This window comes from Oryzias latipes, chromosome 6, assembly GCF_002234675.1.
Source record: "Oryzias latipes chromosome 6, ASM223467v1".
Classification (NCBI taxonomy): domain Eukaryota; kingdom Metazoa; phylum Chordata; class Actinopteri; order Beloniformes; family Adrianichthyidae; genus Oryzias; species Oryzias latipes.
This window is the reverse complement of record NC_019864.2, coordinates 31,505,240-31,576,303: the sequence shown is the minus strand read 5'-3', so window position 1 is coordinate 31,576,303 and position 71,064 is coordinate 31,505,240. Positions and strand designations below refer to the sequence as shown.

Below are 71,064 nucleotides of genomic sequence, written 5' to 3'. Positions count from 1 at the left end.
AAGCGATCCAAGGGCAAGGAGCTGAAGCTGCAGTCCATCAAGAAGGTGGACTGCGTGGAGCGCACCGGCAAGTTCATCTACTTCACCATCGTCACCACAGACAACAAAGAGATCGACTTCCGGTGCTCCGGGGAGGAGAACTGCTGGAACGCCGTGATCACCATGGCCCTGATCGACTACAAGAACAAGAAGGCCATTCAGGACTTTAAAACGCGCCAGGACACCGAGAGCGCGTCGCCCGGTCAGCAGGAGAGGCGCATGGCGCGAGCGCCTTGAGCCGCGAGCGAGCGCGCGGGCGGGCGGTCAGCCGCTCCTAATATGGTAAGACCCGCGGAGGATTCACGGCTGTTCCGCGGCGGCGCTGACGCGTCCTTCACTAACGAGCCGCCTTTTGCCCGTCCAGCAACACTGTGGACCACGGGTTACCCGGACCAAAGGGAGGACGAGGTCATCCGGTCCAGAGATGAAGGACTGTTGGACTGAAACCCCGGAGAACCGGAGGAAACGGACGTCCAGGAGCTCCAAACGGACTGAACTCCAGCTGCCGACGTGATTTCATGTTAGCTCTCTGGGGACAAATAACTTCTCCAATCATGATGGGAGTTATGGTTTTACTGCAAACACTTTCTACTTTAAATTATTGACTATTTGTATTTATTTAAATAAATATCCAGCTTTTTAACAACTCCGTTGTCCTGTTTGGTGTTTTGAATGTGACGCTTTATTAACGGCGGTCATGTGGGCGGAAGCCGCCATCTTTCCTTGATGAATGCCAGACATGGGGGGGGGGGGCAGGAAAGTCCCTCTCAGCTGGAATGTCACACTCCTCCTTCACTGGGAGGCTTTGAGCTTGAGTCATGGCTGATAAGCAGCAGGACACTTGAAAGGCGCAGCGTCTTTGAACACACCTGCTTTGAGGTGTGGTGCGTTTACTGCCCTCTCTGGAATCTCAGGAGGAAGAAAAAGCTTCTGGGCTTCAGTGAAGCCGTCGTTGGAGAGGATGAGCTCTACACAGGAGTGCCGCTTTTACATCACTGCCATTATCGCTCCCATCTGTGTCAGCGGAAATGACTCACAACTGCTGCTGCAGTAAAACCATCATGAAGCGACTTCAAACAACACGTATGATGTTTTTGATCCGGGTCTTCAAACCAACACGTATGATGTTTTTGATCCGGGTCTTCAAACCAACACGTATGATGTTTTTGATCCGGGTCTTCAAACCAACACGTATGATGTTTTTGATCCGGGTCTTCAAACCAACACGTATGATGTTTTTGATCCGGGTCTTCAAACTAACACGTATGTTTCGGCTGCAGCACGTGGGCAGAAGACACTTTGCTCTGAAACTGCTCAAATATCAATCCTTTCATGAAGAGCGGCACAGAGGGAGGAAACCACACCGATGCACGCCGAGAGGTCAGAGGTCACGGAACCGCATCGCCAAGAACATTGAGGCATTTGAAAGCCCCCCCCCCCCCCCCCCCCTTCACGTTGGTGCAGCTTTGAAGTGGGATCATGAACGCATCAAAGGCTCCATCAGTGGAGCCGTACGGGAGGAGACTGGCCTAAAAATACCGCCGCACACATCGGCACCTCAGTCAATTTACACGAGGGCAGCTGTGACCCGGGGGGTGGGGGTGGGGGCTGTTTGTGACCGGGTTCTCCAGTGAGCCAACATGAGGACATACAGGAAGTCCAGAGCATCTTCTCCCTGAGCAGCTCCTGAGACATCACACAGGTTCTGATCCATACAGGTTCTGGTTCTACACAAGTTCTGGTTCCGCTGAGGTTCTGACCCACTCAGGTCCTCATTCTCTTCTCTCTGATGTTTGTGTGATTGACACTTTGACCTCTGAACCCGTTCAGTGTGGTTCTCCTGGTTCTCCATGAGCTTCACACTCCTGATCAAAGGCGGTTAGACACTTAAAGCAAAACTGCTGATTCTCCAATCACAGACGGTTCTAGAGCCTAAAGCGGCAGAGGTCAGGGCCGCGCAGAGGTCGGCCTCATGCAAAGGTCGGCGTCATGCAGAGGTCGGCGTCATGCAGAGGTCGGCGCCATACAGAGGTCGGCCTCATGCAGAGGTCGGCCTCATGCAGAGGTCGGCGTCATGCAGAGGTCGGCCTCATGCAGAGGTCAGGGCCGCGCAGAGGTCGGCCTCATGCAAAGGTCGGCGTCATGCAGAGGTCGGCGTCATGCAGAGGTCGGCGCCATACAGAGGTCGGCCTCATGCAGAGGTCGGCCTCATGCAGAGGTGGCGTCATGCAGAGGTCGGCCTCATGCAGAGGTCAGGGCCGCGCAGAGGTCGGCCTCATGCAAAGGTCGGCGTCATGCAGAGGTCGGCGCCATGCAGAGGTCAGGGCCGCGCAGAGGTCGGCCTCATGCAAAGGTCGGCGTCATGCAGAGGTCGGCGCCATGCAGAGGTCAGGGCCGCGCAGAGGTCGGCCTCATGCAAAGGTCGGCCTCATGCAGAGGTCGGCCTCATGCAGAGGTCGGCCTCATGCAGAGGTCGGCGTCATGCAGAGGTCAGTGTCATGCAGAGGTCGACGCCATGCAGAGGTCGGCCTCATGCAGAGGTCGGCCTCATGCAGAGGTCGGCCTCATGCAGAGGTCGGCCTCATGCAGAGGTCGGCGTCATGCAGAGGTCAGTGTCATGCAGAGGTCGGCGTCATGCAGGGGTCAGGGCCGCGCAGAGGTCAGCCTCATGCAAAGGTCGGCGTCATGCAGAGGTCGGCCTCATGCAGAGGTCAGTGTCATGCAGAGGTCGACGCCATGCAGAGGTCGGCCTCATGCAGAGGTCGGCCTCATGCAGAGGTCGGCCTCATGCAGAGGTCGACGCCATGCAGAGGTCGGCCTCATGCAGAGGTCGGCCTCATGCAGAGGTCGGCCTCATGCAGAGGTCAGTGTCATGCAGAGGTCGGCGTCATGCAGGGGTCAGGGCCGCGCAGAGGTCAGCCTCATGCAAAGGTCGGCGTCATGCAGAGGTCAGTATCATGCAGAGGTCGGCGTCATGCAGAGGTCGGCCTCATGCAGAGGTCGGCCTCATGCAGAGGTCGGCCTAATGCAGAGGTTAGTGTCATGCAGAGGTCGGCCTCATGCAGAGGTCGGCGTCATGCAGAGGTCGGCGTCATGCAGAGGTCGGCCTCATGCAGAGGTCGGCCTCATGCAGAGGTCGGCCTCATGCAGAGGTCGGCCTCATGCAGAGGTCGGCGTCATGCAGAGGTCAGTGTCATGCAGAGGTCGGCGTCATGCAGGGGTCAGGGCCGCGCAGAGGTCAGCCTCATGCAAAGGTCGGCGTCATGCAGAGGTCGGCGTCATGCAGAGGTCGGCCTCATGCAGAGGTCGGCGCCATGCAGAGGTCGACGCCATGCAGAGGTCAGGGCCGCGCAGATGTCGGCCTCATGCAAAGGTCGGCGTCATGCAGAGGTCGGCGCCATGCAGAGGTCAGGGCCGCGCAGAGGTCGGCCTCATGCAAAGGTCGGCGTCATGCAGAGGTCGGCGCCATGCAGAGGTCAGGGCCGCGCAGAGGTCGGCCTCATGCAAAGGTCGGCCTCATGCAGAGGTCGGCCTCATGCAGAGGTCGGCCTCATGCAGAGGTCGGCCTCATGCAGAGGTCAGTGTCATGCAGAGGTCGACGCCATGCAGAGGTCGACGCCATGCAGAGGTCGGCCTCATGCAGAGGTCGGCCTCATGCAGAGGTCGGCCTCATGCAGAGGTCGGCGTCATGCAGGGGTCAGGGCCGCGCAGAGGTCAGCCTCATGCAAAGGTCGGCGTCATGCAGAGGTCGGCCTCATGCATAGGTCGGCGTCATGCAGAGGTCGACGCCATGCAGAGGTCGGCCTCATGCAGAGGTCGGCGTCATGCAGAGGTCGGCGTCATGCAGAGGTCGGCATCATGCAGAGGTCAGTATCATGCAGAGGTCGGCGTCATGCAGAGGTCGGCCTCATGCAGAGGTCGGCCTCATGCAGAGGTCGGCCTAATGCAGAGGTTAGTGTCATGCAGAGGTCGGCCTCATGCAGAGGTCGGCGTCATGCAGAGGTCGGCGTCATGCAGAGGTCGGCCTCATGCAGAGGTCGGCCTCATGCAGAGGTCGGCCTCATGCAGAGGTCGGCGTCATGCAGAGGTCAGTGTCATGCAGAGGTCGGCGTCATGCAGGGGTCAGGGCCGCGCAGAGGTCAGCCTCATGCAAAGGTCGGCGTCATGCAGAGGTCAGTGTCATGCAGAGGTCGGCGTCATGCAGAGGTCGGCCTCATGCAGAGGTTGGCCTCATGCAAAGGTCGGCGTCATGCAGAGGTCGGCCTCATGCAGAGGTCGGCCTCATGCAGAGGTCGGCGTCATGCAGAGGTCGACGCCATGCAGAGGTCGGCCTCATGCAGAGGTTGGCCTCATGCAGAGGTCGGCCTCATGCAGAGGTCGACGCCATGCAGAGGTCGGCCTCATGCAGAGGTCGGCCTCATGCAGAGGTCGGCGTCATGCAGAGGTCGGCCTCATGCAGAGGTCGGCCTCATGCAGAGGTCGGCCTCATGCAGAGGTCGGCCTCATGCAGAGGTCGGCCTCATGCAAAGGTCGGCGTCATGCAGAGGTCGGCCTCATGCAGAGGGCGGCGTCATGCAGAGGTCGGCGTCATGCAGAGGTCAGTGTCATGCAGAGGTCGGCCTCATGCAGAGGTCGGCCTCATGCAGAGGTCGGCCTCATGCAGAGGTTGGCCTCATGCAAAGGTCGGCCTCATGCAAAGGTCGGCGTCATGCAGAGGTCGGCCTCATGCAGAGGGCGGCGTCATGCAGAGGTCGGCCTCATGCAGAGGTCGGCCTCATGCAGAGGTCGGCCTCATGCAGAGGTCGGCGTCATGCAGAGGTCAGTGTCATGCAGAGGTCGGCGTCATGCAGGGGTCAGGGCCGCGCAGAGGTCAGCCTCATGCAAAGGTCGGCGTCATGCAGAGGTCAGTGTCATGCAGAGGTCGGCGTCATGCAGAGGTCGGCCTCATGCAGAGGTTGGCCTCATGCAGAGGTTGGCCTCATGCAAAGGTCGGCGTCATGCAGAGGTCGGCCTCATGCAAAGGTCGGCGTCATGCAGAGGTCAGTGTCATGCAGAGGTCGGCGTCATGCAGAGGTCGGCCTCATGCAGAGGTTGGCCTCATGCAGAGGTTGGCCTCATGCAAAGGTCGGCGTCATGCAGAGGTCGGCCTCATGCAAAGGTCGGCGTCATGCAGAGGTCAGTGTCATGCAGAGGTCGGCGTCATGCAGAGGTCGGCCTCATGCAGAGGTCGGCCTCATGCAGAGGTCGGCGTCATGCAGAGGTCGGCGTCATGCAGAGGTCGGCCTCATGCAGAGGTTGGCCTCATGCAAAGGTCGGCGTCATGCAGAGGTCGGCGTCATGCAGAGGTCGGCCTCATGCAGAGGTCGGCCTCATGCAGAGGTCGGCCTCATGCAGAGGTCGGCCTCATGCAGAGGTTGGCCTCATGCAAAGGTCGGCGTCATGCAGAGGTCGGCGTCATGCAGAGGTCTGCAGGTGTGAAGGTCACGTCTTCATCATCTGCAGGTGGGTGTGAAGGTCACGTCTTCATCATCTGCAGGTGTGAAGGTCACGTCTTCATCATCTGCAGGTGTGAAGGTCACGTCTTCATCATCTGCAGGTGTGAAGGTCACGTCTTCATCATCTGCAGGTGTGAAGGTCACGTCTTCATCATCTGCAGGTGGGTGTGAAGGTCACATCTTCATCATCTAAAGGTGTGAAGGTCACGTCTTCATCATCTGCAGGTGTGAAGGTCACGTCTTCATCATCTGCAGGTGTGAAGGTCACGTCTTCATCATCTGCAGGTGGGTGTGAAGGTCACATCTTCATCATCTAAAGGTGTGAAGGTCACGTCTTCATCATCTGCAGGTGTGAAGGTCACGTCTTCATCATCTGCAGGTGTGAAGGTCACGTCTTCATCACCTGCAGGTGTGAAGGTCACGTCTTCATCATCTGCAGGTGTGAAGGTCACGTCTTCATCATCTGCAGGTGTGAAGGTCACGTCTTCATCATCTAAAGGTGTGAAGGTCACGTCTTCATCATCTGCAGGTGTGAAAGTCGCGTCTTCATCATCTGCAGGTGTGAAGGTCACGTCTTCATCATCTGCAGGTGTGAAGGTCACGTCTTCATCATCTGCAGGTGTGAAGGTCACGTCTTCATCATCTGCAGGTGTGAAGGTCACGTCTTCATCATCTAAAGGTGTGAAGGTCACGTCTTCATCATCTGTGTCCTCCTGTCGTCTCGTCTGGACAATCAAACTCGTTAAAGAGCCGAACAGGTCTTTCCCGCTCATTCCTGTGTTCATTTCGGTTTTGTCTCACTACAGGAAGGAAGTGCAAAGATTTTCTGAATGAATGTGGATGAACATGCAGGTACAGGTGCTGACACGTGTACCATCCCCCCCCTCCAGAGTAAACCATGACACTGTAAGGAGCCGCTTTCAGGCACAAAGTGTCAGAGAAACGTTCTGGTTTCTGGAAGGTACCTGATTCTGACATATGACCCCCCCCCACCACCACCACCACCACCACCTGAGGGGTCTCAGGTGTAGGTGTGGAGGTCTTTCTGGGGGGGTGTTTGTCAAGTATGAATGCTCCAGACACTCTTGGGGGGGGGGGGTTGCTGGTCCTGAAACTGAATCCTCTGTGAGTCTGATGCCGGAGCAGTGCTGGCGGTGTTTGGAGGCTGTAAAGGACACGGGGGGGTCGGGTGGATGGTTGGGTAATGAGTCATTGGAGCCGACTTCAAAGCTGCTCTCTAACTCTGCCTGTGGATGGAGGAGCGGCGTGGGCGGAGCCAGCACAGAACGCTCACTGTGACACACACAATAACATACACACTGTAAGGGGGGGTTGGACAATAACGTCTTCTGTTTTGGAGAAAAATAAGATTTTTAAGTTTAAAGACAAGCAAACAACAACAATTTATGAACAACAAACACACAACAGGAAAACGTGTTACACTGTAGTGACACAAAAGTAAAACGATTTTTACGCCATCCAGGGAGAATTTCTGATCAGAGTATCTCTGAGGTTTTTGTACTATAATGACCTCAGTTTTTTCTGGAGGAGGTCATTAATTGTCATCCAGGTCTTGATGTCTCTGATGCAGGCGTTCAGTTTCTCTATCTGGTCATTCTGGTCAGGCTTCATGGATAAATACAACTGCGTATCAACGGCATAACAATGAAAATGAATGCTGTGTTTCCTGATTATGTTTCGTAGGAAGCATGGAGATCAGTGTTTTTCAACCTTTTTTGAGCCTCGGCACACTTTAACCTTGTCAGAAATCCTGCGGTACACCAGCATAAAAAACATCAATAAAAAGTAGAAACTCATAGTCTGCATTGATCCACAGTCCCTCCATGATCTCACGTGCATTTTTGTGATAATTGTGGGAGAAAAAGCTGGAAGCTGCAGCTGTTTTTTCTAAAAGATGTAATAAAAGTTAAGTTAGAAGATTTAAAGACGTTTAACAGGGAAGACTTTTGTGCGCTGAGACGCTGTCACTTCAACCCAATGCATCATGGGAGATGTAGTGATGGCAGACAGACTAGCGTCTCTGAGCTTCATTTTTTTGTTCACTTCACTCTGCCCACGGTCTGACACCAGATTCTGTGGAAAGACGAGCTTTAGCTGGTATTTCTGTTAGAACTGAGAGACTTTATGAGCAGAATCAGAACAAGGAAGTGAAGACTTTAACCACTTCTGATTGGTCAGACTGATGACATGTGATTAAGCCTTCAAGAATGATTGGTGGAGACAGTTAAAGGGGCGGGACTTTTCCTAAAACAGTTATAGCTGCAGCTAAATCGCTGTACCGTCATTCTTATCAAAATGTCTTTAATAGAATCAAATAAACACAAAAAAAAATATTTATGATCTTTCATATTCTTAACTACTCGGTGTTTTATCAGGATGTTTGGATGAACACAGAGCTGAAATCCTGGAGATGGAAATGTTTTTAGATCAGTGAATGAGGGAAATTTTCCACGGCACACTGGATGAAAAACACTGATGTAGATCATAAACATGATGGGTCCTAAAACTGAACCCTGTGGGACTCACACACACACAGACACAGACTCACACACACACAGATTAAAACACACAGACACACACACACACAGACACAGACTCACACACACACAGACACAGACTCACACACACACAGATTAAAACACACAGACACAGACTCACACACACAGACACACACACACACAGACACACACACATACACAGTCCCCCCCACACACAGACACAGACTCACCCACACGCACACACACAGACACACACACATACACAGTCCCCCCCACACACAGACACAGACTCACACACACACAGACACAGACTCACACACACAGATTAAAACACACAGACACAGACTCACACACAGACACACACACACACAGACTCACCCACACGCACACACACAGACACACACACATACACAGTCCCCCCCACACACAGACACAGACTCACACACACACAGACACAGACTCACACACACAGATTAAAACACACAGACACAGACTCACACACAGACACACACACACACAGACTCACACACACACACAGACACACACACATACACAGTCCCCCACACACACAGACACAGACTCACACACACACAGACACAGACTCACACACACACAGATTAAAACACACAGACACAGACTCACACACAGACACACACAGACACAGACTCACACACACACAGACACACACACACACACACACATACACAGTCCCCCCCACACACAGACTCACACACACACACACACACACACACACATATACAGTCCCCCACACACACAGACACAGACTCACACAGACACACACACAGACACACACCCACACACATACACAGTCCCCCACACACACAGACACAGACTCACACAGACACAGACTCACACACACACACACACACAGACACAGACTCACACACACACAGATTAAAACACACAGACACACACAGACACACACATACACAGTCCCCCACAGACACAGACTCACACACACACAGACACAGACTCACACACACACAGATTAAAACACACAGACACACACACATACACAGTCCCCCACACACACAGACTCACACACACACACACACAGACACACACACACACAGACACACACACACACACACCGACACACACACAGACACCCACACATACACTGTCCCTCACACACACAGACACATACTCACACAGACACACACATTCAAACAAAAACAGAGTTTTTTAACACTTGGGTTTATTTCTTAACAAAAGTCATCTTAAGAAGGCCTCCAGAACGTTGGAGAGCTTTGACTCTGTGAGTCAGCCCCCACCCCCACCCCACCAGCAGCTGCTTCAGCAGGCCAACGTTTCTTCTACCCCCATGAAAGGAGGATGAAGCCAAACATCTGTCACCTGCACCAAAGCATCTGAACATGTCCGCAGGAGGAACGACTGATGACAGCCCCCCCCCCCCCCCCCCACACACACACACACCTCCTTGCTCCCCCCTCATGAAACAGTGGAGCTGCGGGACAAGCCTCGGCAGGAGCAGCACCCCCACACCGAGACAGGAGGTGCTTGATCTGATCTGCCACGGGTCAGGCTGCCTGTCTGCACACGCTCACAGCCCACTTCCTGCCACCTTCATCTCATGAGGTGGGCGGTTGGCATGGCAACAGACAGCCACACGTTTCCATACATGTGGTAAGAAAAGCTTTTGCTCTGAGAGGAAGCCTGAAAACTGAAGACCTCCAGACGGAGAGAACATGCTTCCAGAAACAAGCTGGAAGAAAGAGGGAGTTTTCCCCTGAAGGACTCTGACAGAGGAATAGACCACCCCCAGTAAGATGGGGGGGGGGGTTCTGTAGTTAGACTACTCCCAGTGAGATGGGGGGGGGGGTTCTGTAGTTAGACTACTCCCAGTGAGATGGGGGGGGGGGGTTCTGTAGTTAGACTACTCCCAGTAAGATGGGGGGGGGGGGGGGTTCTGTAGTTAGACTACTCCCAGTGAGATGGGGGGGGGGTCTGTAGTTAGACTACTCCCAGTGAGATGGGTGGGGGGGGGGGTTCTGTAGTTAGACTACTCCCAGTAAGATGGGGGGGGGGGGTTCTGTAGTTAGACTACTCCCAGTGAGATGGGGGGGGGGGGGTTCTGTAGTTAGACTACTCCCAGTGAGATGGGGGGGGGGGTTCTGTAGTTAGACTACTCCCAGTGAGATGGGGGGGGGGGTCTGTAGTTAGACTACTCCCAGTGAGATGGGGGGGGGGGGGGGTTCTGTAGTTAGACTACTCCCAGTGAGATGGGGGGGGGGGGTCTGTAGTTAGACTACTCCCAGTGAGATGGGGGGGGGGTCTGTAGTTAGACTACTCCCAGTAAGATGGGGGGGGGGGGTTCTGTAGTTAGACTACTCCCAGTGAGATGGGGGGGGGGGGTCTGTAGTTAGACTACTCCCAGTGAGATGGGGGGGGGGTCTGTAGTTAGACTACTCCCAGTGAGATGGGTGGGGGGGGGGGGGGGGTTCTGTAGTTAAACTACTCCCAGTGAGATGGGGGGGGTTCTGTAGTTAGACTACTCCCAGTGAGATGGGGGGGGGGGGTCTGTAGTTAGACTACTCCCAGTGAGATGGGGGGGGGGTTCTGTAGTCAGAGTACTCCCAGTGAGATGGGGGGGGGGGTCTGTAGTTAGACTACTCCCAGTAAGATGGGGGGGGGGGTTCTGTAGTCAGACTACTCCCAGTGAGATGGGGGGGGGTCTGTAGTTAGACTACTCCCAGTGGGATGGGGGGGGGGGGTTCTGTAGTTAGACTACTCCCAGTGAGATGGGGGGGGGGTTCTGTAGTTAGACTACTCCCAGTGAGATGGGGGGGGGGGTTGTAGTTAGACTACTCCCAGTGAGATGGGGGGGGGGTTTCTGTAGTTAGACTACTCCCAGTGAGATGGGGGGGGGGGGGGGTTCTGTAGTTAGACCACTCCCAGTGAGATGGGGGGGGGGGGGGGGGTTCTGAAATTAGACCACTCCCAGTGAGATGGGGGGGGGGGGGGTCTGTAGTTAGACTACTCCCAGTGAGTTCTGTACATGAGATCCTGGGCACTTTACCATTGGGAGTTGGGTCATCTAGACCAGTGTTTTTCAACCTTTTTTGAGCCACGGCACACTTTAACCTTGACAAAAATCCCGCGGCAAACCAGCATCCAAAAAAAAAAAAAAAAAACAGAAATTCATGGTCTGTATTGATCGACCCCCCCCCCGCCCGCCCGCCCGCCCGCAATCTCACGTGCATTTTTGTGAGGATTGTGGCCGGAAAAGCAGGAAGTTGCGGCTGTTTTTTCTAAGAGATGAAATGAAAGTTAAATTAGAAAATTTAGAAACTGTCTGTTTGTTGTGGTTTCAAGGCGTTTCGCAAGGGCAACTCATTGTGCCCTGGGACACTGGCCCTTTAAGCCAATGCATCATGGGAGATGTAGTGTGAAAACTGCCGAAAACTTGCAGAAAGACTCGCGTCTCTGAGCTTCATTGTATTGTCCACTTGTTTCACGGTCTGACACCAGATTCTGTGGAAAGCTACACCGCTAAAGACGAGCTTTAGCTGGTATTTTTGTTAGAACTGAGCGACTTTATCAGCAGAATTAAGAACAAGGAAGTGAAGACTTTAAGCACTTCTGATTGGTCAGACTGATGACATGTGATTAAGCCTTCAAGAATGATTGGTGGAGACAGTTAAAGGGGCGGGACTTTTCCGCAAACTGTCATAGCTGCAGGGAAATCGCGGTAACGTCATTCTTATCAAAATTTCTTTAATAGAATTAAATAAACACAAAGAAAAAGTAATTTTAAGATCTTTTATATTCCTAACTACTCAGTGTTTTATCAGGGCCTGTTTGGATGAACAAAGAGCTGATATCCTGGAGATGGAAAATGTTTTTAGATTAGTGAATGATTAATGAGGGCAATTTCCCACGGCACACTTGAGCATCTCCGGTTGAAAAACACTGATCTAGACCCACTAGACAGAGCTCTGAACCTTTTTTCTTCAATGATTTGTGATCTTTACTGGTGTCCATGGATTACATAAGATAAGATACGATAAGATAAGATAAGACTTTATTGATCCCTGGGGGGAAACTGGGTTGTCACAGCAGCCAAAAAAAAAAAAAACAGCAGTTGGAAAAGTACGAAAAAACAAAGTAGCAATGGGTAAGAATAAAAATAATACAAGGTGGAAGTAAAAGTACAGGTCATGAAATGAAATCTTTCCACCTTTATCCACCTTTGACATGGTAGGGAGAACACGTTAATGGAAGGGGGGGGGGTCATCTAAGATAGCACAAGGGTTAGTAAAAATGAAGTAGAAGAACCCCCCCCTCTCCACCTTTCACCTCCTAGCTCCTGGAGCATCAATTCAATTCAATTCAATTTTATTTGTATAGCCCAAAATCACAACAACAGTCGTCTCGATGGGCTTCGAAGTAAAACATGAAATCAAAAGGATCATGAATACAAAGAGTTCAATAGAAAAATACTAAAATGAACTAACAAACTGACTAAGCTATACTGGCATCCCTGCCCTTAGACCCCCCCTTCGCGGTAAGGAAAAACTCCCAAAAAAACCGGATTCCGGAAAAAACGAAGAAACCTCAGGGGTGCCCACATGAAGGAGGGATCCTCCCCCAGGACGGACAGGCGATTTACCAGAACTCTTAGAGAAGAATTAACTTATCTAAATCTACAACTACATATATAAAAGTCCAGCAGACGAGCTTCATCCAGCCGTGGTTGGGGGGACAGTCAGGGGCGCGAGTCGAGCCGGAGACAGGAACCACAGCCAGGTGTAGGAGCGCGAGCAAAGGTGAGGTAAACGGTCAGGAACAGGAGCACGGATGAAACAACAGGAGTCTGGAAGCACTCCCACTCTCCAGGAGGGGAGAGGAAAAGAGGGACAATACATGAATCACTGCACCAAACAGAGGCATGGAGAACTAAATGATGAATTATGATCAAGAATAGAGGAGAGGAAGGGTAGAAGTAGAAGAGAAAAGAGGACAGAACCCCAGAGCACCATAGTTACCCCAGCTTCAACTTCTAGCAGCCTTTTAAAAGAAATAGTTATTAAGTTTAATTTAAACAAACTAACATTAAGTTAAATAATCTCTGAATACTAACTAGTCTGACAATAAGCCTGTCCAAAGAGGAATGTTTTCAGTCTAACTTTGAATGTAGAAACTGAGTCGGCCTCTCTTCCATGAGCTGGGAGTTTATTCCATAAAACAGGGGCTTGGTGACTAAACGCTCTACCTCCAACCGTACTTTTACTAATTCTAGGAACCACAAGCAGTCCTGCATTTTGCGAGCGAAGTGTTCTGATTGGTTGGTAAGGGACTATGAGGTCCTTAATATAAGACGGGGCCATTCCATGTAAGGCCTTATAGGTTAACAGGAGGATCTTGAACTTAATTCTAGAATCAACTGGGATCCAGTGAAGTGAAACTAACACAGGAGTGATGTGATCTCTTCTGCTAGTTCCTGCTAACAATCTAGCTGCTGCGTTCTGAACAAGCTGGAGACTTCTTAAGGAACTCTTGGGACACGCTGCTAACAAGGAGTTACAGTAATCCAGCCTCGACGTAACAAATGCATGGATGAGTTTTTCAGCATCACTCTTAGAAAGTAGATTTCTGATCTTAGCAATATTCCGCAGGTGAAAAAAGGCAGTTCTACACGCCTGAGATATGTGAGCCTTAAATGATAAATCCTGGTCAAGTAAAACCCCAAGGTTTCTAACTGTGGAATTGGGGGCTATACTTATGCCATCCAGGGAGACTATCTGAGCATCTCTGAGGTTTTTAGGACCTAGTATAATGACCTCAGTTTTTTCTGGGTTCAAGAGGAGGTCATTAATTGTCATCCAGGTCTTGATGTCACTGATGCAGGCGTTCAGTTTCTCTATCTGGTCATTCTGGTCAGGCTTCATGGATAAATACAACTGCGTATCGTCGGCATAACAATGAAAATTAATGCTGTGTTTCCTGATTATGTTTCCTAGGGGTAGCATATAAAGCGTAAACAGGATCGGTCCCAAGACTGAGCCCTGTGGGACTCCATAGTTGACTCGAGTGCACTGAGAGGAATGGCCATTTACATTAATGAACTGATACCTATCGGACAGATAGGATTTAAACCACTGGAGAGCAGATCCTCTGATCCCTATGTCCTGCTCTAATCTATGGAGTAAAATACCGTGGTCGATAGTGTCAAAGGCTGCACTGAGGTCCAACAGGACCAGAATAGAAAGTAGTCCCTTTTCTGAGGCCAATAACAAGTCATTAGAGACTCTAACTAGTGCAGTTTCCGTACTGTGATGAGGTCTAAACCCCGACTGAAAGTCTTCAAAGTGGCTGTTGTCCTGTAGGTGGCAGTAAAGCTGCTTAACTACAACTCTTTCTAGGATTTTAGAAATAAAGGGCAGGTTTGATATCGGTCTATAGTTGGCCAAGATGCTAGGATCCAAACTGGGCTTTTTCAGAAGAGGTTTAACAACTGCATATTTAAAAGACTGTGGCACGTAACCCGTTTCCAGAGAGGCATTTATCATTGTTAATATGGGATCATTAATTAGGGGAAAAGTTTCTTTAAAAAGTCTAGTGGGAATTGGGTCTAACAGACACGTTGAGGATTTGGAGGACGTAATAATAGATGTTATTTCCACTTGATCCACAATAGTGAAGCCGTCTAATGTTACAGAGGTTTCTATGGATGCCTCCATTTCTACCGCTTCAGCCTGTTCTGGGCTGATAGTAGGAATAACTTGATTTAACTTATGTCTAATATTTGAGATTTTACCATCGAAAAATGTAAGAAAATCATCAGAGCTGAGAGAAACAGGAACATGTGGTTCTACTGAGCTCTGACTGCGAGTTAATTTAGCTATAGTGCTAAAAAGAAATCTTGGATTGTTTCCATTCTCTGATATTAAGGTTGAATAGTACTGGCTTCTAGCTCTACGCAGAGCTTTTTTATAATTTAATAGGCTATGTTTCCAGATATCCAGAGACTGCTCTGAACCGGAGCGGCGCCATTCTCTTTCCAACTTACGGGTTTCTCGTTTAAGAGAACGAGTTTCAGCGTTAAACCACGGTGCTACTCGGTTTTGTCTGACGAACTTAGGTTTCAAGGGGGCAACAACATGGAGTGTACTCCTGAGGGCTTGTAAGGCATCATTAACAAAGTGGTCATTTATACTAGGACTGATACTATGGGAGCTGGACTCAGAGTATTTTCTCAGAATATCACTAAGTACTGGCTGAACTGTGTGTTTAAACTCAGACACAGAACGGTCAGTTAAGGTTCTTCTAAGCTGTTTCTTATTCACTGGGACAGAAGGATGTTCCAGTGTAAGCTGGAAGGTAATCATAAAGTGATCAGAAATGATGGGGTTAAGAGGAAGGACACTCAGCTGGCTGATCTCTATCCCATGGGTTAGAACAAGGTCCAGGGTGTGCTTATGACAGTGAGTGGGTTCATTCACACTTTGGGTGAAACCAACATCATCTAATAAAGCTGCAAAAGCCTTTCCTAGGCAGTCACTGGGGTCATCAACATGAATATTAAAATCCCCTAATATTATAGTTTGATCAGAATCTAAGACAATAGTCGATAGGAAGTCGGAAAACTCAGTTAAAAATTCTGAATATGGGCCGGGGGGGCGATAAATAATTATGAGTAAAACAGGTTTTCGAGTTTTCCTGTTTGGGTGATTTATAGACAATATGATGCTTTCAAATGAATTATAAGCATTTTTAACTTTAGGGCTGAGAAGTAAGCTAGACTGTGATATTACTGCCAAACCACCTCCTTTCCCTGAAATCCTGGATTTCTGATAGTTAGCATAAGTGGGGGGGGTTGCTTCATTCAATCTAACATAGTCATCCTGATGGAGCCAAGTTTCTGTTAAGGCTAAAAGACTGAGATTGTTATCAGTAATTAACTCATTGACTAAGAGGGACTTGGAGGAAATGGATCGAATGTTTAATAAACCGCATTTAATGACATCATAATTCTGCTTGTGAGAACTGCTGTCTGTCACTTTAAGGTTTCTAAGACGCGCTCCTTTCATTTGTCTTTCAGCACATAAGCTAAAGCTAGGACCTGCTTGACTTTCCCTGCATGGGTTTTGCAGTGGTTAGACTTAGCTTGGAGCTAGTCTAAAATGGAGAAGTAAGACGACTCCTTCCCTCCACTAGTCTGAGGGGTCACCTTAGGCAAGTGATAGCACCCTCTAGCCTCCCTACCTGGGGTCACAGGTTCAGGCATTGGCAGCAGGATGTCTGGGGGTGGAAACGGCAGATGAGCCAATAGCCAATGGCGTTAACACCTGATGGCATGCTGATGAGCCTCAAAAAGCTGAGGCCAAAGGATGGCATCAACCAGCAAGTGTTTTGCTACTGCGGGGCGACCTCTTCGTCAGCAATGTACGTTGCACACTTGTGTACCACATTGTATGTGGCGTTTGAGGACCAGAGAGGCAGTCTGGTGGAGGCACAACACCAACTGGCTTTGGTTTTGTGCAAGGCGTTTTGGGTTTTGAGGGTTTTGAGTGTTTGAGTGTTAAGACCTGTGGCGATAGAGTACATGTGTCGACAGCAGGCCTAAGTAGCTGGGAGCTGTTAGCAGAAGCTCTGCATGCAGGCGGCTCACATCTGATGGTCGCAACTTTAACTGACCTATGAGTACCAGTTTGTTGAGGCAGCAATGTGAGTGACCAGGCAGCCCTTTTTAGGGACAGCATTGCCTGCCCAGGAATGGGAAGCCCCTAGAAAAGGTGGGGTAAAAAAAGCGTACTCAGATCTATACCTGGCTGGCTAACCGCGGTCAGCGGGACTTCCTTTAATGCGGTAGAACCTCAAAATCAAAGAAGATGACTATTGCAACATGGAACGTACGAACTATGCTAGATAATGATAACCGACCTGAACGTAGAACAGCTTTGATTGCAAAGGAACTCAAGACGCTCAGCATTGAGATTGCAGCCCTACAGGAGACACGTCTTGAGGCCCAGGGACAGCTCCAAGAAGCAGAGTACACTTTCTTCTGGGTTGGTAAGACCACAGCACCTAGACAAGCTGGAGTTGCCTTCGCAATCCACAACACAATTGCTAAAAAGTTAGTTTCACTACCCACAGCAATTTCACCTAGACTTATGTCTCTAAGAGTACCTATTGAGAAAGGTCGCTATTTAACTCTGGTGAACGTGTATGCCCCAACTATGACTTACACTGATGACGTAAAAGAAACATTTTACCAAGAACTTACTCATGTAATCCTCAAAGTTCCCATAGAAGACAAGCTCCTGATATTAGGTGACTTCAATGCTCGAGTTGGAACAGACTGGGAAACCTACTTGGGTGTCATTGGCAAATTTGGAAAGATGAAAAAGAACTCCAATGGAGATCTTCTTCTAAACCTTTGTGCTCAACTTGACCTAAGCATCACCAACACATTTTTCTATCAACCCGATAAGAATTTCTTCACATGGAAGCACCCTCGCTCAGGTAACTTCCACCTGCTTGACTATGTCATTACCAGAAAATCAGACTTAGCAGATGTATTATGTACAAAGGCAATGCGTGGACCAGAGTGCTCTACTGACCACTACCTTGTGAGATGTCAACTTAGAATAAAAATTGTCTTACCTCGTAGGAAAACGTCTGCAAGTACCAAGCCCAAGAAAATGGATACTAACAAACTGCTAAACAAAACGTGTTGTGATGAGCTATCAAAAGAAATTGAAGCAGCTCTGGAGAATGTAAATTTGACTAGAGAGATGGATATTGAACAGCACTGGAAATATTTGAAAGAAACAGTTTATTCTACAAGTATGAACACCCTAGGTCCTGTTTATAGAAAGACTCAGGATTGGTTTTGTGATCATGGTAGTGAAATCGAGAAACTCTTGGAGGAAAAGAAGCATATACATCTTAGACATCTACATGAGAATTCTGAGAAGAGCAAGGGTGCACTTTCGGAAATCAAGGCAAAGGTACAGAAGGAGCTGAGACATTTGAAGAACAACTGGTGGCAGAAGAAAGCAGAGGAATTGCAGAGCATGTTTGATAATCATAACTACCATGGACTGTTTGCCGGTCTGAAGTCTATCTATGGCCCAAGAAGCACTGCTGTTGCCCCAGTAAGATCAGCAGATGGAAGTAAGCTATTCTCAGATCTCCAAGACATCAGATCCAGATGGAAGGAGCACTTTTATAAGCTGCTAAATCAAGATGGTTCAGTAAAGTCAAATGCATGTCAAAACCTGGAAAATACACCAAAAAAGACTGAACTGGGTAGACAATTCAGTATGGAAGAACTCAAGTACGCTCTGAAATCAACAGCAAGTGGTAAAGCACCTGGTCTTGATGGTATCCCATCAGAGATCTTGAAATATGGTGGTGAGAAGTTGTGTGAATCTCTGTTGGATCTATTCAACAGATGTCTTATCTCTGGTACTGTGCCACAAGACTTCCGAGATGCTTTAATTGTCACCATCTACAAGAAAAAGGGCGACCGTGCAGATTGCGGAAACCATCGGGGTATATCACTACTGGCCATAGCTGGAAAAGTGCTTGCAAAGATTGTCCTGAATAGATTAAAGACCATTGCTGAAGAAGTACTTCCTGAGTCTCAGTGTGGTTTCCGGGCTGGTCGTTCCACTTCAGACATGATTTTCACTCTGAGACAGCTGCAGGAGAAGGCAGCAGAGCAGCACCAACCACTTTATATAGTCTTTGTAGATTTTACAAAGGCTTTCGATACAGTCAATCGTACAACTCTATGGAAGGTCCTTGAAACCTATGGTTGCCCAGACAAGCTTGTCAACATTATTAGGCAATTTCATGATGGAATGAGGGCACAGGTTTCAGTTGGTGGTGAACCCAGTGACACCTTTCCAGTTAACCATGGCGTGAAGCAAGGCTGTGTACTGGCACCAACCCTCTTCTCTCTATATCTTACAGCTGTACTGGATACTATGAAAGAAGGCCCAAACAAGGGTGTCTTCATCCGCACAAGAACTGATGGTAAACTTTTCAACCTTGCCCGTCTTCGTGCCCACACTAAGACACAGGAGATGTGTGTCAGAGAACTACTTTATGCTGATGACTCAGCCCTTGTAGCTAGTAACGCATCTGATATGCAACAGATTGTAGATCGCTTTTCCTCTGCAGCTGAGATGTTTGGATTGAAGATTAATATCTCTAAGACCGAACTACTGTATCAGCCTCCCACATTATCCAAGAAACACCCAGAGACGATTATGATTCATGATGAACCACTGAAGTCAACAGAGAGTTTTTCTTACCTGGGCAGTACCTTAACTAACTCAAACTCAGCTGATCTGGAAGTGGAACGGAGAATACTTTCTGCCACTAAGGCCTATGGTGCACTACAACAGAGACTGTGGAGTTGCCACGACATCAGTACTAGTACCAAAGTGAAGGTATATGCAGCCGCAGTCATCCCCTGTTTGCTATACTCCATTGAGTGCACCACACTCTACCGCAGACATATCAAGGCTCTAACACGACTTCAGCTTCGCCACCTTCGCTTCATTCTCAACATCAAGTGGCAAGATCGTATCCCAGATGTTGAGGTTTTGAGACGTGCCAACACAGTTAGCGTTGATGCCCTAATAACATCCGCACAACTTCGATGGGCAGGGCACGTGTGTCGGATGCCCAACAATAGATTACCCAAAGCAGTATTCTACTCAGAACTTTCTCAAGGAAAAAGGAGCCGCGGTGGACAGAAACTACGCTATAAAGATGTGCTAAAGCGACACATGAAGAGAGCAGGCATCCCACACTACAACTGGGAAGAAGAAGCCATACAAAAATCCAAATGGCGTGCAACTTTAAAGGATGCCATTATAACCATTGAGGACCAACGCCAACGTGAATACCAACATGCACATTACCGGCGTCACTCCGTAGCAACTTCAACCGATTTCAAATGCTTGACATGTGATCGCTTCTGCAGATCCCGAGCTGGACTAGCAGCCCACATGAGAGGCTGTCATTTTTAATCCTCAAACTCAAGACAGTCAACTTCGACACACGAAGGACAGCCATTATTATGGGTTTTGCACCGGCACTAACCCTAAGGGAGGCTCAGAGGAGCGTTTTACACTGCTGCTCTGCGCCCGGGTCTCGTCTCTGGATTGTCAGGTTAACAGACTAAGGCTAGCAGAAATGTTTCTAGAAAGAAGAGCGGCACCGTCCCGGGTGGGATGGACGCCGTCTCTCCGCATGAGACCGGGCTTCCCCCAAAACGCGCTCCAGTTATCCACAAAACCAACGCCGTTTTCTGGGCACCATCTAGAAAGCCAGCGGTTAAATGATGAAAAGCGGCTGTACATTTCATCACTGACTAAGTTCGGCAGGGGACCAGAGAAAATTACAGTGTCGGACATCGTCTTAGCCAGTTTACACACCGAAGCTACGTTTAACTTAACCACCTCTGACTGTCTCCGTCGGGCATCATTACCGCCTGCGTGAATCACGACTCGACGGAACCTGGACTTACTCTGAGCTAACATCCTAAGGTTCCCCTCGATGTCACCAACTCTGGCCCCCGGATATCACCTGACAGTAGCCGCTGGGAGCTCCACGTTTCTAACTTCAGAAGAGCCTATAACCAGAGTTGAGTGTTCAGCGGGTGTGTCGCTGAGGGGGGAGAACCTATTACTAACGTGGAGTCTCGGGTGCTCTAAGTTTTTGCGTTTAGCACTATGTTTCCTCCCAACCGGTACAAACCCCTGACTGTCTCCCGGCTGTTGGGAGGGTGCTGGGGTGCTAACTAAGTTAGCCCTGGTGGCGCGGCCCGCGCTACGAGTAACGACCTGGCTAGCCGGCTTAGCTTCCACTGTGCGGAGCCGCGCTTCTAACTGCTCCAGCCTGGCCTCCAAGTCTAACACAAGACTACACTTAACACACCTACCGCTATCTTCCCTAAAGGAGGCAGGATCATCACTAAACATATGGCACATGGGGCAGGAGAGAGGAGGAGAGGCGGAAGGAGTGGTGGCCATGCTAGGTTCTAAGCTAAGGCTAGCGGTGTTTAAGTAAAGAGAAGTGGTTTATTTAGCAAAATGAGAAATGAGAAAAGTGAACAGCAAGCGGTTTAACAGTGGTGAATTCGCTAATAAAAGGTACTAGATGTGAATATTAACCCAGATAACCCTTAGAGTAAGCAATAGTAGTAAGGCTAATGCCAAACAAGAGGACAGCAGTCACACAACTAGCACTGGGAATAGCTCACCCGGAAATGACGTCACAGGAAGTCCATCATGTGGCAGCTACTTCAGTATAAACGTTGGTTTAATGTTCGTAGATGTTTACCGCTCTTAGCGTGGCGAACTCACAAATGGGCGTTCTGCTGTTGTTCGCACAATTGCTATTGAAATATTGTTAAAATGTAAAACATGACTCAAGCTGAGGGATCCCTGAGCTCTCTGGGATCACATCACACCTGAGCCGGGGGGTGTCCGTGTCCCTGGGTGCCGGATACCTCTGGTTTGTCTGAAGATTAATAACCCCTCTTGTTAAAGTAAAATATGTCCAACACAAGAGGCCCTCAGCTCTCATCTGTCTGCCCAGCTGTTGGACAGGACAAGTAAAAAAAAAGACAAAAAAATGAACGAAACAGTATTACACAATGTTAACATAGAAGGAAAATTGGCGGGGTTAATAGAAAACATCTGTTGCCAAGGAATTCCCAAAATGTACTTTTGCAGATTCTTCTAAAAATAACGTTGACATGTTCGTCACCCCCGGACAACCAATAAATAAAATGGTTGCTATGGAGATAAAACAGACAGAAAACCGCCATTTTGAAAATAGTGTTGTTTTTTTAAAATGAATTTGTCACATGCAGCTCTGGACAGGATGGGAGGGGCAGAGGGGCAGCTCTACCCCTGTGGGCGGGTCAAAATGGGGTGTGAGGGCAGGGGCAGGTAGTGTCAGCGAGCCATACAACGGTGCTGGTGGCTTTATTTATGATGGTTGACCGTGACAGGCCATGAAACGCCAGCAGTCGGAGCTAAATGTCATCTCATACATGGATCTAAAACTGACCACGTGTAGCAGCCTGAAGGAAAAGTGCAGCAGATTCTCCTCATGAAGAAGGACGTTGGATGAAGGTCAAGAGTTTATGAAAGTTTATCCCTAAAAAGTTCAAGGCAGTAATTTTCTTCTGAGACCGACAGCGGCGAGAAATCCTGAAGCTTTGAAAGTTCCACAGTTCTAGAAAGGAGCTGACCTCCAGGCAGCAGAGAAACGGGTTCACCGACATGATCTGCTGTCAAACCGCAGAGCCGAGACCTTCCTCCTCCAACCCCCTGCACTTTGTCCGCCATGTTTGAAGGCAAGTCTGGGCAAGTTCCTCGCCTCTGCCCGCCCCCCGCCTCTCAGCCGAGCTCCGTTTGTCTGATCCAGACTTCAACCCACGCATCCAACCTGAATCCAGCAATCCTTCAGCCAAAACATGCAGACACACCTCAGTGCAGCTGCACCCCCAGCAGGAGAACACCCAGGAGGGGGCCGATTCCTGAGAAAACGGAGGGGGGAGCTCTACAAAAACCCTAAAGGGAAGATCTGTGAACAGAGACGCTGTATTCACATTGAAACTTTTTTTCTATTTCAAAGAAAGTCCGACTTTTTTTGGCCTAAAATAGAGAAATATGTTCTTTGTTTGGTTAAATCTGTAGCTGGATTCGTTTTTTTCAAAGATTCAGTCAGATTTTCATCAGTGAGATGAATTTATTGAACACAAAATTTAAAAACGACAGCAAACGTCCAAAACAGCGTTTAGGAAAGACCTCTGTGACCTGCTGCTCCTCAGATTATCTTCTGTTCCTCAGATTATCTGCTGTTCCTGGTTTTATCTGATGTTCCTCAGATTATCTGATGTTCCTCAGATTATCTTCTGTTCCTGGTTTTATCTGCTGTTCCTCAGATTATCTTCTGTTCCTCAGATTATCTTCTGTTCCTCAGATTATTTTCTTTTCCTCAGATTATCTGCTGTTCCTCAGATTATCTTCTGTTCCTCAGATTATCTGCTGTTCCTCAGATTATTTTCTTTTCCTCAGATTATCTGCTGTTCCTCAGATTATCTTCTGTTCCTCAGATTATCTTCTGTTCCTCAGATTATCTGCTGTTCCTCAGATTATTTTCTGTTCCTCAGATTATCTTCTGTTCCTCAGATTATCTGCATGCAAATGTTTCCTAAAGGAGATGTTGGTCACGGCATCACAGGTGTGTAGTGATCTGAGGCTGCATCATTCTGATCAAAGTCAAAGACGGTTGTTTTTTACCTGCTAAAGGTCAAAGGTCATCAGAGCTCATTAATTTGAATCCTGCTCCTCCTGTGTCTGCTATGGATTCAGTACAGCAATAAACTGTTGGATGTTCTAGTCAGTTCTACATTGGATCAGTCTGCGGTCCAGCCTGAAAGCATTTGTTCTCATTTCTTTTATCGATGAAACCTTTTTCTGGTCGTTTTTGAACTTCCTGTGAGACATTCCTATCATTCCCAACTGAAAAGAACCTTTGTGGTTGAATAACAGAAACTTCCTGTCAGATTTTGCTGGGGGGGTGGAAATGACTTCAGGCTAGACTGTATCTGTAGAGTCAACTTCTATTGTCTCCTATACAGTAAGTAACTGGTTAGTTTGAGTATCATAGTTACTGATTCACTTCTGATTATACTCAGGTACATTTGGTTTTTAAACAAAACTTTCAGATTTTGAATAAACAGCTTTATTTAAATGACATAGTCAGACGGAAACAAACTCGACTGGAATTTCCATGAAAGGCATTTTTCTTCGGATGGTTTCTCAGCGCCGAGCGGCTGCAGGTATTTTTGTCATCGCATTTTCCAAATTCATCCGTAGTGCCGTCATTCTGCCTCTAAGTTGCTGTAACACAAACTTTCTGACGTTTCAGTTTTGATGTGTTATCAGCAGCTTCAAACATCATCATTCATTCTGAAACTCAAAAACATGCGTCTTATCTCGTTATGACTTAGATTTGATCATGAGACAGGTTAATCCAGCAATAAAGGAAGCTGAACGTTTGGGTTTTTATGATGAATCCTTTAGGCCGGCGTCCTACAGGCCAGTTCAGCTCCTGAAGATAATCCAGAAACTCTCAGGAGGAACTTACATTACAGAAATGTAGATGTTCATGCTGGAGTTCCCTGCTGATGGTTTAGTCCTCAGGACCGAGTTCTGATGAAGAAACCAGTCCAGAAAGTCCACAAAGCTTTGAACGCTTCATCCTTCAGACACAAACCGTTTGTGGGACATGGATGCTGAGATTAACATGCAGCCCTGAAAGTCTCTTTTCCACTCAGAACATGTTTCCGTGTTTTCTGGCTGAAACGCAGCAGCAGCTCATTTGAAACATTTTGTTTTCTTCTAACAACAAATTCATGAAAATCTGACAAGATTCCAAAATAACCCATGAATTCTTGACCTGACTTGATTCTTCTTCTTTGAACGTCAACCTTTTCTTTGGATTTACCAGAAATGCAGAAGAATTGTTTTCTTATTTTTGTGACATTTTGTAGAAAGTTGTAGTAAAACATCAGTGATGCAGTAGTTCTGCAGCTTCGGAGTCAGTGGGAGAAGAAAGGATCGATGTCGCCCTCTGGTGGAGAATTTATGAAGAAAAAATGTTTGAGGAATAGTTCATCCTCGTGGGTTTACTAAATCCAACTAAAATGACATTTAGTTGGATAAATATGTAAATTTGAGTTGGATAGATATAAGAAACTAGGTTGAATAAATTTTAATGCAATTACTTGTTACCAATTGAATTAATTCATTTACGTTGGATAAGTTATATATATGTATGCGTCACAATGAAAATGAGATCAGAAACTCGTGCGTTTATTTTGTTCTTTTTCTCCAAGCAGAAACTCTTTCTTTTGCTGATGATGCATCTGTGTTACTTTTTTGATGGACGTATAATCTTCATACGCCGTCATTTAAATCTCCGTCTCACTGAAGTACAGCCTCTCTTTTTTTCTCCACACGTTTCCATGGTGACTCCGTAAATCTGTGATCCATTGAGAATGTCTTTATGTACCTGCTGTGCACGTGTGTTAACCCAGGGTTACCAAGTGGAGCGTAATTACGCTAACTCATATCCGGTCTTTTGGAACCGACATACCCAGAGTAAACAAGTTCTGGCGGATTTCAGCCAGAGTTCAGGCTCAAAGTCAGGCTAGTTTAAACATGACTTCTGGAATACCCCCTTGGACCCCCCTGAACTCCTAGAAAAACAGGATTCTTCAGTGTCCGAACCAAAACCGCTCCTGTCCGCAGACACGTTTGAGGTTCTGTTCTCGTTTCAAAAGCAACAGTTTTAATGTGTTTTCAAACATGCCAGACAGCCTTTTTTTTTCTTTCAGGAAGAATAACGCTGATTTTATCACCCATCTTGAAACTGAACTATGCAGACGTGAATTATGGATTTAAAACATGTCAAATGACATTGTTTATGGCTATTCCTTTAAGTTTCTAATATATTATGACCCTTTTGGCTTGCCATATTGATCCAGTGAACAGTGAGTGTGTGTGTGGGGGCGGGGCAGTATGCTGACTCAGCATCTTTCCAAACCCTCTTGGGGACTTTTTTTTCTCATAAGCGACAAACCTGGCAACCTTTCCAGATGTGTGGAGACAAACTGTTGTCGTTTCTGTCCCTAAAGGACAGGTGCTGCTGAGGCTCCGCCCCCTTTTTTTTTAACATCCTCCTGATAATCCTCATTTTTTCATATCTTTCTGAAGTTCAAGTTATAAACTGACCAATCACAAAAAAGTAGGTGGAGCCTGCTGGTCTCCACATCCAAACCATTTGATTTCCTGTAGCCCGTGGTAGGGGTGTGGCCTTCCAACAAGCTCACTCCTAATTGCTGAGTGGTTGTCATAGAAACAATGAATCAGACCGACTTGGACCAATCACTGCTTACTGACGTCTTGGTCCCACATGGACCATCTCACAAAAAATAGCGACTGACCTAATTTAATTGGATCAAACCATTTTCGTTTGGGGGGTGTCCCTCACTGGACCGGATCCAGTTCCCGTCAGAACCGTCACAGACGACCAGACACACTCGGGTTCAAACATTTTACTGCAGAACGTCTAACAGGTGTGAGTGTTCGAACATTTCGGTTCCTCATGACAAAAAACCTGTGGCACGCAGAACCCCCCTCCCCCCACCAAGGCAGCGAAGTAGAAAAAGAGACAATCACAGAGGGAGGTGTGGTTCAAGGCGCTCCACGCCGTGTGAAAGCCGTGACTGAAACATCTGACAGTGTCCCTGTGATTGTCATGGTTACCACACAAAAATGTGCTGCATCACACACACACACACACACACACACTGGAGGGCTCACACCTGAGCGTCCTCCATGATTCAGATGAAGACCGTCTGAGGGATTCATACAATAAATACATTCTGACTCCGCCCCCGACTGACAGGAAAACACACAGACCTCCACACAGGCGCCTCTCTTTAGGCTCCTCCCATTCTTGCTTCTAGTGAAATGCACTGTGGTGAGGGGGCGGGGCACAAAAACACGTGAACAATCGCGCCTCCTTCATAAAATACTTTTTTGGTCAAACAGCGCCGACAGTGAAATCAGACGTCCATGAAGGACAAGATGGATCTGCTAGAAGGTCGTTTGACTCCTCCTCTCTTTTGGCTTCAGCGTTAAGGCCCAGAATCTGGAGTGGAAGAGGAGAGGAGTAGAGCAGGTGATGAGAGGAGCGGTGGAGGAGCAGGTGTGGCGGCGCTGTAAACACACATGAACAGTATTGCAGGCGATAGCGGGCAGAGCGGCGCGCCTCCTCGCCGTCTTTTCTAGTTGTCTAAACTCCTCGTTCCTCCTCCTGTCCAAAGTGCAGAGGTGCTGTTACAGTCCGGCTACACCGGGGGGAGCCGCTCCTCTCTGACAGGCTGTTTATTGCTATGAAGTCCCCCCCCCCATTGATTCTGTGCTTTCTTTTCTCGGGGGGGTCTGAATCCAGTGCTGGGGGGGTCTTCCCAGAGGAGTCGGCTCAGGTGAAGACGTAGTTGAGAAGGAGCTGTGAGAGGAGCAGGAGGCAGAGGACGAGGCAGTGGCGACCCGTCAGGGCGCCGTGGTCGCTCGCCCTCTGATGGGAGAGCTGCTGACTCAGCGCCACCAGGTTCCTGCAGGGAGAAGACGACAACTTCAGCCCCGCCCCTCATGTCAGTCAGGAAACCTGATACTGATTCTACTCAGGTCTGGACTCTAGTCTGACCTGCAGACCGCAGGTTCGATTCCTATGAATAGAGTTCATTGGTTTCTACTTTTTCCTGTCCGGAGACAAACTAAAAGCCGTTTCTCACAGCGTTTCCATGTGGGAAATGGCAGAAACACGAGTCGCTCAACCAAAGATCCATAAGACTCGGACCTGGAAAAAGGGCTGAGAGACTCTCTAGTCTTAGTGTCTTCTCTGGTCTAACCCATTCTTAGACGTCAAAGGGCCGTAAAAAGAACCAACACTGGAAAAGGCGACGGTGCCCCGGAACATGAATGAGAAGCAGAAAAGCGGCGTCACCTCTGGATGTCCTGCTGCGTCCTGTGGATGGAGGAGATGGACGCTTCTATCTGAGCCAAGTCCTTCAGCTGGGAGCTGCAGCCCATGCACTGCTGCGGGAAATCTGCAGACACAACCAGACTCAGGTGAATGGAGACGGGACGGTCCGCCTGCAGGGGGCGGCAGAAACACGCGTCTCACCCTCGTTGTCGGAGGACTCGTGGGGGGGCTCCGACGTGCTGCTGCTGCTCTCCGTGTTTTGGCTGCAGCTGGACGGCTGGCTGCTGGACTTCCTGTGCTTCCTATTCAGCGCCACCTGGAGGCGGAGTAGATTTTAACCTCACAGCACAAAAACACAGAAATGACAGATCCACCTGGACTAGCTTAACCTGAACTAGATCCACCAGGACCAGATCCACCTGGAATAGATCCACAAGGACCAGATCCACCATGACTATTTCCACCTGGACCAGATCCACAAAGACCAGATCCACCTGGACTAGATCCACCAGGACCAGATCCACCAGGACTAGATCCACAAGGACCAGATCCATCAGGACCAGATCCACCTGGACCAGATCCACCAGGACTAGATCCACCTGGACTAGATCACAAGGACCAGATCAACCTAGACTAGATCCACAAGGACCAGATCCACCTGGACTAGATCCACCAGGACCAGATCCACCAGGACTAGATCCACAAGGACCAGATCCACCTGGACTAGATCCACCTGGTGAATCAGGTGGAAAGATTTCATGTAATTCATGGACACCAGTGAAGATCACAAATCATTCATTCATTCATTTTCTTAACCGTTTTATCCCTTTCGGGGTCACGGGGCTGCCGGAGCCTATCCCGGCCACTTGTGGGCGAAGGCAGGGGGGACACCCTGAACAAGTCGCCAGTTTGTTGCAGGGTAGAATGTCCTCACTCACACACCCATTCACTCCTGCACTCACACCTAGGGTCAATTTAGAGTTGACAATTAACCTATGAAGCATGTTTTTGGATGGTGGGAGGAAGCCGGAGACCCCGGAGAGAACCCACGCATGCACGGGGAGAACATGCAAACGCCACACAGAAAGGCCCCCCACTGATGTTCTGTTTTTCACGTCCCCCAGCTGGGACTTGAACCGGGGGCCTTCTTGCTGTGAGGCAAGAGCACTAACCACTGCGCCACCGTGCAGCCCGATCACAAATCATTGAAGAAAAAAGGTTCAGAGCTCTGTCTAGTGGGTCTAGATGACCCAATTCCCAACATTAAAGTGCCTAGGATAGCACAAGGGTTACCCTGAACTAGATCCACCAGGACCAGATTTACCATGACTAGATCCTTCTGGACTAGATCCAGCAAGACCAGCATCTCACAGATTACAGTGGGGGTGTGGTCCCACCTGGACTCCTCACAGGTTCCAGATTTGATCATGTCTGACTAAAGTAGTTTCCCTGTGAAGCTGAAGTCCATTCTTGAGGCTCTGCAGACTCAGAGCTCCAAGGACCTCCTCTAAGGGTATTTGGGACACTCTGGATCCTACAGCGGAAAAAGGTTTGAATCCCAACAACAACAGCAGCTAGACGCGGCTGCCGGTTGCTGGAGGACCTGGAAGGATGGAGATACCGGTTCACCTTGTGCCGGCTGGTCCAGCTGTGGCCATAGGTCAGACCCACGTGTTGGCTTCTCGGCTGCGTCTGGATGACGCCGTCCTTTTCGAACTGCAGCAGGCAGAGCTCCGGGTCCCAGGGCCGGGTGCTGCAACAGAAACCCCTGGGAGTTGGATTCTGGCCGCGGTCACGCTGAGGAAACGCCAGCTGCTTACTCAGTGTGCTTGTAGATCCACTCAGAGGTGACAGGATCCTGCTGGAAGAACCGGGGGGTCCAGGGCACGTCTCCTCGTTCTTTGGCTTCCTTTCGCTGAGCGTCCTCCAGGACAAACTTCTCCTGGGTGGCCTGCACCTGGTCCCGGTCCAGGATAGCCTGGGTCACGTGCTGCCACAGTCTTAATGGAACAGAGAGAGCTTTCAGATCGTCCCGCTCCACCAGCTGCCGCTCTGCCCATCCTGACAGCAGGTTTACCTTTCCGACTCAAACTCCTCCTGCTCGCCCATCTGGACCACTCGTCTCTTCAGGCGCCTGCTGCGGATTTCGGGGCTGGGACTCCACAGCAGCTCCCTCTGGCCTGAGCATTTCTCACTGATGAAGACGTCCCCGTCCTGATTCAAGCAGAGAAAGCCAGACGTTCAGAGTGGCCGTGCAGGAGGCTCCGCCCAGGAGCAGAGAGGCCGCACGCTCTCACCCAGTGTCCATCCACCGTGGCCAGGAGCTCGTCTCCTGCCAGGATCTTCCCGCTGATCTGATTGACAGAGCTGGAACCTCCGAGGAAGGGCTGCAAAGAGCAGAGCAGAGCCCTGTTACCCCACAGAGCCTCTGTTACCCCGCAGAGCCCTGTTACCCCGCAGAGCCCCCGTTACCCCGCAGAGCCCTGTTACCCCGCAGAGCCCCTGTTACCCCGCAGAGCCCCTGTTACCCCGCAGAGCCCCTGTTACCCCGCAGAGCCCCTGTTACCCCGCAGAGCCCCTGTTACCCCGCAGAGCCCCTGTTACCCCGCAGAGCCCCTGTTACCCCGCAGAGCCCCTGTTACCCCGCAGAGCCCTGTTACCCCGCAGAGCCTCTGTTACCCCGCAGAGCCTCTGTTACCCCGCAGAGCCTCTGTTACCCCGCAGAGCCCCTGTTACCCCGCAGAGCCCTGTTACCCCGCAGAGCCTCTGTTACCCCGCAGAGCCCCTGTTACCCCGCAGAGCCCCTGTTACCCCGCAGAGCCCCTGTTACCCCGCAGAGCCCTGTTACCCCGCAGAGCCTCTGTTACCCCGCAGAGCCCCTGTTACCCCGCAGAGCCCCTGTTACCCCGCAGAGCCTCTGTTACCCCGCAGAGCCTCTGTTACCCCGCAGAGCCTCTGTTACCCCGCAGAGCCCCTGTTACTCCGCAGAGCCTCTGTTACCCCGCAGAGCCCCTGTTACCCCGCAGAGCCCCTGTTACCCCGCAGAGCTTCTGTTACCCCGCAGAGCCCCTGTTACCCCGCAGAGCCCCTGTTACCCCGCAGAGCCCTGTTACCCCGCAGAGCCCCTGTTACCCCGCAGAGCCTCTGTTACCCCGCAGAGCCTCTGTTACCCCGCAGAGCCCCTGTTACCCCGCAGAGCCCCTGTTACCCCGCAGAGCCCCTGTTACCCCGCAGAGCCCCTGTTACCCCGCAGAGCCCCTGTTACCCCGCAGAGCCTCTGTTACCCCGCAGAGCCCCTGTTACCCCGCAGAGCCCCTGTTACCCCGCAGAGCCCCTGTTACCCCGCAGAGCCTCTGTTACCCCGCAGAGCCTCTGTTACCCCGCAGAGCCTCTGTTACCCCGCAGAGCCCCTGTTACCCCGCAGAGCCTCTGTTACCCCGCAGAGCCTCTGTTACCCCGCAGAGCCCCTGTTACCCCGCAGAGCCCCTGTTACCCCGCAGAGCCCCTGTTACCCCGCAGAGCCCCTGTTACCCCGCAGAGCCCCTGTTACCCCGCAGAGCCCTGTTAACCCGCAGAGCCCTGTTACCCCGCAGAGCCTCTGTTACCCCGCAGAGCCCCTGTTACCCCGCAGAGCCCCTGTTACCCCGCAGAGCCCCTGTTACCCCGCAGAGCCCCTGTTACCCCGCAGAGCCTCTGTTACCCCGCAGAGCCTCTGTTACCCCGCAGAGCCCCTGTTACCCCGCAGAGCCCCTGTTACCCCGCAGAGCCTCTGTTACCCCGCAGAGCCCCTGTTACTCCGCAGAGCCTCTGTTACCCCGCAGAGCCCCTGTTACCCCGCAGAGCCTCTGTTACCCCGCAGAGCTTCTGTTACCCCGCAGAGCCTCTGTTACCCCGCAGAGCCCCTGTTACCCCGCAGAGCCCCTGTTACCCCGCAGAGCCCCTGTTACCCCGCAGAGCCCCTGTTACCCCGCAGAGCCCCTGTTACCCCGCAGAGCCTCTGTTACCCCGCAGAGCCTCTGTTACCCCGCAGAGCCCCTGTTACCCCGCAGAGCCCCTGTTACCCCGCAGAGCCCCTGTTACCCCGCAGAGCCCCTGTTACCCCGCAGAGCCTCTGTTACCCCGCAGAGCCCCTGTTACCCCGCAGAGCCCCTGTTACCCCGCAGAGCCCCTGTTACCCCGCAGAGCCTCTGTTACCCCGCAGAGCCTCTGTTACCCCGCAGAGCCTCTGTTACCCCGCAGAGCCCCTGTTACCCCGCAGAGCCCCTGTTACCCCGCAGAGCCCCTGTTACCCCGCAGAGCCCTGTTAACCCGCAGAGCCCTGTTACCCCGCAGAGCCTCTGTTACCCCGCAGAGCCCCTGTTACCCCGCAGAGCCCCTGTTACCCCGCAGAGCCCCTGTTACCCCGCAGAGCCCCTGTTACCCCGCAGAGCCCCTGTTACCCCGCAGAGCCCCTGTTACCCCGCAGAGCCCCTGTTACCCCGCAGAGCCTCTGTTACCCCGCAGAGCCTCTGTTACCCCGCAGAGCCTCTGTTACCCCGCAGAGCCCCTGTTACCCCGCAGAGCCCCTGTTACCCCGCAGAGCCCCTGTTACCCCGCAGAGCCTCTGTTACCCCGCAGAGCCCCTGTTACCCCGCAGAGCCCCTGTTACCCCGCAGAGCCCCTGTTACCCCGCAGAGCCCCTGTTACCCCGCAGAGCCTCTGTTACCCCGCAGAGCCTCTGTTACCCCGCAGAGCCCCTGTTACTCCGCAGAGCCTCTGTTACCCCGCAGAGCCCCTGTTACCCCGCAGAGCCTCTGTTACCCCGCAGAGCTTCTGTTACCCCGCAGAGCCTCTGTTACCCCGCAGAGCCCCTGTTACCCCGCAGAGCCCCTGTTACCCCGCAGAGCCCCTGTTACCCCGCAGAGCCCCTGTTACCCCGCAGAGCCTCTGTTACCCCGCAGAGCCCCTGTTACCCCGCAGAGCCTCTGTTACCCCGCAGAGCCTCTGTTACCCCGCAGAGCCCCTGTTACCCCGCAGAGCCCCTGTTACCCCGCAGAGCCCCTGTTACCCCGCAGAGCCTCTGTTACCCCGCAGAGCCCCTGTTACCCCGCAGAGCCCCTGTTACCCCGCAGAGCCCCTGTTACCCCGCAGAGCCTCTGTTACCCCGCAGAGCCCCTGTTACCCCGCAGAGCCTCTGTTACCCCGCAGAGCCTCTGTTACCCCGCAGAGCCTCTGTTACCCCGCAGAGCCCCTGTTACTCCGCAGAGCCTCTGTTACCCCGCAGAGCCCTTGTTACCCCGCAGAGCCTCTGTTACCCCGCAGAGCTTCTGTTACCCCGCAGAGCCTCTGTTACCCCGCAGAGCCCCTGTTACCCCGCAGAGCCCCTGTTACCCCGCAGAGCCCCTGTTACCCCGCAGAGCCCCTGTTACCCCGCAGAGCCCCTGGTGTTTCTGCTCAGAGACCAACCTTCAGCTTGAACTCCAGCTCAGAGGAACATCTGGTCTTCTCACACTCGATGGTGACTTTGCCCCCCAGCTCCAGGGTCATGGTGCCGTACAGGATCCCTGCAGCAGAGCAGGAGAGACGTCACCAACCCAACCCCCAAAGCCGGATCTGGACGGGGGGAGGGGCATCTCCAGGTTCCTGAGAAAACCTGACCCTCCTCAACCCCCCCATGGCCTTCTGTCAGCAGCTTCACATCAACACACTGGTCCTGAGGGGGGGCACCTTTGCAGTGGGCGTAGGGCATGGTGATGATGTACTCCTCCTCCCTGCTCAGGAACAGCAGCCGGGCTCGGCCGTCCAGAACCGCGGACAGCGAGTTACCTGTGGGAACAGGTGAGTGAGTGTTCTGAGCTCGGCCCAGAAGAACCTGCCGGCTGAAGAACCTCGGTACCGTAGAACTTGGACTTGGCCAGGATGCTTCCGCTGATGGAGAAGCCGTCCTTCCGGTTGCAGACGTAGAAAGCAGAGATGGGGGGGTGGTGGGACACCTGAGGGGCAGAAGAACTTTGTGAGGGGGATCAGCGGGTCGGGTTCTGACCGCCTGCTGCCGGGCTCTCACCTGCTCGGCTATGTAGAAGGTGCAGCTGTCCGTGTGGGGGTGGAGCCAGCAGCAGCGGAACGTCTCCCCCAGGATGGGGTTGTACGGCTTCTTCAGACCCTGAAAAGGAGAACCTTTCAGTTCCTCAGCTTTACGGGAAGTTCTAAACCCACAGAGCGGGTTTTCCCGTCAGAGAAACGCTGAGTCATTGACGGAGGATCAGGTTTTCTGCTGAGTCATTGTACAGGAACAAAGAAAGGAGACCTGAGACCTGATCCAGAACCAAACCGGACTCCGGTCCAGGAGAACCCTCACCTTGGGCTTCTTGTAGAACCCGGACAGGTACCATCTCAGCACCGTTTTGATCCGCCCATAGGCGCTCTCCTCCAGAGCCGCTCTGAAACAAAGTCCACATGTCTCACATGAAAACCCCACCCGGACCCAGACTGTGGGTCATCTAGACAGGAAGCCGCTCGGGGGGCTCTGGAGGTTCTACAGACATTTCACTGATTAGAAATGTAAATATTCCTTTGAAAATGTGCAGAGATGGACCCCCCCCCCAGGCTTTGGCCCCGCCCATCGGAAGCACTGACTGGGACAGCAGGTCGGCGTGGTAATAGTAGTCCGACAGCTTGTCCAGGAAGGAGCGCGGCTCCAGGATGAAGGTGGGCAGCACCACCTTGGACAGGTCCATGCCCGGCCGCAGCTGCTTCAGCAGACCCCAGATCAGACCTTTGTTCTCCTCAGACACCGTCTCCACCTGGGACCCCTCCCCGGCCTGAAGGAGCAAATGGACAGATGGATGAAAGACGCTGTCGTGGAAGAGCCCGGCCCGGCTGGGACGGAGGTACAGGTACCTCTGCGATATCCTCCGTGCTCTGCTCCTCGTAGGCCGTAGAAGGCGGAGGAGGAGGCGTCTCCTCCGACTGCTCCATGTCGCTCTCCTCCGTCAGCCGCCCGCCGTTTTCCTCGGCGGTGGCGTCCCAGTCGTCGTGCAGCTCGCGCTCGGATTTGTCGGAAAAGCCGTCGTTCTCCATGTGGTGCCCGCCGTCGCTCAGCCTTCCAAAGACACAGAGAAACCACACCTGAGAGCCGGACGCTGGACCCCAGCTCCGGGGGGAACGGCAGAGTTTCTACGACAGGACAGAGTCTCCCGTGTTCCCGCCGACCGACCGACCAGGACCACAGCCGACCTTCTGCTCAGGCCAGTCAGGTCCAGACATCGTCCACACGGTAAAAACACAGAAACCACCAAACCAACAAAGAGGCACCGCCATTTCAGACCTCACCTGCACTTTCAACGGATCTGAAAACGGCGAGTTACATTACAGAAGCAGAAACTCAACTTCCTTCACAACAGAGAATTTCAGACAAAGACCAGACGGACCAGATCGACCGGCTGCAGATCATCCACAGGCTGATGTGGATCTATTCACAGACCGCAGCAGCGGCTTTCTGCAGCCGCCGCATACCTGCAGCCGCCGCATACATGCAGCCGCCTACCTGTAGCTGAGATTCTTCCCTGCCAGAAACGACAAACGTCTACAGAAAGCTCCCGGAGCAGCAACAGCTCCCCACAGCTTCCTCCTTCCTCATACCTGCTTCCTGAAAGCTGTGCGTGTGGCGGCGTGCAATCATGCATGCGCGTCAGCATGCTGTGGCTGCGCTGTCCTTTGGGTGGTGCTCACTTTTTTTTCTGCTCCTCTGTCTGTCATGTGACCGGACAGAGCACTCTGATTGGCTCAGAGAAAAGGAGGAGTTACTGGGGAGGACAGGCAGATGGCTGGTATGAGGATGGGGGCTGGGAGGAGCAGAGGGAGGCGTGCAAACAGCAGAGCGACTGACTGACAATGTTTAACAGCAGGACCGGAGTCTGGACTGAGGAGGAGCACAGTTCAGGTCTGAGAAAGAGCAGCTTCCAGCAGAAAAACAATGCAGGTCGAGAGGAAGCGTGAGGCGGAGGAAGGGTGAGGCTGAAAAGGCGTGAGGCGGAGGGAGCGTGAGGCGGAGGAAGGGTGAAGCGGAGAAGGCGTGAGGCGGAGAAGGAGTGAAGCGGAGAATGCGTGAGGCGGAGGAGGCGTGAGGCGGAGGCAGCGTGAGGCGGAGGCAGCGTGAGGCGGAGGCAGCGTGAGGCGGAGGAAGCGTGAGGCGGAGGCAGCGTGAGGCGGAGGAAGCGTGAGGCGGAGGCAGCGTGAGGCGGAGGAAGCGTGAGGCGGAGAGAGCGTGAGGCGGAGGGAGCGTGAGGCGGAGGGAGCGTGGGGCGGAGGGAGCGTGAGGCGGAGGCAGCGTGAGGCGGAGGGAGCGTGAGGCGGAGAAGGCGTGAGGCGGAGGGAGCGTGAGGCGGAGGGAGCGTGAGGCGGAGGGAGCGTGAGGCGGAGGGAGCGTGAGGCGGAGGCAGCGTGAGGCGGAGAGAGCGTGTGGCGGAGGGAGCGTCAGGCAGAGGGAGCGTCAGGCAGAGGGAGCATGAGGAGGAGGGAGCATGAGGCGGAGGGAGCGTGAAGCGGAGGGAGCGTGAGGCGGAGAGAGCGTGAGGCGGAGGGAGCGTCAGGCAGAGGGAGCGTCAGGCAGAGGGAGCATGAGGAGGAGGGAGCATGAGGCGGAGGGAGCGTGAAGCGGAGGGAGCGTGAAGCGGAGGGAGCGTGAGGCGGAGGCAGCGTGAGGCGGAGAGAGCGTGTGGCGGAGGCAGCGTGAGGCGGAGGGAGCGTGAGGCGGAGGGAGCGTGAGGCGGAGGCAGCGTGAGGCGGAGAGAGCGTGAGGCGGAGGGAGCGTCAGGCAGAGGGAGCATGAGGAGGAGGGAGCATGAGGCGGAGGGGGAGTGAAGCGGAGGGAGCGTGAGGCGGAGGGAGCGTGAAGCGGAGGGAGCGTGAAGCGGAGGGAGCGTGAGGCGGAGGGAGCGTCAGGCAGAGGGAGCATGAGGAGGAGGGAGCATGAGGCGGAGGCAGCGTGAGGCGGAGAGAGCGTGAGGCGGAGGCAGCGTGAGGTGGAGGGAGCGTGAGGCGGAGGCAGCGTGAGGCGGAGAGAGCGTGAGGCGGAGGGAGCGTGAGGAGGAGGGAGCATGAGGCGGAGGCAGCGTGAGGCGGAGAGAGCGTGAGGCGGAGGCAGCGTGAGGCGGAGGGAGCGTGAGGCGGAGGCAGCGTGAGGCGGAGGGAGCGTGAGGCGGAGGGAGCTTGAGGCGGAGGGAGCGTGAGGCGGAGGCAGCGTGAGGCGGAGAGAGCGTGAGGCGGAGGGAGCGTGAGGCGGAGGGAGCGTGAGGCGGAGGGAGCTTGAGGCGGAGGGAGCGTGAGGCGGAGGGAGCTTGAGGCGGAGGGAGCGTGAGGCGGAGGGAGCGTGAGGCGGAGGGAGCGTGAGGCGGAGGCAGCGTGAGGCGGAGAGAGCGTGAGGCGGAGGGAGCGTGAGGCGGAGGGAGCGTGAAGCGGAGGGAGCGTGAGGCGGAGGGAGCGTCAGGCAGAGGGAGCATGAGGAGGAGGGAGCATGAGGCGGAGGGAGCGTGAAGCGGAGGGAGCGTGAGGCGGAGGGAGCGTGAAGCGGAGGGAGCGTGAAGCGGAGGGAGCGTGAGGCGGAGGGAGCGTCAGGCAGAGGGAGCATGAGGCGGAGGCAGCGTGAGGCGGAGAGAGCGTGAGGCGGAGGCAGCGTGAGGTGGAGGGAGCGTGAGGCGGAGGGAGCGTGAGGCGGAGGGAGCGTGAGGCGGAGAGAGCGTGAGGCGGAGGGAGCGTGAGGCGGAGGGAGCGTGAAGCGGAGGGAGCGTGAGGCGGAGGGAGCGTCAGGCAGAGGGAGCATGAGGAGGAGGGAGCATGAGGCGGAGGGAGCGTGTAGCGGAGGGAGCGTGAGGCGGAGCGAGCGTGAAGCGGAGGGAGCGTGAGGCGGAGGGAGCTTGAGGCGGAGGGAGCGTGAGGCGGAGGCAGCGTGAGGCGGAGGGAGCGTGAGGCGGAGGGAGCGTGAGGCGGAGGGAGCGTCAGGCAGAGGGAGCGTGAGGCGGAGGCAGCGTGAGGCGGAGAGAGCGTGAGGCGGAGGGAGCGTGTAGCGGAGGGAGCGTGAGGCGGAGCGAGCGTGAAGCGGAGGGAGCGTGAGGCGGAGGGAGCTTGAGGCGGAGGGAGCGTGAGGCGGAGGCAGCGTGAGGCGGAGGGAGCGTGAGGCGGAGGGAGCGTGAGGCGGAGGGAGCGTCAGGCAGAGGGAGCATCAGGAGGAGGGAGCATGAGGCGGAGGCAGCGTGAGGCGGAGAGAGCGTGAGGCGGAGGCAGCGTGAGGTGGAGGGAGCGTGAGGCGGAGGGAGCGTGAGGCGGAGGGAGCGTGAGGCGGAGAGAGCGTGAAGCGGAGGGAGCGTCAGGCAGAGGGAGCATGAGGAGGAGGAGCATGAGGCGGAGGCAGCGTGAGGCGGAGGAGCGTGAGGCGGAGGAGCGTGAGGCGGAGGGAGCGTGAGGCGGAGGAGCGTGAGGCGGAGGGAGCGTGAGGCGGAGGAGCGTGAGGCGGAGGAGCGTGAGGGAGGCGGAGGGGGAGCGTCAGGCAGAGGAGCATGAGGAGGAGGGAGCATGAGGCGGAGGCAGCGTGAGGCGGAGAGAGCGTGAGGCGGAGGGAGCGTGAGGCGGAGGGAGCGTGAGGCGGAGGGAGCGTGAGGCGGAGGGAGCGTGAGGCGGAGAGAGCGTGAGGCGGAGGGAGCGTGAGGCGGAGGGAGCGTGAAGCGGAGGGAGCGTGAGGCGGAGGGAGCGTCAGGCAGAGGGAGCATGAGGAGGAGGGAGCATGAGGCGGAGGCAGCGTGAGGCGGAGAGAGCGTGAGGCGGAGGCAGCGTGAGGCGGAGGGAGCGTGAGGCGGAGGCAGCGTGAGGCGGAGAGAGCGTGAGGCGGAGGGAGCGTGAGGCGGAGGGAGCGTGAAGCGGAGGGAGCGTGAGGCGGAGGGAGCTTGAGGCGGAGGGAGCGTGAGGCGGAGGCAGCGTGAGGCGGAGGGAGCGTGAGGCGGAGGCAGCGTGAGGCGGAGAGAGAGCGTGAGGCGGAGGGAGCGTGAGGCGGAGGGAGCGTGAAGCGGAGGGAGCGTGAGGCGGAGGGAGCTTGAGGCGGAGGGAGCGTGAGGCGGAGGCAGCGTGAGGCGGAGGGAGCGTGAGGCGGAGGGAGCGTGAAGCGGAGGGAGCGTGAGGCGGAGGGAGCTTGAGGCGGAGGCAGCGTGAGGCGGAGAGAGCGTGGGGCGGAGGCAGCGTGAGGCGGAGAGAGCGTGAGGCGGAGGGAGCGTGAGGCGGAGGGAGCTTGAGGCGGAGGGAGCGTGAGGCGGAGAGAGCGTGAGGCGGAGAGAGCGTGAGGCGGAGGGAGCGTGAGGCGGAGGGAGCTTGAGGCGGAGGGAGCGTGAGGCGGAGGCAGCGTGAGGCGGAGGGAGCGTGAGGCGGAGGGAGCGTGAGGCGGAGGCAGCGTGAGGCGGAGGGAGCGTGAGGCGGAGGCAGCGTGAGGCGGAGAGAGCGTGGGGCGGAGGCAGCGTGAGGCGGAGAGAGCGTGAGGCGGAGGGAGCGTGAGGCGGAGGGAGCGTGAGGCGGAGGGAGCTTGAGGCGGAGGGAGCGGGAGGCGGAGGCAGCGTGAGGCGGAGGGAGCGTGAGGCGGAGGGAGCTTGAGGCGGAGGGAGCTTGAGGCGGAGGGAGCGTGAGGCGGAGGCAGCGTGAGGCGGAGGGAGCGTGAGGCGGAGGGAGCTTGAGGCGGAGGGAGCGTGAGGCGGAGGCAGCGTGAGGCGGAGAGAGCGTGAGGCGGAGGGAGCGTGAGGCGGAGGGAGCGTGAGGCGGAGGGAGCTTGAGGCGGAGGGAGCGTGAGGCGGAGGGAGCTTGAGGCGGAGGGAGCGTGAGGCGGAGGGAGCGTGAGGCGGAGGGAGCGTGAGGCGGAGGCAGCGTGAGGCGGAGAGAGCGTGAGGCGGAGGGAGCGTGAGGCGGAGGGAGCGTGAAGCGGAGGGAGCGTGAGGCGGAGGGAGCGTCAGGCAGAGGGAGCATGAGGAGGAGGGAGCATGAGGCGGAGGGAGCGTGAAGCGGAGGGAGCGTGAGGCGGAGGGAGCGTGAAGCGGAGGGAGCGTGAAGCGGAGGGAGCGTGAGGCGGAGGGAGCGTCAGGCAGAGGGAGCATGAGGCGGAGGCAGCGTGAGGCGGAGAGAGCGTGAGGCGGAGGCAGCGTGAGGTGGAGGGAGCGTGAGGCGGAGGGAGCGTGAGGCGGAGGGAGCGTGAGGCGGAGAGAGCGTGAGGCGGAGGGAGCGTGAGGCGGAGGGAGCGTGAAGCGGAGGGAGCGTGAGGCGGAGGGAGCGTCAGGCAGAGGGAGCATGAGGAGGAGGGAGCATGAGGCGGAGGGAGCGTGTAGCGGAGGGAGCGTGAGGCGGAGCGAGCGTGAAGCGGAGGGAGCGTGAGGCGGAGGGAGCTTGAGGCGGAGGGAGCGTGAGGCGGAGGCAGCGTGAGGCGGAGGGAGCGTGAGGCGGAGGGAGCGTGAGGCGGAGGGAGCGTCAGGCAGAGGGAGCGTGAGGCGGAGGCAGCGTGAGGCGGAGAGAGCGTGAGGCGGAGGGAGCGTGTAGCGGAGGGAGCGTGAGGCGGAGCGAGCGTGAAGCGGAGGGAGCGTGAGGCGGAGGGAGCTTGAGGCGGAGGGAGCGTGAGGCGGAGGCAGCGTGAGGCGGAGGGAGCGTGAGGCGGAGGGAGCGTGAGGCGGAGGGAGCGTCAGGCAGAGGGAGCATCAGGAGGAGGGAGCATGAGGCGGAGGCAGCGTGAGGCGGAGAGAGCGTGAGGCGGAGGCAGCGTGAGGTGGAGGGAGCGTGAGGCGGAGGGAGCGTGAGGCGGAGGGAGCGTGAGGCGGAGAGAGCGTGAAGCGGAGGGAGCGTCAGGCAGAGGGAGCATGAGGAGGAGGGAGCATGAGGCGGAGGCAGCGTGAGGCGGAGGGAGCGTGAGGCGGAGGGAGCGTGAGGCGGAGGGAGCGTGAGGCGGAGAGAGCGTGAGGCGGAGGGAGCGTGAGGCGGAGGGAGCGTGAGGCGGAGGGAGCGTGAGGCGGAGGGAGCGTCAGGCAGAGGGAGCATGAGGAGGAGGGAGCATGAGGCGGAGGCAGCGTGAGGCGGAGAGAGCGTGAGGCGGAGGCAGCGTGAGGTGGAGGGAGCGTGAGGCGGAGGGAGCGTGAGGCGGAGGGAGCGTGAGGCGGAGGGAGCGTTGAGGCGGAGAGAGCGTGAGGCGGAGGGAGCGTGAGGCGGAGGGAGCGTGAAGCGGAGGGAGCGTGAGGCGGAGGGAGCGTCAGGCAGAGGGAGCATGAGGAGGAGGGAGCATGAGGCGGAGGGAGCGTGTGGCGGAGGGAGCGTGAGGCGGAGCGAGCGTGAAGCGGAGGGAGCGTGAAGCGGAGGGAGCTTGAGGCGGAGGGAGCGTGAGGCGGAGGCAGCGTGAGGCGGAGGGAGCGTGAGGCGGAGGCAGCGTGAGGCGGAGGAGAGCGTGAGGCGGAGGGAGCGTGAGGCGGAGGGAGCGTGAAGCGGAGGGAGCGTGAGGCGGAGGCAGCGTGAGGCGGAGAGAGCGTGAGGCGGAGGGAGCGTGAGGCGGAGGGAGCGTGAGGCGGAGGGAGCGTGAGGCGGAGGGAGCGTGAGGCGGAGAGAGCGTGAGGCGGAGGGAGCGTGAGGCGGAGGGAGCGTGAAGCGGAGGGAGCGTGAGGCGGAGGCAGCGTGAGGCGGAGGCAGCGTGAGGCGGAGAGAGCGTGAGGCGGAGGGAGCGTGAGGCGGAGGGAGCGTGAGGCGGAGGGAGCGTGAGGCGGAGAGAGCGTGAGGCGGAGGGAGCGTGAGGCGGAGGGAGCGTGAAGCGGAGGGAGCGTGAGGCGGAGGGAGCGTGAGGCGGAGGCAGCGTGAGGCGGAGAGAGCGTGAGGCGGAGGGAGCGTGAGGCGGAGGGAGCGTGAGGCGGAGGGAGCGTGAGGCGGAGGGAGCGTGAGGCGGAGGCAGCGTGAGGCGGAGGCAGCGTGAGGCGGAGGGAGCTTGAGGCGGAGGAGCGTGAGGCGGAGGCAGCGTGAGGCGGAGGCAGCGTGAGGCGGAGGCAGCGTGAGGCGGAGGGAGCGTGAAGCGGAGGGAGCGTGAGGCGGAGGGAGCTTGAGGCGGAGGGAGCGTGAGGCGGAGGCAGCGTGAGGCGGAGGGAGCGTGAGGCGGAGGGAGCGTGAAGCGGAGGGAGCGTGAAGCGGAGGGAGCGTGAGGCGGAGGCAGCGTGAGGCGGAGGGAGCGTGAGGCGGAGGCAGCGTGAGGCGGAGAGAGCGTGGGGCGGAGGAACCGTGAGGCGGAGGCAGCGCGAGGCGGAGGAAGCGCGAGGCGGAGAAGGCGTGAGGCGGAGAAGGCGTGAGGCGGAGGCAGCGTGAGGTGGAGGGAGCGTGAGGCGGAGGGAGCGTGAGGCGGAGGGAGCGTGAGGCGGAGAAGGCGTGAGGCTGAGAAGGCGTGAGGCGGAGAAGGCGTGAGGCGGAGAAGGCGTGAGGCGGAGGGAGCGTGAGGCGGAGGGAGCGTGAGGCGGAGAAGGCGTGAGGCTGAGAAGGCGTGAGGCGGAGAAGGCGTGAGGCTGAGAAGGCGTGAGGCGGAGAAGGCGTGAGGCGGAGGGAGCGTGAGGCGGAGGGAGCGTGAGGCGGAGAAGGCGTGAGGCTGAGAAGGCGTGAGGCGGAGAAGGCGTGAGGCTGAGAAGGCGTGAGGCGGAGAAGGCGTGAGGCGGAGGGAGCGTGAGGCGGAGGGAGCGTGAGGCGGAGAAGGCGTGAGGCTGAGAAGGCGTGAGGCGGAGAAGGCGTGAGGCGGAGGGAGCGTGAGGCGGAGGGAGCGTGAGGCGGAGGGAGCGTGAAGCGGAGGGAGCGTGAGGCGGAGGGAGCTTGAGGCGGAGGGAGCGTGAGGCGGAGGCAGCGTGAGGCGGAGGGAGCGTGAGGCGGAGGCAGCGTGAGGCGGAGAGAGAGTGGGGCGGAGGAACCGTGAGGCGGAGGCAGCGCAAGGCGGAGGAAGCGTGAGGCGGAGAAGGCGTGAGGCGGAGGGAGCGTGAGGCGGAGGAACAAACATCTGCTGGGATCTTACTGCAGCAGCTCCGTCTCTGAGAGCGGCGACGCCTGCAGCAGGTGCAGGAAATGCGAGGACTCGGGGGTCAGGCTGACGTCTCCCTCTCGGGCCGCCTTGGCCGTCAGCTTGTAGAGGCTGGAGCAGTTCAGAGCCAGCTCCAGAGCGTCCATCCAGCACCGGCCTGAGGAGACACAGAACCCACGGGGGTCAGAGGAAGGCTTTACCCCAGTGCTGCGGCGAAGGGCGGGCGGCCTCACCGTCAGACTCGGATGCAGCTCTGAAGATCAGGTAGTTACTTGGCAGAGGCTGCGTAATGGAGCCCACGTTCTCTCCTTTGGGACCCTGGACAGCAAACAGCCGTTAATGACACTTCCTGTCCGGCGGTTGACCTGTGACCCCCACTGATGCCCAGAAACACAACGTTCCACTGAAGGAGAACAGGAAGGTTAGAGCGCCACCTAGAGAGCATCATTACATCTGCCTGAAACAAGTCCACTTAAAGTGAGATGAAGGTTCAGTCAGGAACACATTCAGGTCACATGACTCCACCCTAAAGATGGGGTGGTTGGATTCTGACACTCCCGCCCTAAACGTTCCTGTCAGAAAAGGTTTCTGGAGAAAGTATCCGGAGTTCAGACCTGCAGGGAAACCAAAAGATCTCCAACTTTGTGTCCTTACAGACGTACTGCACCCCCAGGAGGCTCTGACTTCACACCCCTCTTACTGAGGAATGGAGCAGGCCCTGCCTCTGGCGTGGTCTCAGCAGGTTGGGTACCTTCACAGCCCAGATGGACTTTTCCAGAGGGTGATAGAGCTTGAAGCAGAACCCGTCCTTCTTGGAGGGTCTCTCGATCAGCTTACAGGCGCTGAGGAGGATGGTGCCCACCCAGTGGTCTGCTTTGGGGGTCTTGTAGATCAAAAGTACTCCCGGCTTCAGGGCACACCACAGCCTGGTCCAGCTCTTCAAAGACCCTCGGATCTGGAGGAGGGCGGGATGGTGAACGTCTGACCTAAATGATGACATCATCATGCTGGTTCCTCCCACCTTCAGCCAGTTGGACATGATGACGACACTGGGGTCCTTCAGAGCGATGGAAAGCTCTTTAGCCGCCCGTTTCTTCTCCTGCCTGTAATTCTGCTTTTGGACCTGGTGAAAAAACCGTCAGACATGAGTCATCAGCAGTGACTTTCCAAGAGCAACCACTAGGTGGCAGCAGAGCAACAAGAAGGGAAATGTCTCCTTCCTGTTGAATCGTGAATGAAAGTCTAAAGGCTGAGGATGTCAAACATCACACCGGTCCCTGAAGCAGACAGACTCGTACCTTCAAGGACTCCTTTCGGGCCAGTTTCTCTGTGGGGGAGGGGCACTCCTTCTCAACGCCATTAAACATCCTCGACTCAGACTGGTAATTGTGAGAAAAAAGACAGTCAGAGACCACAAGGAGCTTCAGTCCTCCAAGTTTCTCCGTGACGCCCCTAGAGAACGTTTGTGACTCTGTCAGCCTGAAACGGAGTCGTGGTTTGGTCTGGAGAAGCAGATGAGCATTTCTGAGCTGATGGAGCGAGCTGCTGGCGGTTTGTGACCACAAACCGACCACCTTCCACAGAAGAACGAAACGCTGCGTACAGATACCTGTACGGGTCTGAGTCTCAGAGTCTGACGTTACTGTTTATTTAAAGACTTGGAGCCACAGCAGCAGGTATCGCATGTATGTAACGACACTGAGCTGATCTGATGTAGCAAAGGATTTATTGGCTGGAAGCGGCAGAGGAACATCTACAACACCCTGCAGTAACGTAGATATGGTCAGCCTGAGCGCGGCGAAGCGACATGCAGTGACAAGACAAGACGCTCCTGCGGCAGCGAGTCCTTTCCTTCAACAGTCTGGACACACGCTGTGCGCTGATGGACCTGCGGGGAAGCGGGAACAGTTCTGATCCAGATTCCAGCTCAGACCAGGAAAACAAAGAGGTTCATGGATCTGTTGGTCTGCAGGAGGACGATCAGAAAGGGGCGGAGCTTGGAGAATGTGGCCCGCCAACTGTGACGCTTACGTCAGCGCTAGAAGCTTTTTCAAACAGCATTTGGAATGAAGAAATACTCGGAAATGTTCATCTTCATTTCCTTTATAAATGTCCTCCATCATAAGAAAACGCTACAAAAAAAATCACCTAAACACAGTTATCATCAGTGGTTTGTAAAAACACAGGAGTTTGGGAGGAGCTGCCCAATCAGGAGCTGTGATCTTACCTTGCTGCCAGGTGATTGGGCAGGACTAAGTTCATTAGTCAGCATGGGGAGGCCGTTCGTGTCTGTCTCGCTGCCTGGTGGAACCATGGACACACATCACACAGAAACGTGCACGGCGTGAACTTCTGCTGACAAACAGTCCAAGCAGCTGAAGCAGCAGGAACAGCCTAACGGCCCCACAGCATCCCTACCTGGGCTGATGCTGGACAGGTCGTTGTCTCCGCCATAAGACAGGTTTCGGGTGAGGGTCCGGGGGTCAAGTCTGGGCGGTGAGGTGGCACTGGGGCACAAAGAAAGCCTCCGATGGAACAAGTTCTCCTCCTTCATCCTGATGGCCTGTCCTCTGCATGGAGAAGACCTGACGATGGAGACGTGGAGGTCAGACGCTCCGTCCTTTCTCTGGATGTTCAAACTTCACGTCAGTGTTTCTCTGTCTAACCTCCATCTAACCTCCCCCCACCGTGCCCCAACCCCGTCCAGCTCCACGCCAACAAAGCCTCTCTGTGCGCCTGTCCCCACCACGTCACAGTGCAAGGCAGCGAGGGATGGAGAACCAGCAGTGATGCTGCTCCACAGAGTTCCTCTGTTCCTCTGAAAGCAACAAAAGCTCCTTCTGGTTTCATCGACCACTCTGGTCACGACGGCTCACTCAAAAACTGATGCGTCATGTTCAGGAACCCACCGAAGCACAGCTGCTCTGAAGGCTGGAGGCTTGCTGGTTCCAGTCTCTAGAAGAGCCTGATCACACCTGGGTGGGTTTAGGCACAGCAGTAACTTGACCGAGCCCCCACCTGCTCAAGCACTGAGGGAAAAAGCAGCCCCGCCCTCACTGTGGAGGAGGTGAGGCCGTGAACCCGAGGACGACCTGCTAAAGTTCAGAACAGCTGATCAGTCCAGGACTCCCCCCAGACCAGCTGCATCACCACAAAGCGCTCAGGAAGACGCAGTCGCATCATTTCCTGTTTCACATCTTCACTGCAGAGAACACCATCACCAGCAGCCTCCTTCTCAGCTCCTCACAGAAGCTGGAAGTCCTCCAAGTCCACCTTCCTCTGGACCTTAGACCTAAACCCAGCGGTCAGAGTTGGGTCTCTCATCAGCACGGTCCTAAGACTGCACCTCCACCCACCAAGAAACACCTTGTTTGTCGCTAAAGGTTCTCACTTATCCAGGAGACATCTTGAAGTTGAGTCATGGCATCTGGACTTTAAATCTTTAAGGTCCAGATGCCATGACTCTACTTCCAGACATCCTGAGGTTTGCAGATGACACCGTGGTGTCAGGGCTCATCAGGTGTCAGGGCTCATCTCTGCAAAGTAACAGAGTAATGAAGCCAACCAGGAAATACCAATATTTTGCAGTTCCTGAAATGACCACTAGAGGCAGGTTTCTAAAGGGATGTATTGATTTATTTTCTACGTAACTGTGGGCGGGTCTTTAAAAGTCTTCTTTTTAACAGAATTTCAATCTGAGCATTATTACAAATTTTATTGTTTGGGAAGAAAACACCAACTGTATTTTAATTTAAAAATTCATATTTTTACTAAAAAAAAAATCATTTTTCTGTTGCTTTTATCACAAATTATGTGAAATGTTTTTTTAAACCAAAAATGTTGTTTTGACCAGAAATTCCATCCATCCATCCATCATCCATCCGTCCGTCCGTCCATCCATCCGTCCGTCCATCCATCATCCATCCGTCTGTCCGTCCGTCCATCCATCCATCCATCCATCCGTCCATCATCCATCCATCCGTCCATCATCCATCCATCCATCATCCATCCATCCGTCCATCCATCCGTCCATCATCCATCCATCCGTCCATCCGTCCATCCGTCCGTCCATCATCCATCCGTCCGTCCGTCCATCCATCCGTCCATCATCCATCCATCCGTCTGTCCGTCCGTCCATCCATCCGTCCATCATCCATCCATCCGTCCGTCCGTCCGTCCATCCATCCGTCCATCATCCATCCATCCGTCCGTCCGTCCATCCATCCATCCGTCCGTCCACCATCCATCCGTCCGTCCGTCCATCCATCCGTCCGTCCGTCCGTCCATCCATCCGTCCATCATCCATCCATCCGTCCATCCGTCCGTCCGTCCGTCCATCCATCCATCCATCCGTCCATCATCCATCCATCATCCATCCGTCTGCCGTCCGTCCATCCATCCATCCATCCGTCCGTCCGTCCGTCCATCCTCCATCCATCCATCCGTCCATCCGTCCGTCCATCATCCATCCATCATCCATCCATCCGTCCATCCATCCGTCCATCATCCATCCATCCATCCGTCCGTCCGTCAATCCATCATCCATCCGTCCATCATCCATCCATCCATACATCCATCCATCATCCATCCACCCATCCATCCATCCATCCGTCCGTCCATCATCCATCCATCCGTCCATCATCCATCCATCCATACATCCATCCATCATCCATCCATCCATCCGTCCATCATCCATCCATCATCCATCCATCCATCCGTCCATCCATCCGTCCATCATCCATCCATCCATCCATCCGTCCGTCCGTCCGGCAATCCATCATCCATCCGTCCATCATCCATCCATCCATACATCCATCCATCATCCATCCACCCATCCATCCATCCATCCGTCCGTCCATCATCCATCCATCCGTCCATCATCCATCCATCCATACATCCATCCATCATCCATCCGTCCGTCCGTCCGTCCATCCGTCCATCATCCATCCATCCATCCGTCCGTCCATCCATCATCCATCCATCCATCCACCCGTCCATCCATCCGTCCGTCCGTCCATCCATCCATCCGTCCATCCATCCATCCATCCGTCCGTCCGTCCATCCATCATCCATCCGTCCGTCCGTCCATCCATCCGTCCGTCCATCCATCATCCATCCATCCATCCATCCATCCATCCGTCCGTCCATCCATCATCCATCCATCCATCCATCCGTCCATCATCCATCCATCCACCCGTCCATCCATCCATCCATCCGTCCGTCCGTCCATCCATCATCCATCCGTCCGTCCATCCATCCATCCATCATCCATCCATCCCTCATCCATCCATCCGTCCGTCCATCCATCTGTCCGTCCATCCATCATCCATCCATCCGTCCATCCATCCATCCGTCCGTCCATCCATCATCCATCCATCCGTCCATCATCCATCCATCCACCCGTCCATCCATCCATCCGTCCGTCCGTCCATCCATCCATCATCCATCCGTCCGTCCGTCCGTCCATCCATCCATCCGTCCATCATCCATCCATCCATCATCCATCCGTCCGTCCGTCCGTCCATCCGTCCATCATCCATCCATCCATCCATCCATCCATCCGTCCATCCATCCGTCCATCATCCATCCATCCATCCGTCCATCCATCCGTCCATCATCCATCCATCATCCATCCGTCCATCCGTCCATCCATCCGTCCATCATCCATCCGTCCGTCCGTCCATCCATCCATCCGTCCGTCCGTCCGTCCATCCATCCATCCATCCGTCCATCATCCATCCATCCATCATCCATCCGTCTGCCGTCCGTCCATCCATCCGTCCGTCCGTCCGTCCATCATCCATCCGTCCATCCGTCCATCATCCATCCATCCATCATCCATCCATCCATCCATCCGTCCATCCGTCCGTCCATCATCCATCCATCCATCCATCCGTCCATCATCCATCCATCCATCCGTCTGTCCGTCCGTCCATCCATCCATCCGTCCATCATCCATCCATCCATACATCCATCCATCATCCATCCACCCATCCATCCGTCCGTCCATCATCCATCCATACGTCCATCATCCATCCATCCATACATCCATCCATCATCCATCCATCCGTCCGTCCATCCATCCGTCCGTCCGTCCATCATCCATCCATCCATCCATCCGTCCGTCCATCCATCCATCATCCATCCATCCATCCGTCCGTCCATCCGTCCGTCCGTCCATCCATCCATCCGTCCATCCATCCATCCGTCCGTCCATCCATCCATCCATCATCCATCCATCCGTCTGTCCATCCATCCGTCCGTCCATCCATCATCCATCCATCCGTCCATCCATCCATCCATCCGTCCGTCCATCCATCCGTCCATCCATCCGTCCGTCCGTCCATCCGTCCATCATCCATCCATCCATCCATCCATCCATCATCCATCCATCCGTCCATCCGTCCGTCCGTCCATCCATCCATCCGTCCATCCATCCGTCCATCCGTCCGTCCATCCATCATCCATCCGTCCGTCCGTCCATCCATCCATCCATCATCCATCCATCCCTCATCCATCCATCCGTCCGTCCATCCCTCATCCATCCATCCATCATCCATCCATCCATCCCTCATCCATCCATCCATCATCCATCCATCCATCCATCCATTATCCATCCATCCCTCATCCATCCATCTATCCCTCATCCATCCATCCATCATCCATCCGTCCGTCCGTCCATCCATCCATCCCTCATCCATCCATCCATCCATCCGTCCGTCCATCCATCCATCCATCATCCATCCATCCATCCCTCATCCATCCATCCATCATCCATCCGTCCGTCCATCCATCCGTCCGTCCGTCCATCCTTCCATCCATCCATCCGTCCGTCCATCCATCCATCATCCATCCATCCATCCGTCCGTCCATCCGTCCGTCCATCCATCCGTCCGTCCATCCATCCGTCCGTCCATCCATCATCCATCCATCCGTCCGTCCATCCATCATCCATCCATCCGTCCGTCCATCCATCATCCATCCATCCATCCATCCATCATCCATCCATCCGTCCGTCCATCCATCCGTCCGTCCGTCCATCCGTCCATCATCCATCCATCCATCCATCCGTCCATCCATCCATCATCCATCCATCCATCCGTCCGTCCGTCCGTCCGTCCATCCATCCATCCGTCCATCCATCCATCCATCCATCCATCCATCCGTCCGTCCGTCCATCCATCATCCATCCGTCCGTCCGTCCGTCCATCCATCCATCCATCCATCATCCATCCATCATCCATCCATCCCTCATCCATCCATCCGTCCGTCCATCCCTCATCCATCCATCCATCATCCATCCATCCATCCCTCATCCATCCATCCATCATCCATCCATCCATCCATCCCTCATCCATCCATCCATCATCCATCCATCCCTCATCCATCCATCCATCCGTCCGTCCATCCATCCATCCATCCATCCCTCATCCATCCGTCCGTCCATCCATCCATCCATCCCTCATCCATCCATCCATCCATTATCCATCCATCCCTCATCCATCCATCCATCATCCATCCGTCCGTCCGTCCATCCATCCATCCCTCATCCATCCATCCATCCGTCCGTCCATCCATCCATCCATCCATCATCCATCCATCCATCCATCCCTCATCCATCCATCCATCATCCATCCGTCCGTCCATCCATCCATCATCCATCCCTCATCCATCCCTCATCCATCCGTCCATCCATCCATCCATCCATCCATCCATCCATCCATCCATCCATCCATCATCCATCCATCATCCATCCATCCCTCATCCATCCCTCATCCATCCATCCATCCATCCCTCATCCATCCATCCGTCCGTCCGTCCGTCCATCCATCCATCCATCATCCATCTTCTTTTGCTCATTTGGGACCAGGTCCTAACCGATCCGCTGGTCAATGTCACGTCCAATCTTCCCTCACTCATGGCCAAGACCCACTAACATAAACTCCTCCTCCTGGAGCTCTCCACCCACCCAGAGATGACAAACTCCTTTCTTGGTGGAGAACCAAGGCCTCAGACTTAGTGGTGCTGACCCTAATCCCAGCCGCTTCACAAACCGCCCCAATGCCTGCTGGAGGTTTTGGCTCGATGAAGCCAACAGAGCAACATCCTCTGTGGTCCCCAAACCATATCCCCCTGGCCCCTGGCTGTGCCAAGAAGTCCTGTCCGTACAGAACCGGCGATAAAGGGCAGCCAACGTGCACCGGGAACAGGTCAAACTTCCTGACGGCTATGATTTGACCGGATATGTTAAAAAACAAATCAGCATCAGTCGTCACTATCCTTCAGTAAATCCATGAGCAAAGGTAAAAATGATTTGGTAAACTTCTCGAGTTTGGTGAATAAATACTCAGTCATGATGCTGAAGAACACACAGAGTTCTGCGGGACCCTGAGGTCAGAGGTCAGACTCACTCAGTTCCTCTTTTTCCCAGCTCCTCCTGATTGGTCCATCAGAAGGCTGTCACTGTAAAATCCCGAGCAGGTCGCTGGAAACACCGTTCATGTGATCCGGAGGGTCCGGCAGATGAGGTCCAACGGGCCGCTTCGTCTCTGGGAAATACAAATGACAAATGACAGGAAGAGCAAAAAAACAGACATGCATTTGTCTCTATGGTGAGGGGCGGGGCTTGAACGGCCACCTGAACCTGTGATGAACGAGGAGAGCTTCCTCTGTGAAGTCATGTGACCAGAACAAACCCCCCAGTGCTGAAAAAAGACCTAAGAAAAATCCAGAAGCCGTCTCATCACCCCCCCAACAGCTCATGTGACGGCGCCGTGCACGTGTGCACGGGAAGCTCTGAACTCTGGGAGGAGAAACTGGAAGAGCTGGAACTGAACAACCAGAACCGGCGTTGGCAGAGACGAAACTCTGTCAGAACCAGAACCACAACGACAGAACTGACAGCCCCTATGATTTACAACCAACAGAACATCCATGAAGGCCCGATTCTGCCGGATTCTGACCCGTTTTCGCTGCCCGCGATCCAACTGGTGTGTCCATGAACCGAGTGTAGAACCAGTTCCAGACAAGGAGAACGAGGAGGAGGAGGAGAAATGTGAAGACTGGGAAAAACCTCAGCAGCAGGTTCTGGAACCTGCTCGGTCACACGCTCTTGTTTGTTTTCGCCGTCATAGCAGCACAGAGACTGTTGGAGAGGGTGTGTGTTTGTGTGTTTCGGTTTGTGTGTGGGGCATGTTGTAACCTGTGTGTGTGTTGGTGAAAGGCCCGGCCGGTCGACTCTACCTCCTCGTTCTTCATCTAGACGGAGGCAGAAATGTCTAGAGTACACACAAAGGCTGGTAGTCAGTGTGTGTGTGACGCACTGCTGCACAATCCTCACACACACACGCAGACACGCACACGACAGAAGCAGACAAACAACGGCCTCATGCTGAGACGTGAAGCCGTCCACCATCAGGATATTCCTGGTACGACGCCACAGATCTTTTGCCCACGCCCCCCCAGCGTCTACACAACGTTAGCTCCCCGTCACAACAACAGCAGCCTGTGTGACCTACATTTACCCCCCAGAGGGGCGTCAGAGTCCAGGATGACCATCACAGTCTGCATGAAAGCAAACGTGGAGGGTTCCTGCTCCTGATCCACATGCAAGCAGACGCACACGCAGAAAGATGCACGTGTGCAGACGCACACAAACCTGGACTCAAGGTTTTAATGCTGACTTTAAAAGAGCAACAATACGTCTGATTATAAAGCCTGACTGCAGCCGACTTGATGGATTTCTTTGTAGGAAAATGTGGAGACTGTTAGGACTTCTGATGACACTGAAGGCTGAATCTGAGCTGCACTTTCTGTATTTTAGAGCCTAAACAAAAGTTCATGTGTGAATATTTGATCAGAGATTTTCACGTTTCTCCTTTTTCCTCCCAGATGGCAGCGTTCTTAGCGGCTGCATCGATTGGGTTGGAGGTTCGACCTTCTGATGGCAGAAGATCCAAAGCCCGGTTCCCTGTGAGACGGACTTCAGGTTCATGTTTGGCGCCGGCTGAGCAGAAGGCGTCAGAGCGAGACGGTTTGGAGAAACCAGAACCAGAAACAACTGGATGAAGCCGCAGCTCCGACAGGCGCTAGAAGGAACGGATCTCCCCAAATCCTCCTCGGATGGGACGTTTTTCTGGAAATTTCTGACTTCTGCAAGTTTCAACAGAATATAACTGACCTTAAGGTGGAAATGATGTCATGGAGAAAAGGAAAAAGGTTCTAGGAAACCAGCAGGACGGAGCCGGAGTGTTGCATTTGTCTGTGGCTTTGAGCCCAAACACAGTCGGCTGCCAAACAAATAGAGCCTAACCACGGAGACGGCGTTCCGGATCACTTATTAAAATAAGAAAACTAGAAAACTGGTAATGAAAGCAGAATCCGTAGAAAACAAACCTCACAAACAGTGTTTTTTAAAGTTCTGAACGCTTCCCTCTGCTGTTTGAGCTAAACGTTGGATTATCTCTTCAGAACAGAAGTCAACCATCAGCCGCCCTGGTTAACCCCAAACATTCCCCCAGTGTGATCCGGTGCTGAACCGGCACTACCGACACGGTTCTGGTCCCTGAAACCGCTGCTTCAGAAACTGACTTGGCAGGGTTACGGGGGGAGGGGGGCATGTCCTACTGTCCGACCGTCTGCAGCTCCATTTTCACACGGAAGTCCACACGTGTTTCTGTTAACATGTATGTAGAAGTGACTCGTTTTCGTCTACGGCCCCGGTGAAGCCAGGAGCCCCTCCCCCTTTGAATTTCAGAAGCTGAAACTCTGCTGAAGTCCTCCGGAAACTAAAATGTCAGTCAGCCAATCAAGAACTAGCCGTCCTCCAGGCCCTTTCTGCTCATGTTGATCTGCAGGAAAGTGGGTCGGGCAGAACCTGCGTCTTCCATCCTTCAGCAGAACAATTCTCTGCGGCTCTGACCTACATAGAAGCAGAGGAACAGCAAAGCTGACGGTGCAGAGGGGGGCGGAGCTTATCCTACTGTAAACACAGGAGAAGCAGAGCGGCGAGGAGAAGACGGAGGAGAGAAACTGGAAGTAGGGTAAGACACTGTGACCCAGAATGCAGCAGGCTTTGGATGGAGGCATGCCAGAACAGAACCAGCAGCACTAGAGCTGCCCCACATTTCCTCGCCACGGCGGCGTCCTCTGTCCTCCACAGCCGAGAGAACCTCCTTGTGTTTTCATGAGGCTCCCCCACCCCCCACAGACGTCATGTGAGGCGGTCAAGCCCGGAAAAACAAACATCACTGCTGATCAAACCGTAACCATAGCAACAATGATTATTGGGAGACAAACACCAATAATAACCAACTAAATCAACGAGAGTCGCTTGATTCAAAGAATTGTTACCTTCGGTGTCTTTATTCTGCTCTCTAAGGTGAAACATAAATAACTAGGTTGCCATTGATGCCCGAGAAGTTTCAAGAAGATCGATAAAAATCCCTAGGACGAGTTTTCGTTTGCATCCGTTACTAAAGGTGCTCTTCTTTGAAAATTCAAGATGGCCGCCTCTTCCCAAGGTCAAATGTCAACGAAACGTCTTTGGTTATTGTAGAATGAAGTTGGCGGCATGTGTGTGCGATTTCGTGAAAATCGCTTACACAAAAGTGTCGTTTTCCCATATTTTCAAAAAACACGAAAATCGCCATTTCTCAGAGTTCGCCACAAAATGGCCGCCACGCCGTAGGTCGTGTGGCCATCCCATAATGATTTCATATCTTCTTTGGGATATCTCCAACATGCGTGTTTTGGTTTCGTAGCTCTAATTTAAAATATTTTCTTTGCCCCCACGAGCGATTTTCGGCCATTCATTTATTTACGGGAACGCTCGCTGTGATGTCATCGACTTGGGGGGGGTTTGTTCTTTTTGCCGAAAATTCATTTTCAATTTATCCCAGCTGTGTGCCAATTTTGGTGAGTTTTCGGGTATGTGGCGGGGGTCAAATTTGAGCTCAAAGGTGCAGATAGAAAGCGGAATAATAATGAGGTTTCCCATGCATTTCAATGCGGCCTGTCTTTCACTATAGGCAGGGAAGTCTTCTTGGCTTTAAACCCTTCCTTTGAGGGCTTTTATGTGTTTTTGTCGTCATTTTTGGGATTACAATTTTGGCATTTTTGCGGTGATGTTGTGGGTGTGTGTGCATATGTCGTTTTGTGCTTTGGGCGACTTTCGACGTGTTTTTTTGACATTTTGAACCTTTTTGAGTGTTTGACCCTCGTTGCAGTTACAATATGGTCCTTGCAGTCTGTGACTGCTGCAGGCCATAAATATGTAATAATAATCATGAAAACTATATTTCCAATAAGAACCCAGACTAAAGCACAGCTGCTCCTCAGCAGACAGCTGACCCGGTTCTGACCCGCTTCCAGAGGATCGGCTGGCATCCTCTCCACTACCTTTGAGCAGAAAGCCTTCAAATAGGTGTTTCTGTGGAGTTAAGGCCGCGTCCCACAGCCTCTACGGACAGAACGCAGCAGCTAGATTGTTAGCAGGAACTAGCAGAAGAGATCACATCACTCCTGTGTTGGTTTCACTTCACTGGATCCCAGTTGATTCTAGAATCCAGTTCAAGATCCTCCTGTTAACCTATAAGGCCTTACATGGAATGGCCCCGTCCTATATTAAGGACCTCATAGTCCCTTACCATCCAATCAGAACACTTCACTCACTAAATGCAGGACTGCTTGTGGTTCCTAGAATTAGTAAAAGTACGGTTGGAGGTAGAGCGTTTAGCCACCAAGCCCCTGTCTTATGGAATAAACTCCCAGCTCATGGAAGAGAGGCCGACTCAGTTTCTACATTCAAAGTTAGACTGAAAACATTCCTCTTTGGACAGGATTATTGTCAGACTAGTTAGTATTCAGAGATTATTTAACTTAATGTTAATTTGTTTAAATTAAACTTAATAACTATTTCTTTTAAAAGGCTGCTAGAAGTTGAAGCTGGGGTAACTATGGTGCTCTGGGGTTCTGTCCTCTTTTCTCTTCTACTTCTACCCTTCCTCTCCTCTATTCTTGATCATAATTCATCATTTAGTTCTCCATGCCTCTGTTTGCTGCAGTGATTCATGTATTGTCCCTCCTTCCCTCTCCCCTCCTGGGGAGTGGGAGTGCTTCCAGACTCCAGTTGGTTCATCCGTGCTCCAGTTCCTGACCGTCTACCTCGTCTCTGCTCCTGCTCCTACACCTGGCTGTGGTTCCTGTCTCCGGCTCGACTCGCGCCTTTGACTGTCCCCCCAACTCCATCTGGATGAAGCTCGTCTGCTGGACTTTATATATGTAGTTGTAGATTTAGATAAGTTAATTCTTCTCTAAGAGTTCTGGTAAATCGCCTGTCTGTCCTGGGGGAGGATCCCTCCTTCATGTGGACACCCCTGAGGTTTCTCAGTTTCCCCCGGAATCCGTTTTTTTAGGAGTTTCTCCTTACAGAGAAGGGGGGGGTTCTAAGGGCAGAGATGTTAGTTTAGTCTGTATAGTTTATAATTTTCCTATTGAGTTCTATGCATTTATGATCTTTTTGATTGTATGTTTTAATTTTTCAATTACCGTCACAAAGCCCATTGAGACGACTGTTGTTGTGAATGTGGGCTACAAATAAAATTGAATTGAATTTTACACACCGTCACACATGAACACGTGTGAAAAAAGTGAGAAAAGATGTGACAAATTCACAGGAAGGAACCCATTCAAACCACGGAGGAAGTGTGAATAAACCACACAAAGAACATGTAAACCAACGTAGAACATGAACGCGTTAGAGTTGCTGTTTGTCTGCAGTTCGTTCGTGATTTGTGCGTCAATTATGTACTTTGAATGTGATATTAGCGCCGCATACGTGATAGAAAATGTATCCATCGGTGGTTCATGCGTGAAAAGTCTGCCAGACAAACGTGGAACGCTCGTGGAAAGAGACACATTTGTGTATGCATCTCACAAAAATCACACACAAAAGATTTATGTAATAATTGTGTATAAACTACATAAAATACGCATCAACTACATACTTCTAAACTGACTACAAATTTAGAACAGCTAAAAACAGAACTCGTGTGAAGACCCGTCAGCCGAAACCCTCGACGGACGTCTGTGCGCATCGATGAATCGATACCATGACGTATATCACGCGTAAATTACGATAGGCCGACATTTCATACGTGTAAAATGTACGTAGCGTCTGTGTGACACGGCTTCACGATGAGCTATAGACACCGAACATCCACAAACGAGATGCAGCAGATTCATCCCAGCAAACCGGCTCACTTTCCATAATCCAACAGACACTAAGAGGATCAAACCACCGCCGGCTGTGCGCCAGCGGGCCGCCATCCCTCAGCCTGTAGAGACAGCAGGGGGGTTCACTTGTGGAGCAGGTGGGGGTCTTTGTAACAGACGTTACTTCCTGCTGTGACCTGCAGGGGTCAGAGGTGACGGCGGTGACATCACACATGGCGTGAAGTCCAGAACACGCCACATTTGTGTGGGTCAAAACCCTCCAAGGACACACACACACACACCTATATATACACACTCCAACACACACACCTATATATACACACACACACACACACTGCAACACACACACCTATATATACACACTCTAACACACACACCTATATATACACACACACACACTGCAACACACACACCTATGTATACACACTCCAACACACACACACCTATGTATACACACTCCAACACACACACACCTATATATACACACTCCAACACACACACCTATATATACACACACACACACTGCAACACACACACCTATATATACACACTCCAACACACACACCTATATATACACACACACACACTGCAACACACACACCTATATATACACACTCCAACACACACACCTATATATACACACACACACACTGCAACACACACACCTATATATACACACTCCAACACACACACCTATATATACACACACACACACTGCAACACACACACCTATATATACACACTCCAACACACACACCTATATATACACACACACACACACTCCAACACACACACCTATATATACACACACACACACTCCAACACACACACCTATATATACACACACACCTATATATACACACACACACACTCCAACACACACACCTATATATACACACACACACACTCCAACACACACACCTATATATACACACACACACACACTCCAACACACACACCTATATATATACACACACACACACTCCAACACACACACCTATATATACACACACACACACACTCCAACACAAACACCTATATATACACACACACACACTCCAACACACACACCTATATATACACACACACACACTCCAACACACACACCTATATATACACACACACCTATATATACACACTCCAACACACACACCTATATATACACACACACACACTCCAACACACACACCTATATATACACACACACCTATATATACACACTCCAACACACACACCTATATATACACACACACACACACTCCAACACACACACCTATATATACACACACACACACACTCCAACACACACACCTATATATACACACACACCTATATATACACACACACACACACTCCAACACACACACCTATATATACACACACACCTATATATACACACTGCAACACACACACCTATATATACACACTCCAACACACACACCTATATATACACACACACACACACTCCAACACACACACCTATATATACACACACACACACACTCCAACACACACACCTATATATACACACACACCTATATATACACACACACACACTCCAACACACACACCTATATATACACACACACCTATATATACACACTCCAACACACACACACACACCTACATTTAGATTCAAGAAGACTTGTTTGTCAGTGAAACAACAATAATACGTTTGGAGCATCAACAACTCTGTTCAAGTCACCAATAAATAAAGAGAAACCGTCTAGAAATCAGTGGACCACCCAGACGGCGCCGGCTCTAAAGAGGAACCGGATTGTTCCACAGGGACGGGAGGGGCCACAGACCACGCCGGCGTTCACGTGGCGAGGGACAGCGTTTGGACCTGCAGGACGGACGGATCCATCACAGAACCTCTTCAGAACCTTGGATTGAGGCCCATCGGAGCTGTGATGAAAGCAGCAGATGGCTCCTCCCACTGTGGCGCTCCCCCTCCCCGTTGGAGAGCAAAGCCCCGGTTCTACTTGATGGGCTTAGGAACCAAGACCATTATACTCCCCGCCCGATTAGGGCGCCGCAGACCGTCACACGGCACGCCAGACTTCAGGTGGAAACGGATCAGGACACCACGGGTCACCTCCTGTAGACGTTCAGTTCTGTAGCGTTAGGACTGGTTCTGAAGAGGAACGGCGTCTGGGTCCATGACCCGCCTCCAACGCCACCAGGGCGTGTTTTCCAAGCCATCATCTCTGCAGTCTGAGCGCGCTCAGGAGCGTCTCTGCTGGGCCGTGGTCCAGGAGAGAGGAGCGGTTCAGCACGCCGCAGACGGACCCAGACGGACCCCCCCCCCACCCCCACCCCCCCACACACACACAGACGTCACTTCCTGTTTCTGAGAAGCAGATTCCAGAAACGGGAAAGAACTCTTCAGAGGTTCTGATGGAGGAGAAAGAGGAGCAGACCTCCTCCCTCTTGGGGGGCAGACCTCCTCCTGCTGGGGAGGGGGGAGGAGACCTCCTCCTGCTGGGGGGGGCAGACCTCCTCCTGCTGGGGGGGGCAGACCTCCTCCCTCTTGGGGGGCAGACCTCCTCCTGCTGGGGGGGGAGGAGACCTCTTCCTGCTGGGGGGGGCAGACCTCCTCCTGCTGGGGGGCAGACTTCCTCCTGCTGGGGAGGGGGGAGGAGACCTCCTCCTGCTGGGGGGGCAGACCTCCTCCTGCTGGGGAGGGGGGAGGAGACCTCCTCCTGCTGGGGGGGGCAGACTTCCTCCTGCTGGGGAGGGGGGAGGAGACCTCCTCCTGCTGGGGGGGGCAGACCTCCTCCTGCTGGGGGGCAGACTTCCTCCTGCTGGGGAGGGGGGAGGAGACCTCCTCCTGCTGGGGGGGCAGACCTCCTCCTGCTGGGGAGGGGGGAGGAGACCTCCTCCTGCTGGGGGGGCAGACTTCCTCCTGCTGGGGGGGGCAGACCTCCTCCTGCTGGGGAGGGGGGAGGAGACCTCCTCCTGCTGGGGGGGGCAGACCTCCTCCTGCTGGGGAGGGGGGAGGAGACCTCCTCCTGCTGGGGGGGGCAGACCTCCTCCTGCTGGGGGGGAGGAGACTTCCTCCTGCTGGGGGGGCAGACTTCCTCCTGCGGGGGGGGCAGACCTCCTCCTGCTGGGGGGCAGACCTCCTCCCTAACAGGAGCGGAGCCGCGTGTTCACCAGAACGTTCTAGACTCAGATCGGCGCGTGACCACGTTTCCTCATCAGGCTCGGTGCTGCTGGTCCCGGGGCGCGCGCGGAAGCTGCGTCCTTGAGCTGGCGGTTCGGGCCTGCTCGGTTCCGTGTGTCCTCGGAGCGTCTGCTTTTACCGTTATCGTGAAACTGCGACATCGCTCCGGCGGGGCGCGACAACACGAAACCGTTACGCCCCCCCCCCCCCGGTAGCGGGGGTTGGGGTCCGGGTGACAGCCGCACGGAGCGCGCGGACTGGCCGTGTGGGTCTCCTTTAGCTCGGAGCGCTAGCCTCGATCCGGTCCTGCCGCTCAGCGGACGGGGCGACCCCCACCCCCAGGAAAGAAGCTCTGCCCCCCCCCCCCCCCCCCCCCCCCCAGTAGCAGTGACAGCCCGGCGAGCTAGCGCCAGTTAGCGCCTAAAACGTCAATCGGTAAATAAACACAAGTTACTAAAAATAGCAAGTTCGCCTCATCGCCGCTCAGGCGGCGGCGGACGGAGACTTACGGCTGCGGTCCGGGAGGCGTTCATTCACGGTCAGAGTCCAGGGTCATGGCTGCCGCCGGCGGAGGCGGTTTGGCGCAGAGCGACGACGGGAGTCTGCCCGAGGAGAGAGGAGCTGCTCCGTTTCAACATGGAGAGCGCTGCGGGACAGGAGCCTCTTGCTGCGGGCGGCGCGGTTCTGGCGACCCCTGCGGCCGCAGAGCGGTACTGCAGCTGCTGCTCGTAACGGAGGCGTTTCAGTTTAGAGGCCGTTACGAGCGTCGGGACGATAACGGTTTCAGTCCCACGTCATGACGTTTGGGTTCAGGAGAGCTTTAGGTTGATTCTATTCTTTGTTTTGTTTTACTTTTATTTTGAGTTTGGGGATTTAATTTTGATGTTATGCCGTCTTTTTGTAAAGCACTTTGTGATTATAGAGATAAAGTCACTCTAATCTATTCTATTGTATTCTGTTCTATTACATTACATTCTATTCCATTACATTTTTTTCTATTTAATTACATTCTATTCTATTACATTTTATTATATTTAATTACATTCTCTTCTATTACATTCTCTTCTATTTAATTACATTCTATTCTATTACATTCTCTTCTATTTAATTACATTCTATTCTATTACATTCTCTTCTATTTAATTACATTCCCAAAGCCATCAGGATTGCAGGAGACCCCTCCCACCCATCCCAGACACACTTCAACCTGCTGTCATAAGGGAGGAGACTGAAAGTCTGCAGGCCAGAACCAGCAGACTCAAGAACGGTTTCCTCCATCAGGCAATAAGGACACTCAACTCCCTCCCTGCCCTCCCCCCTCTGCCCCCTCCACTCCGTCCTACAAACTCACATTGAAAACTTTCACACCAGTTCAGAACATCTTCACCAAAGTCTGCCATCACTGACTCACCATCTTACTGTTCTCAGCACTGTTGTCACTTTAAATTGCCACTTTAACCATCTCATTGCTCTTTTGCACTGTTTAAATTACTGTTATTATTCTTATTATTACTGTCATTTTATCTATTTTGTTTTTATTGATTATTTTATAAGCTGCTTGCACTGTGGGGTGAGAGAAAAGCAATTTCATCTGTGCTGTATGTCTTTTGCATGCATGCAGCATATTTGACAATAAAGCTGACTTTGACTTTGATTCTATTAAATTCTTTTCTATTACATTCTATTCTATTTAATTACATTCTATTCTATTACATTCTATCTTATTACATTTTATTCTATTACATTCTATTCTAATAAGTTATATTTATTAGAATATTTCTTTAAACGTTTCATCCCTAATTTAGATGTGTGTGTTTGTGCTGGTGTGTGTGTGTGAATGTTTGCGTTTGTCCCAAACAAACAACAACCTCTTACAAAATGTTCGTGTGTTCACATAGTGAGGAACCTGAAGACCTTACTGACCCTTTTGGACCTTTTTGCCCCCCCATCCCACCCCCCTCGGTCTTGGATTGGACTCACAAGTAAAACAACAATTTAGAAGAACCGAGAAATGTTAAGGAATTCAAAAATGTTGAAACATCCATAAACAGAAAGTGAGGAATGTGGGGACCCCCCCCCCCCCCCCCACACGCACGTAAGTCAAATAAAACTTTGACATGTCCTCCTTCAGGACCAGAACTGGTAACGGGTCCAGAGAAAGAGAGGGGGTTCTGGATGCAGAGAAGGAAGACTTGACGGTAGCTGCTGGTAGAGGATGCAGGACACAGACGGAGGAAGCTGATTGGCTGTGGAGACCCTGAAGGGAACCGCCCAGAGGAAGAGGAGAAGAAGGAGATCACATGGGATTCAGACTCACAAACATGAAAAGTCTTTCACTTCCTGTCAGAGGGATCAGTTAAGTCCAGTTGGACTCGGATGAGTTCTGGAGCGTCCGTGAGAGTTCTGCTGAAGCAGAATCCGGTTCTCATGTTTTCAAGATTCATGTGTGAACAAACATTATTCCAGAACGGGACTGTAAACAGATGTTCTGTGGTTCCGTCGTTCCAGTCAAAGTGATGAAGGCTGCAGATAAATTAAGGGCTTCTGCCACCAAAGACAGCACAGCATCCAAGAAGGACCGGTTCTAGACCGGATTCTGAGGCTCACCTGTTCCTCCTGCTGTGAGCTCACACCTGTGCTCAGGTGAGTGGAATGTAAAAAGAGGGGGCGTGCCCTTCACGCCCACACCAAGCCCCCGTCCGTGGCAGCCAGGGCCCCCCAGACACCTCCGTGGGACAAAAGATCCAGGGACTCTGCCTGCCGGGTAACCCACCGCCATAAGGGCCGCCACAGGGGCCCCCATGGGGGCCCCAGCGCCAGAGAGCAGGGGGCCACAGGAAGCATGAATATTCTTAAAGTTTTCCTAACAACTGGAGTTTAGAAGAGAAGAATACATGATGTATTAATAACAGTTACTACATCTGGACTCCTGGTTTAATCTACATACTCAACTTTTAAAATGTATTTTAAAGTAAAATAAAACAATGTTTTTGTGATTATAAGTCTAGTTTAACAACTAACTTTAAATCTGTTTGCATGTTCTTCTGTTCTTTAAGATGACAAATAGCTGAAAACTGTGACTCATTCCCTTTTTTTACCATTTCTAAACGTTATTAGAAACAAATATTCTCTTATTACCATAATTCTGCTCATATTTTGATTTATTTTTAAAAGTCAGTTTTGTACATTATTGTATAATATCAACATTTTAAAAGGAAATAAATGAAACAGTAAATAAGTCTATGAAGAAATTAAAATACATGAATGGTTTATTTTGACCACTTTTTTTAATTAGAAATTTAGATTTTTATAAGTTCCTCATAAAACATTTAACGATCTGAAGTCACTTTTCCAAGTTTGAACAGCTGTAAATTGTCGCCACCTGCTGGTAAAAACAGCGCACGACACGGACGCTGCAGCCAAGGGTAGTTGGCAGAAAATGCTCCTTTTTTCTGACACATTTATTATTATTTATGATCTAAAATGTAGTCACGTGTAATAAAATGGTTAGTCAGCTTCAGGTTAAAAGCCTCTGAAGTTAGTCTGGATTTTCTTTATCAGGAAAACAGGAGACAAACCTTCCAAATAAACCACGCCCACCATTTCATCCCCTGTTATTTACACCCCTATGAACGGCCTGGGTTTCCCAGCATCCTTTGCTTTTGCGTCTGCTGTCAGAGGACTCTACCGTCGAAGCATCACTGTCAGGCACTTGAACTCTAGAAAACGGCTCCTTAGTATGAATGAGAAGTGAATGAAAACAACTTCCGGTCCAGAATACAGGCGGCAGTCTTTCTGACTGGTGTGTGTCTGTTGGTGTGTGTTTGTGTGTGTGTGTCTGTGTCTGTGTGTGTGTGTGTGTGTCTGCTTGTGTATGTCCATGCGTGTGTGTGTGTGCGTGCGTGTGTGTGCGTGTGTGTGTGCGTATGTCGGCTCAAACACCGGAGTTTCTTCAAAGGACTCATTTTGGCGCCACTATCGGCGCTGCGAGGAGATTGGTCGTCATCCCGGGAGAGCAGGTGGTCACGTGCTCGCCCCGCCCCCTCAGAGGGCTCGTTAAGTTAATTGAGCGCAGGTGCGGCGGAGCTGCTGGGTGCCCGGATGTGTCAGCGTGGAGTTCAGGTTAGCGGTTCTTCTTTCTGCTTTTCGGCCTTAAACTTTGGAATCAAATGGAAGTTTTCTTTTGTTTTTCTGGGAGAAGTTTTCTGCTTCCTACATAGAAGTTTCAGACACAACAGTCATTACTTGATGACTAAAAAGCATTTGAGGGAAAATACATTCATTAAAAACACGAAACTTAAACAATAGCCAAGCAGAGATTTGCTGGTTATCGGGCAGTTTTCCAGGTGTGCATGGTTTTAATGAAGTGTTTTAAACTCATTAATGTAACATGGAAAGGACAGGCCTCTCCATTTACAACAAAGACTGTGATAATAGTCATAAAGGAAATTGATGTTTGAGAATGAATCATCAATGGTCAATTATTGTTATGTCTGAAGCACTAAAGGGGAATGTAAAGTTTAAGAAAATGCATTTTCTAGTGTTTAGAATCATCTTTCTACTAAATCCAGGGTTCAACATGAAGAAATTCAGCAACAGGATGAATCTAAAATAAACCGTTTAATGGAGTTTGAATGTTCTTTAATTATTGCAGTTTGACTCTTTCAATGAAATCTGTCAAGTATAACTTTTATTACATATCATTTAGAAGCATATTTTTAAATTTGAACTCTATGAAACTGCAACCACAATGTGTAATAATGAGACATTTATTGCTGAGAGGATCAAGTCTTCTGGCTTAAGGGACTCAGAACGGGATCGGAATTTAAATCTGCATTAAAGATGAGATTTTCCTGCAATGTTACTTCTTTATAGCATTTTTGTCAAACTTGTCCTGATTGAATATGGATTTTCGGCAGACTGAATATTAGTGTTGATGATTGAGACTGTGGCTGAATGTCAAACTGAAGGATTTTTGTGAAAGTTGGATAAAACTGTTGGAATCTTCTTGATCTCAAGGGACGTCTGCTTAAAGATGGATTTTGGAATGTGGAACCAGAGTTCTGGGGATCCAAAAAAAGCTTTCAACCATTAAAATCACCAAATCTGTTGCATTAAAAGCACCGTATTGTAACTTTGACCTGATGTGAGTTTTGGTGACACATGAACCTCACTGCAGGACCGTCGAGGTTCTCTAGAGCAGTGGTCCCCAACCTTTCTAACACTACGGACCGGTATGACATGACATGAAGTTTTCACGGACCGGTCTTTCAAATGTAGGCTGATGAGTAATATAGCAACACTACAACGAAGGGGGAACAGAGATGTGACTAAAACTCTGAGCTTCAGTATGAATAAAGAGTTCTTCAATTATTTTTTAACTTACAGTTTTATGATGGGTCTCTGTCATGAAAACCAATTACTTGATGACATGGTTATGTAAATTGAAAACTCTACTTGCTCACCACAGAACTAAGGTAACAAGTATTGAACTGCTTCCAATCAGATAAACAGAGCATTTACCCGTACTCAACCGCCAGTACTCAAACATCATGAACCTGACTTCTGCTCATAGCCACCTCACTAATGGTTTTACACCCAAGATTCCCCACTTCCCATGAGTCTTAGGGGCTGAAGGCGGGGCTAAACCCCCGGTCGCAACACTATTCACACAGGCATGCTCAGTCAGGTGTCTGTGCGCTTTGAAAAGCTTCAACATGTTAAAGGAGATAATGTTTGTCAGATTTGGAAGAGTTTTTAATTTTCTCCGGGATACGTTTTGTTTTTTTCTGCCATGAACAATTTTCCTGCTTCCAAAAGCTCAAAATAATAAACTTAGTGACGCCATTCTGTTCAGTAAAAAAGTAAGAATCTTCCCGTTCTTCCAGAAACGTCCTGTGTTTATCTTTATACTCTGAATTTCACCATTTTCACCATGAGGGTAACAGTCTGCAGCAGCACATCTAATGTTTATGTGTTCCGGCTTTGGGCGTAACCCGCGCAAATGATTGGCGGTCATGTATGTGTCGGGAGCAAAACACACAGACTGCCCAGCGGTCTTTTTATTACTTATTTTTAATTCTCTTTGATGGATTTGAGAGCTGTATAAAAATGAATTACCTATGAAATGTGGCTCAGTATGTCCAAATTATTGTCGCGACACATCCGTCACAAATCCATCAACCAACTACTCACAATCTCAAAGAGGAATAAGCAAAGTCATGAGTAGTTTGAATTGCCTCTTTCCGACATCGATGCTTGCACATGTCAATACGCCCAGAAACCGCCAAACGGCATGCCTGTCAATTCTGCTAACAGCCCCCTGACTCATGGGGAGGAACTTTACGCCCACAATTCCCACTTCTCATGAGTCTTAGAGGCTGAAGGCGGGGCTAACTCCCGGGTCGCCACAATATGATGAGACGCAAAGAGCCGCATGCTCATTGGCCCCTGGTGTAGTGACAGAGAATCGGGCAATTTTTCAAAACAAAACATCTTCCAGATTCTGACATAAAATAAGACGGAAGTAATGTAAGTTATTTGTTTGTTCTCTGCGGCTCGGTACCAAGTAACCCACGGACCGGTACCGGTCTGCAGCCCAGGGGTTGGGGACCACTGGTCTAGAGAACATGTGACACAGAAGGTTTAGTTCATTTTCTGTGCCGGAGGCCATGTTGGTTTTTGCTGTAAATATGGGGATTGTGGCTGTAACCACATCTGTTTCCCAGGATTCCTTGCTGGAAGAGGGGCATCTGTCCAGGAAGAGGAGGAGCGGGAAACAGCCGAACAAAGAGGTGAGTCTGTTCAAACCCGACGTTCAGATAAAAGCCTTAAAACACCGGAGCCGGCAACGGGAAAACACCCGCTCATTGAATGACCGTAACCGGTCCACCACTGATTACGCAACGTCATAGGGGATTCTGAGTATTTGACAAACGCTTCACGGCTGCAGCTCTGGTGTTAAAGGCCCACAGGCCTCATGAGACGCTGTTCTGCCACCAGCAGGATGGTGGCGCCGTAGGCACCGTGATGCTAAACGACTGTAGCCTCAAGCACTAAAGACAGAACTCTTCAAAAATCCCTTCTGTTTTTATTCACTCCAAAAGAATAGACTTCTGAAACATTTTTTCTTTTTCTCCTCAGGAAGATCTTCCGCCGGTAAGTCCTCTGTTTCCTGGTTCGGCCGCCGCGCCGCTCTTTTCCTCAGTCTCTAAGCTTCCATTGAAGGTGACTTTATTTCCTTTTTTTTAAAGTTCAGAGCAGCGGTGAGTTTCTGCTGTGGTTATCGGTCACAGGGAGGATGGAACTTATTGTTTCAGGGTCTGAAATGTTTGTGGGGGTCTGGACTGTTCCGGGTCAGTCGCTGCTGCTTCTTCCTCTCTGACCTCCTTTCATGGAGGAACCAAAAAAAAACCGTTTTGCGGCCGGCACATAGAACAGGACCAGTTCTAGATTGGAGAACACGCCTCCAGGATTCATCAGAACAGTCTGTAGTTTTTAGATCTACGTTTAAAAGTTCCAGAACTTTCCTTCAGCGTGGACCGACCTCATCAATTCGCGTTCGCTGCTGCCATTTTGAATTTTCCTTTTGATCTTCATGAAGGTATGTGAGACACCGGTTTTAATGCACACACCCACATTTCATCACATGGAGCATTTCATGGATCCTTTGAAGGTATGTCCGTCCAACTCTGTCCTGTCTTTACTTCCAGGCCGCCGTGCCGCCCCTGTACCACCTTTGGGCGCCGTGCCGCCCCTGTACCACTTTCGGGCGCCGTGCCGCCACCCTTGCTTTTCTTTGGTGGCCGCCGTGCCCCTCTTTACCTCTCTTCTTTTGTGAGCATCGGGTTTTTGCGACGTTTTTGCCCACATTTAACTGCAAATGAACCTTCAGTTTTTGACCAAACCCGCCTAAATACGACGGTCAGAGTCCTGATGTTGTTTTCTGGGTAAGTTTACGAGGATCCTGTGACCACACACCTGAGACGATTGTTGCGTAATGGCTTTGATTTCAGGCGTCTCGTCAAGACGAAGCATTCACGGCTAAAAAACATGTTTGTTTGAAACCGTCTTATGGTTTGGAGCAACTTGCAGTGGAAAGTCCTCGAACTGCTCCACAGATAAGTATTGAAACATGAGGAGGTTTCTCAGGTTCAGCTGGAGTGTGGTAATTTACAGAAACCATGTCTCATCTTCCTCTGGACTCAGTTTTGTTCCACGTGGGTTTAACAAACTGAGGAAGTTCAGGTTGAACCGACAAACGCGTCCTGATGATGAATGTGAAAGTTTCTTTCCTTTGTCCTGGTGAACATCTAAACCTTTTTCTTGGGAGTTCTCACCTACAGCCTCCAGGTGTCTGCATGACGCCAATACCTAAAACAACTTTGGTTTGATAACTTTTTTTTTTCCCCTCCAGCTTGTGTCGGTATTTTCTCATTTAATAGAGCTCTGATCAGCCCCAGACTTGGTTGACTGAAGTTCCTACGGGTCATTTCCGTTAAAAGGGTTCTGGAAGGTCAGGAACATCCTTTTCAATGGGATTCCACCTTCTTCTCCTGTCGGGGCTGAAGTGGTTTGTATGTTTGGGGTTTGTTCACAGGAGGAGCTCAACATATTTCAGTCAAGACCTTCATTTAAAAACTGTTCAACTGTTTGGTCAGAGTATTTGAATCAAGTGCTTTACTATGAAATGTTGGAACGTCCACATTTCTACAGTCTGAGGTCTTTCTCTGATCTGCTTCAGGTGTTCAGGAGCAGCTTTGCTTCTGGTCTACAATCCTCTCTGTTGACAAAAGGTTACAACAAACTGATGATCACTCCAAACCTAAACATCCTTCCTTGCAGGTTCAGATATTGTTCAAACAGCAGTGTGGGTCTGATTTGTACCTGGATCCAGAAGCCAAAGTCTTCACAGATCTGTGCCGTCAGTCATGTTGGTGGTTGACTGGAGCTCTTCATCCTTTTATTCAGGTGGGGGGGACGGTGACCCATGAGGGTCATTTACCTGCTTGATCATGAAGGGTTTTAAAAATACTCCACCCTCAGAAGCTCCACTTTTTTTCTTTTCCAAAGATGGAAAAGAAGGCAGACGTTGTTCTGCCGCGTGTCCTGCGTCCTTGAACATGTTCACTAACGGCGTGTAGAAAAGGGCGCCACGGTTTGGCTTCTCTTCTGGTGATCAGACATTTCTGATCTTCCCTGAATCTAGCGTTCCTCCAACAGAATTTACAGCCTCTGGTTTTAAATGGGTGTTTTCATTCACAGCATTATTCCTCAGTTAAAGCAACGGTTGACGGTCGGACGCTGGAGTCCACCGTTTTTGAAAAACCTGGACAAAATGTTCCTGTCACTCACACCACAACCAGTTTGTCCAAAAGCTGAGCTACTTCACTGTGTTCAGTCTTGGGTTTGTGATCATTTACATCCTAATGTTGGTTTGAACAGCAGGTTCTGTTTGTGTGAAACTGCTACAGGACCAGAACCGAACCCGTTCTCTAGCTGTCACTGTCTTCAGAGGTGAAGAGGAAGAACCAACATCGGTATGTTCTGGTCCAAATGCAGCAATCTGATCTAATTCTTTGTTGGACTAAAAACAATGTTTGAAGCGTGTGCTGGTAAGGAGAACGTCCAAAGTCTGGTTCCTGCTATAACACATGTGGTTCCTCTGCCTGTCACCAACTTACTGCCTTTTTCTTCAGTTTATCAAACTGTCGCATCGGTGGCAACATCCATGACTTTGTCTTAAAAAGGGTTTTGAGTTCTCAGACATGGTTTTATAAAATGTTTTTCAAACATTTTGTGGAATATTTCTATATTGAAAGAGGGGATGGTTTCTTCATTGAAATATGTCTACCAGAATTGATGTTGAGATGTTTTTTGGAGCAGAAGTTTGAGTCTTCAAGTTTGGATTTCTTCAACCTCTTGATATCTGAAGTGCTGCTTCTGCCACAGGAGTTTCATTTGCAGCATCGGAGCCGTGGAGTCCAACTCAACTGGACTAAAGGTTTCCTCTTTTTGAAAAAAAACAAAAACTGAAGGTTGAGAATTTAACACCTGTGTGACAAAACACTAATGTGGTGGGAGGAGTACTAAGGTTTAATTACTGCTAAAAAAAATAAATACCCATTAGTAGCCAGAGCAATCAAATAAGTAATGCTAATAGTTTTAATTTCATACTTGGCAACACAACTAAATGTTTAAATAAATATTTACCTCGACAACAGTGACTAAAATGGGTTTGTAAATCCATCAAAGGTGTTAAGTTGGGTAATGCTTTCAAATACTCCTCGAATAACTTTAAATAAAAGCCTAATGTTTACCGGGTCAAGGAAACGTTTCCATGTTGAATGCAAGATGTTTAAAATAGATTAAAGTAAAATTCGGTTTGGTTAGGGTAATGCAACCACATGGAGGCACAGGCCAGTGCTTTCCTGTGCCGGTCCCAAGTCCGGGTAAATGCAGAGGGTTGTCGGCGAGAATCCGACGTAAAACGTGAACCAAATCAAACGTACCCATCACAAATGGTCAATCACTGAGGTCGTCCTTGAAGGCAGCAGCTGAAATGTTGTTTAAAACTTTTCTTTACATCAGAAAACCAGTTGGGATGTTTGTAGAATATGAAGTTCCTAAATACTTTGAGGAGTCACGGAGTTTAATAGCTTTAGGAAATGACTCGACTGCAGGTTTAGAGACTTTGAAAAACTATCGTCCTGCTTCCAGATGCAGTTTTGGTTCAGGTAATTACATTTTGTACCACAAAGTTACAAAATGTAAGGGTCAGATTCATTTTCCTTTGAAGTTCTCTTCCTTCGACTCCCTTTCAAGCAATCTTTGATTTAATGTCTAATTATCCCAAGTTTGATAAGTCTTTGTATGAATGGATAACTGCTGATTGCTTTGTGGATTATAATTTGATTGCTTTAAATAAAGCATTTCAAACCAAATCAAAATGGCCGTCACGAACCCCCAGTCACCGACCTGCACTGGTGAGGCGTCCTGTGG

General features: G+C 52.1%; 2 protein-coding genes across 3 annotated transcripts in view; one reads left to right on the top strand and one right to left on the bottom strand.

Annotated features, from left to right (window-relative positions):
* The window catches only part of phlda2 (pleckstrin homology like domain family A member 2), a 986-nt gene extending 301 nt beyond the window's left edge, over nt 1–685 (top strand). Inside the window, exons 1-2 of the mRNA XM_011493147.3 lie at nt 1–321; nt 404–685. The exon at nt 1–321 is cut by the window's left edge and continues 301 nt beyond it. Of these exons, the coding sequence (XP_011491449.1) occupies nt 1–276 (276 nt within the window). The 3' untranslated portion in view covers nt 277–321; nt 404–685. The remainder of the gene's footprint in view (nt 322–403) is intronic.
* A 25,498-nt stretch (nt 686–26,183) lies between these two features.
* LOC101171478 (oxysterol-binding protein-related protein 5) lies at nt 26,184–60,907 on the bottom strand. Of its 2 annotated transcripts, XM_023956172.1 has the most exons (23): nt 60,573–60,907; nt 51,071–51,208; nt 45,078–45,244; nt 44,887–44,960; nt 43,958–44,038; nt 43,681–43,782; nt 43,411–43,614; nt 42,893–42,977; nt 42,654–42,816; nt 34,514–34,715; nt 34,250–34,434; nt 33,972–34,053; nt 33,678–33,776; nt 33,510–33,606; nt 33,341–33,439; nt 33,080–33,177; nt 29,932–30,021; nt 29,712–29,848; nt 29,455–29,634; nt 29,264–29,387; nt 27,836–27,950; nt 27,656–27,758; nt 26,184–27,263 (listed from the first exon to the last, which is right to left on the bottom strand). In XM_023956172.1, exons 3-23 carry the CDS (start codon nt 45,211–45,213, stop codon nt 27,131–27,133), a joined length of 2,589 nt encoding a protein of 862 aa, XP_023811940.1. In that variant the 5' UTR covers nt 45,214–45,244; nt 51,071–51,208; nt 60,573–60,907; the 3' UTR covers nt 26,184–27,130. The 2 variants fall into 2 exon arrangements, with proteins under 2 accessions (XP_023811940.1, XP_023811941.1); XM_023956173.1 differs by lacking the exons at nt 44,887–44,960; nt 51,071–51,208; nt 60,573–60,907 and having other exon boundaries at nt 45,078–45,234.
* Nucleotides 60,908–71,064: the final 10,157 nt, after the last annotated feature.

Bases quoted from the DNA above. Each gene is read 5' to 3' on its own strand.
- LOC101171478 (XM_023956172.1), bottom strand. From the start codon at position 45,213: ATGAAGGAGGAGAACTTGTTCCATCGGAGGCTTTCTTTGTGCCCCAGT. The intron at 43,783-43,957 runs GTACGAGTCTGT...TTTTTTCACCAG, and splicing joins CCCGAAAGGAGTCCTTGAAG to GTCCAAAAGCAGAATTACAG. The intron at 43,615-43,680 runs GTGGGAGGAACC...GCCCTCCTCCAG, and splicing joins TCATGTCCAACTGGCTGAAG to ATCCGAGGGTCTTTGAAGAG.